Source organism: Bidens hawaiensis, unplaced genomic scaffold (genome assembly GCF_021521415.1).
Source record: "Bidens hawaiensis isolate Kalapana, Puna unplaced genomic scaffold, B.hawaiensis_p1.1 tig00003244_1, whole genome shotgun sequence".
Taxonomy (NCBI): Eukaryota; Viridiplantae; Streptophyta; class Magnoliopsida; order Asterales; family Asteraceae; genus Bidens; species Bidens hawaiensis.
Genome location: NW_027491178.1, coordinates 1,522,681 through 1,594,769, shown reverse-complemented (window position 1 = coordinate 1,594,769; position 72,089 = coordinate 1,522,681). Strand labels below are relative to the sequence as shown.

The 72,089-nt window shown below is 35.1% G+C and overlaps 6 protein-coding genes and 1 non-coding gene across 7 annotated transcripts in view; 5 read left to right on the top strand and 2 right to left on the bottom strand.

Annotated features, from left to right (window-relative positions):
• Positions 1–3,012, top strand: part of LOC143622903 (uncharacterized) — a 7,006-nt gene extending 3,994 nt beyond the window's left edge. The window contains exons 4-7 of the mRNA XM_077093918.1: positions 196–1,101; positions 2,218–2,361; positions 2,738–2,895; positions 3,000–3,012. Coding sequence (XP_076950033.1) covers positions 196–1,101; positions 2,218–2,361; positions 2,738–2,895; positions 3,000–3,012 — 1,221 coding nt within the window. The remainder of the gene's footprint in view (positions 1–195; positions 1,102–2,217; positions 2,362–2,737; positions 2,896–2,999) is intronic.
• Positions 2,663–6,444, top strand: LOC143622997 (uncharacterized). The gene is made up of 7 exons (XM_077094003.1): positions 2,663–3,655; positions 4,276–4,428; positions 4,560–4,666; positions 4,796–5,156; positions 5,267–5,338; positions 5,416–5,558; positions 5,986–6,444. Exons 1-7 carry the CDS (start codon positions 3,014–3,016, stop codon positions 6,389–6,391), a joined length of 1,884 nt encoding a protein of 627 aa, XP_076950118.1. The 5' UTR covers positions 2,663–3,013; the 3' UTR covers positions 6,392–6,444.
• Positions 6,445–19,086: 12,642 nt separating this feature from the next.
• Positions 19,087–19,923, top strand: LOC143622902 (putative serine/threonine-protein kinase PBL28). The gene has a single exon (XM_077093917.1). It carries the CDS (start codon positions 19,087–19,089, stop codon positions 19,921–19,923), a length of 837 nt encoding a protein of 278 aa, XP_076950032.1.
• A 36,001-nt stretch (positions 19,924–55,924) lies between these two features.
• LOC143622996 (pyruvate kinase 1, cytosolic-like) lies at positions 55,925–61,330 on the top strand. The gene is made up of 16 exons (XM_077094002.1): positions 55,925–56,209; positions 56,307–56,403; positions 57,282–57,379; positions 57,470–57,625; positions 57,921–57,998; positions 58,192–58,323; positions 58,578–58,658; positions 58,761–58,832; positions 58,930–59,019; positions 59,106–59,250; positions 59,328–59,416; positions 60,168–60,263; positions 60,368–60,435; positions 60,517–60,616; positions 60,699–60,758; positions 60,889–61,330. The coding sequence occupies exons 1-16, from the start codon at positions 56,141–56,143 to the stop codon at positions 61,039–61,041; spliced, it is 1,584 nt and encodes a 527-aa protein (XP_076950117.1). The 5' UTR covers positions 55,925–56,140; the 3' UTR covers positions 61,042–61,330.
• Positions 61,331–62,901: 1,571 nt separating this feature from the next.
• Positions 62,902–62,974, top strand: TRNAR-UCU (transfer RNA arginine (anticodon UCU)). Its single transcript has one exon. It is a non-coding gene; the product is annotated as a tRNA-Arg (tRNA).
• A 1,444-nt stretch (positions 62,975–64,418) lies between these two features.
• LOC143622900 (uncharacterized) lies at positions 64,419–66,120 on the bottom strand. Its single transcript, XM_077093916.1, has 2 exons — positions 65,872–66,120; positions 64,419–65,668 (listed from the first exon to the last, which is right to left on the bottom strand). Exon 2 carries the CDS (start codon positions 65,628–65,630, stop codon positions 64,419–64,421), a length of 1,212 nt encoding a protein of 403 aa, XP_076950031.1. The 5' UTR covers positions 65,631–65,668; positions 65,872–66,120.
• Positions 66,121–66,548: 428 nt separating this feature from the next.
• Positions 66,549–67,633, bottom strand: LOC143622899 (uncharacterized). The gene is made up of 2 exons (XM_077093915.1): positions 67,429–67,633; positions 66,549–66,931 (listed from the first exon to the last, which is right to left on the bottom strand). The coding sequence occupies exons 1-2, from the start codon at positions 67,631–67,633 to the stop codon at positions 66,549–66,551; spliced, it is 588 nt and encodes a 195-aa protein (XP_076950030.1).
• Positions 67,634–72,089: the final 4,456 nt, after the last annotated feature.

Sequence of the window (72,089 nt, the reverse complement as noted above, 5' to 3'; positions counted from 1 at the left end):
ATTTGAAAAAAACAATGCATATTTGTTTATGTGGTACATTCAAATGTTGGGTTATAAAATTCAATGCTTTTATTAATATAAATATAATAGTATTTCATTTTTCTTGATAGTGTATAATTGAATATACCAGTTTATCGAAAATTTAGATAAGAATTTTTTAACCAACAAAGTTAATTCAAGTGTCATGAATCACAGGAAAATAACAAGGATAGCCTCCAAATATCACTTGAAGCCATAAAATCAATCACACAAAACTTTAGTGATTGCAATTGCATTGGAGAAGGGAGGCTTTGGAGGCTTTATGAAGGAGAATTTGTGCATGCTAATGGGTGTACCACCGTTGTTTCAAAGCGGTGGGATAGCAAGTCTCGTCAAGCACATGTTCAGTTTTTGACTGAGCTTGAAATTCTTAAGTATAACCACGAGAACATCATTGGTCTAGTAGGTTATTGCAATGAAATGAACGAAAAAATCATTGTTTATGAGCATGCCTCTAACGGAAGACTGAATCAACATTTGGATGATCCTAGTCTTACATGGATTAAGCGTCTCAAGATATGCATCGGTATCGCAAACGGATTGCTATATCTTCATGGTGGTGGTGGAAAACTAAATGACTCCATGAAACATGGAGACATTAAAAGTGGTAGCATTCTACTTGATGATTGTTGGAATGCTAAACTTTCTAATTTGGAGTTGTCCCAAAAAACAACAGTATATGACAGAGCTGAGCATGTGGATGATAATGCTTGTGATTCACTGGGATACATTGACCCATTCTACGAATCGACAGGTTTCTTAACAGAAGACTCTGATACATACTCATTAGGTGTGATTTTAATCGAGATGTTGTGCGGGAGATTAGCGTGGCCAGAGGGATGTGAAGATCATTTTCATTCGTTAGCCCCTTTAGCTGTTAGGCACTACAAACAAAAAGGAAGCCTTTATGAGATGATATTTGAGGGCATAAAAGAACATATTGTGCCACAATCATTGAGTAGATTTCAAACGACCGCCATGCGATGCGTACAGTATGATAGGTATGCCCGACCATGGATGAACAGCGTAGTAAGGCAACTTACGAAGGCCTTGGAATTGCAAGTAAACTTTTCATACTCTCATTTGAGTTTGCTTCTAGCTTTCAGTACATTTGTACAAGACTGCAATTTGTGTTATAAAAATATAACTCAAAGCATATCAAGAAATTAATGGAATTAAAAGTTATGTGAAATCTAAAAAAATAGTATTAAACCGTTAATGGTTGTGAAATTGCATTTCTTGTAACTACTAGAAAAATAAGCAACTGTTACTGCCATTTCGGTCGCTGATCAGTCACAAGTAGCCAATTGAAATCGATTTGCAACCGAAATGGTGGTCACAAAAAATCTCCGTCAACGATTCAGTGACTTAATCAGCAAATCTTTGCAACTGATTTGTGATTGCTCGTTCTGTGACCTTTTTTGGTCATAAATCAGTCGCGGTTTTTTAGAATGGACTTTTAAAAATGGTTTTGAGAAAAACCATTTAACCTATTTACACGCACACACACACATATTATATATATATATATCAATTTAGTTTTATTATATGTAAGTGTTAATAACTATAGAAATTTTATAGAAGTCTCTAGAAAAGCTAAAAGTTCAAAGTTTTATAGATTTTGTAAATGACTGAAGTGTTTAAAATTTTATAAAGCTAAATTGGAGAAAGTTAAGTAAAATTTGAACAGAAATGTTAAAATTATATTCAATAACATAAAAACTAATTGGCCAAATTCCTATAAAACCCAATGGTCACTTGTGAGTGGTGATTGGGGCCACTATTTGATATTAAGTAAATCGCAATTTTTTGACCCATTTGTTTTTAATTAATACTTAAAAATTTAATTCATTAATTTTAACGTTTTTTTCGATTAAGTTGTGACTGAAACTGGGCGGTTTCAAAATCCGCAACCGTTTTGCAACCGAATCACACCATTTTGATTTAATCGCAAATCAGTCACTACTTTTGCGACCGTTTTACTTTGCCGCAGATTTTGGTTGCATTTGCCCAGTTTTCTAGTAGTAGTAAGCATAAAATCAGTTATTGAAACAAGTTGTGTAATGCTCTTTTGTACTTGAAGCCAATTTGTTGTATATTTTATTATGATGCACATATTAAAATGAAAATGAACGTGTTTATTGAATATAATTTTTTGTTTGTTTAATTAATATATAGGAGGATTATGAAGCATGGGAGCATAGAATGCTTATCGACTACAAAGAGACAACGCAGTCACCAATTTTAGAGACCCATGACGGCATAATGAAAAAGGATCTATATGACATGTTCTCAAGGGGAATCTTCCGTCAAGATGGAATGGTAAGTACATAACCTTTTCATGTGATGAATAATTCTTTAATTTCAAATGACCATCAACACTCAAATTAACTCTTTGATCATCATGTAATGTTGTAGACTATTTTAAGTAACCGAGGATTTCACAAACATGTAAACTGTGAACAAACATTCTTGGCATTCATGAATTTAAATATAATTTAGATAAATAATAATAAACACTTCAATTATGTTGAATATTTCAATGTAGTATATATCATGTTTATACATTAATTTACGAGTAAAACTTGGGGTGCATTGTTGATTGGTAGTGTATAATTAATTGAAGATATTAATTTAATAAAAATTTATATGAGAGTTTTCTTAATTACAAAGTTGATTTAGGTTTCATGATTCACAGGAAAACAACAAGGATAGCCTCCATATATCACTTGAAGCTATAAAATTAAGTACACAAAACTTTAGTGACCGCAAAGTCATCGGAGAAGGAAGGTTTTGGAAGCTTTATGAAGGAGAATTTGAACATGCTAATGGGTGTACCACCATTGTCGCAAAGCGGTGGGATACCGACTCTCGTCAAAGACATGTTCAGTTTTTAGCCGAGCTTGAAATTCTACAAAATCTTCTCAAGTACAATCACGAAAACATCATTGGTCTTGTAGGATATTGCATTGAAATGAATGAAAAGGTCATTGTTTACGAGCATGTCTCTAACGGAAGTCTCAGTAAATACATGGGAGATCCTAGTCTTACATGGATGAAACGCCTCAAGATATGTATCGGTGTCGCAAATGGATTAGAATTTCTTCATTTTGGTGGTGTAGAGCAAGAGGTTTCGATTAAACATAGAGATATTAGGAGTGGTAACATTCTACTTGATGGTGATTGGAATGCCAAAATTTCTAATTTGGAGTTCTCTCGTGAATCAAGGGTAGTTGACAGAGCTGAACATGTTGATGATAAAACATGCGACTCTTTGGGATACGTTGACCCCGATTACCAAAGTGACGGTTTCTTAACAGAAAGCTCGGATATATACTCATTAGGTGTGATTTTGTTTGAGATGTTGTGCGGGAGATTGGCGTGGTGTGAGGGATGTGAGGATCACTCTCAATCACTAGGTCCTTTAGCTGTGAGACACTACAATGAAAAAGGAAACCTTGATGAGATGATATTTGAGGGTATTAAGGAACAAATTGCGCCACAATCATTGACAACGTTTCAAACAATAGCAATTCAATGCTTACATGAAAATATGTATGAGCGGCCATGGACAAACGATATAATTGTACAGCTTAAGAAGGCATTGGAATTCCAAGTAAGTTTATATCCTTTTATTTGAGTTACCCTCTTGTTTTTAGTTATTTGAAACAAGACTTTACCACTTCATCATCATCATCATCATCGTACTCAGTATATCCCACCAATAGCAAAGCTATGGTAGGGTCTGAGGAGGGTAAGATGTAGACAGCCTTACCTCTACCCCATAAGGATAGAGAGGCTGCTTCCGGTGAGACCCCCGGCTCGATAGTAGTTTTGCATCAAGCCTTGGACATAAGGCACATAGCACTCAATCATCGGGACACCGGCTGATCGGTGCATGTAACCTTGTCTTTCGGCTATCAACGCCACTACATGATGCCTGATTAACCGTCCGTCACTTTTAACGTTATTTTCACGAGATTAGTAGAATAACATCAAAATTAGTGCAATTTCACTTTTGCCCACCCGAGGGTTCACACATATATACATCATATGTGCGCACCGCAAGCAGGGTCAAGACTTTACCACTTGTTAAAGAAATACAACTCAAACATATCAATAAATAAATTTAACAAAAAATGTCTTTGGAACCTTAAAAAGTACTAAACAATTAATGATTGCTAAATAATATATTGTCTATATATTAAATTTTATTGTTTTATAAAAAATGCATAGGAGGATTATGAAATATGGGAGCCCAAGTTGCCTATAGACTACAAAGAAATCATCTTGATGTCAAAAGCTCCAGAGATTGAGATTTACGACAACAAAATGAAGGAGATGTTCGACATGTTCTCTAAAGGAATCCTCCTTCAAGATGGCAAAGTGGTAACTAACTCTTCATATTTCGTTTAACTTAACCTTCTCATGTGAATAATTTTGTAATTACAAATACTTCCTAATAAGGAATCTTGCAAGTGGTTTTTAAGTTTTAATTTTTCTACCTTTTCTTGTAATAGTGGTTTTCGGTGGGAACTAATGGAGAACGAAATGAAATGATATCAGCCAAAAGGTTTTCGTATAAGAACCATCTGTTACCTAAATGGCGATCTCTTCCCGAATCAAGGTCCCTCTCTCATTCCGTTTGTGTATTTTAAACCACATCTTTTATCCAAGTGGAATACCTACTTGCCAAAAGAAAAAAAAAGGATTTCAGTGAAATATATATACCTAATCCGTTTAATGCTTGAAGCAGGTTTCCGAAAGTAGCAGAGATGTTTTATATTTCGAATTTGAATATAAAGATCAAGATAAGAACTCAGTTTTTATCTCCAAGTGTCTATTACAAGGTTCATCTCATCTTTAGATTTCTTGGTCCTAGAATATCAAAAGCTAGACGGATGTACTTGGACCTTAAGTACAAAATGGGGAACGAAACTTTGCATGCATATTTTGCAACACGGAGAGAAGATGGGTGGATGATGATTGAATTGTTTCAGTTCTTGAATCACAAGAAAGATACAGATTTTGAGGTTCTGCTAGAAAGCTTTTCGCGATGTTATTGTGGAAGTGATTCCATCTACATTGAAGGCATTCAATTTCAAGGATTTGACAATGCAAGTTTGAAAAATACACTTTAGCTCCTATTCTATGTTATTTTATATCAAGGAAAACATTTTTCATATCTATATTAGTTACGAGTTTATGAATTTAAAATTTTATGTAGATGAAACCTGAACAAATGCAGAAGTTTGAGGATGACCAACAACTCTTGAGATCAAAATTGAAGATGGATAAGGTGTGACGATTTCCAGCTAACGTTTAAATTATTTATTTCTTGTTTTGATTAGAAATTGTTAATCTTTGATCATACAGTTCCGGTTCTCGCCAAGTAAGATGAAGGTAAAGAAAGATCACATGACTTGGTTCTCGTTATGTGAAATAAAGAGAAGGAAAGATGAGATACTCTCTGCAGAGAAGGTTGTGTACAACTCTTCTAATGTGGCTATCCAATCCAGGTTTGTTCTTTATAAGTATGCATTAACTAATACATTCATTTCTGATTATCAATTTAGTTTTATTATATATAAGTTTTAATAACTAAAGTTTGTAGAAGTTTTAAAACAGCTAAAAGATTCAAAGTCTTATATAGATTTATAAAGCTAAATGGGACAAAATTATATAAAGGTTTAACAAGTTTATGTAACTTTCATAAAAACTAATTGGTCAAAGTCCTATAAAAGCCTAATGGTCACTTGAGTGATGATCACTCGCTTCCTGGAATGGTATCAATAGTGATGACTGGGCCCACTATTAGATTACTAAGTAAATAGCCCAATGGGCCTTACAAAGCCACATAAGCCTACTTCATGTGCGAAAGTTTCACATTTTGACAAAGTGTATCTTTAAGAAGTATGTAAATTATATGATATGCCATACATGCAGATTTAATGGGGCTATTGAGCTTCAACGACAACAAGTGTTACACATCAAATGTAAGATTAATAGTCAAATGTTGTCAGCAAGTACCGAAAATGCATGCTACCTTGTGTTCAAGCTTTCAGAGAAGTTTTGTGAGTTGCATGGTCCGGTGATAGTACGAGATTTATACAACTGGAGAAGCAAAGAGACGGGAACTATCTATTTTAGATATCCAGACATTTGGAATATACGCGACGCAGATTGGGTTCCAGAAAGGAGGAAAGATGGATGGATGGAGGTTATTATATGGAATTTCAACTCAACTTATGAGATCAAAAATGATAAGCTTTTTGTTAATTTGAAACTCATAACTTATGAAGGAACTATGTCCGGCCTTATTGTACGTGGAATCAAGTTTCGTCCGATCTAAGTTTGTACATGATAATTTCAAAACTATAGGATCATCTTTTCATAACCGCCAATTCTATAAAAGAGACGTACGGTCTTTATATTAGTTGAGAAACGAAACTACAACTTCGTATACTTCTTAGTTTAGTTTAGATTAGTATCGTTTAACTTTAAACATTTTGCTTCTCTTTACTCCAATGTCATAAAGAGATTACAATACAACAATGACAAAACTTGTTTACAAAAATCTTGGCTAGCATAAAGATTTGTGACTTTGTGTAATATGAAATTGAGGTTTTCCTTTCTCAGATTCTCGTAAAACTTTTTTAAAAAAACTAAAACCATCTAATCTTGGCTACATTTCAAACCTCTGTTAACATTATTCTTAATGGATGGTCAAACAGTCAACATGGTCAAACCGGTAAAAAAAACCTACACTTGGTGATGCTCTTTTAGTGCTACATTACGCAGAGTGGTTAGCTATATCGCCTCACTATGTAAGTGTTGAGTCACGCGAAGATTTATATCATATGTTAACTACAAATATCAAGAACTCGCTTAAAGAAAAACTTAATATTGAGTCAAAAAACGATTTTAGCCGTGCTCTTGCATCCGAACGGAGTTCATCAATGCAGAAGACACTCGATTGGTTGGTCCCGCTTGCTCAAAACATGATAAAGTGGCATTCTGAGAGGAACTTTGAGAAGCAAACTATGGGATCTGGAAATGTGCTTTTGGTGAACACTTTGCATTATGCAGATCAAGAAAAGAGTGAAGAGGCAATTACAAATCTTGTTTTGGGGCTTCATTATGTTTCAAGATTTGGCAGAGAGATTAATAGTAAAGCTTTTATGGGGTCTTCATGCGATACAGATTGTGATGATTATTTGTTTCATGATCACATTGTATGAGTTGTTATGGGTGGGAGGTTTTGGTTATCTTGACAAGATTGTGTTTTGATCGTCGAGGTTTAACTTGTTTTGACTAGAAAAGGTGGTTACTAAACGTTGATGACATGGGTTTTTTCCATTTTTTTTTCTAGATGTGTAGATTTCTTTGTAAATAACATTCCATTTGACATGTGCTCGGATTTGGTACCGTTTATATTGTAAGTTGTTTTATGTAATTGAGATTTATAGACATTAACGGAATTTGAGGTTAAAATAATATAAGGATGAATTATGATGATCGTGTAGTTCCGATCATGCAAAAACTCAAATATAACATAGGTAGCTAGGGTAAGTCGAGTATCGTATCCACGAAGAGCGTGTAGTCAATACCGCATTAGTTGCTTGATTATCTAGGCTATTATATTAAATGCATATAATCGAAGACCAATAGGAAAAAATATGCGATCTACTTCAAGTCTGCAAGGTGCTAAAAGTTCTGAAGAGGGCCCAGATGTGAGAACAAAACTGGCATCGAAGGATGAAGGGTAACAGCCTCAACATCATATAAAACACATATAAGGGCTTGATAAACAGTATGCCACACACTCCCAAGTGCCAATATCTATATCACTATATGCAGTCCTGAGTACTCTTGACATAATATAATTGCATTGACAAATATATATAGTTTTTCCAGCAACAAATTGATTTATTTTCTTGTGATGCAGGTTGATCGGTGTATTCGTTATATAATGTTATTGTGACAAATGAATAAAAAGAACACAAAGACCTTTCGTCTATAAGCATCAAAGTGTGTTATATAAGGCATTTTCTTAATATTATGTGAATTTGAATCTCATAATTATTAAAAAAATAATATAAATTAGGGATAGAGTTACAAAGTATATGAGTTGCCATTCTAAAAAAAATCTTAATGAGAATGAAAGAAACTAAAGAGAGATAACTAGTTCAATATTCTAATTTTAACATTATATTAAATTTGTAATGAAAGCGTCGATATACAGACAATAGTTCAATACACATCAAATTGTAAGAATTATGAAAACCTTGTACATGTTGTAACTTGTAACCATGATGCATAAAGTGCTTTTCTAACCATAATCCCCTCTCCTTAAACTCGCTAGCACTAGATATAAGTGCTAATCCGGGTTTCCGTATCCAGCTATAATTGGTTAGCCACAAACCAGTTTTATGCTTGTTCATCGTGTTGTGACAATTTCTCACAACGTTTTCATGTACACAATACAATGTCATTACTTAAAACACCGAATCGGAAATAATAGCAAAGAGACTAGTCTTTCAGAAATTTTTTTGTATCTTAAATGCCGAGACTATTACACCAGCCACTCTTTTGTAGGGTAGATCTGATGGATCGAGACAAATTCTGAATTATTTAACTTGACTATATAATTATGAAATTTACTTCATAATTAGTACACTCTGTATTTTACTCAAATAGAAAAAAATAAATAAATCAGAACTCTTAAAATTGTAAAAAAAAAAAAAGAATTAAAAGTCTGAAATGATGATATTTAAGCTGACATTTAGTTTATCACATGATCTGATATGCCATGTCCATTAGTTATCGACTTATCGTAACTCCAGATCTAGCCCAAGTTATGTCCTTGAGTTCCTGCCGCCAGCGTAATGTATTAAACAACGACCAAACTTCATAAGTCAACACCTAACCCATAAAATAGTGATGTGATTTTTGTCACGCGTGAAAATACTAAGTATTGCCAGCTCAAATGAAGGTCGCCATCTTTAGAACATTGAATAGATGGGTTCGTTACAAAATACCAACAATGCCAAAATAGAGATCAGATATAATTTCCAAGTCACTAGTCAACACAGAAGACTTGGTAAAAAAAATCAAAGGTTTCTCAAGTATATCTTGACTAAATTTGCGAGTACATCAATAGATTTTTTTTATTATTTTATTGTCATCTCATGTGACTAGTATATTGTATGGAATTTTAGCTATTAATTTTTTGTGTCTGTTTAATATCAAAGGTTTTTTTAACTATTATCTTGAAAACAGAAGACTTTGTCCACAACATTTGCGGGGTACATGCATCAACAGATTTTTATTTCCAATTCACCTGACGAGTATATTATATGGATCCTCAGCTATTGTAATTACTTTGTAATATTGTTGACGTTTTCTCATGGTGATTATTGTAAAAATGTACATCCTCCACAATCCACATGATTAGGTTAGTGTGCAATGCAGTTCAATGCAGTTCAGGTTTTACGGGTCATACCCAGTTTATGCTCACCCCTAAATGAGCAAACAAGTTTTACCCACAATGTCCAACCCAGATGGGACCCGGTTAACAGTAATCTCTGGACCCAAGAACTGACCCTATTGCAATATAACCGGGTCTGATATGTTTGGGTCTTGCCGATCTTGCAGGTCCTGTGGGCCTTACCCGGTTTACGATAACCCCTATACATAGGTTCGCAGGGTCAATATCATTAATTACTTAGCGGCAGAAGCGTCACCTAGAGATTACCAATAGATGCTTAAGTGCTTCACTAGCAAAAGCATAATTGATGGTTATTTCCACAATGATATATATGTTATTATCTTAAATATGCTACCAGTTTAAATAACACATTCATCGTTTATTATAGATATTTTTCAATCATTTACCTGCGGAATCAATTGTTGTGAAGAACTCTAAGAATGAAAAAATGAAAGCTACAAACAATTGTTAATAACCATAGGTAGTGAAACGGGTCAAAGATTTTGGATCTTGAGATCCGCTGTATATAAGAAGGAAAAATTAGGTTGGGCGGGAAAATAAAAATTAGTTCAATAATAAAAAGACACCTGTATATAAGAATGACATAAAAAAGAGAACATCATATATAAAAATAGCATGAACAAAACATGATTTTGTATTACAATTTCAAAAGAGATTGATGAAGACTCCATGGGTCCATGGAGGTTAAATAAATATGTGAAAATAGAATTGTTATTCATTCATAATTTATTCTTGTATTTATCATGTTGTACCTATAAATATTGTTTATTGAGTTTTACCACATTCATCTTCTACTCTAAAATGTTTATACAAATTGATTTAATAAAAAATATGTAGATCCGATTTCATTAAAAATATAAATAATTGATTATATTGACATAAATAATGCATATTTTGATCTCTATAATTTAGGTAATTAATTATTTGATTAAATAATAAATTAATATGTTTTGATTACACTGATATAAATATGTTTTTAGTAAAAATAAAAAATTAGTTTGGGCGAGAAATTTAGGTTAGGAATTAATTTTCAAGTGACATGTGTCCCTAATTATTTTATTTTATTGGAATACTAGTTTTTATCCTCCGTATTACGGTGGTTGTTTTATAATGTTTGTTCTAATATTTATTTATTTTTTGAATTTATTTTTTTATTGTATGAAAGTTAATAATATACTTATGGTTTGATAGTAAATTGTTTTACAAATAAATGAAATGTTATAACCCGGTTTAAAAGCTATATGGTTTTGATGAGACCTAAGACCCGTTTATTGTTTTTACTATAAATTTGGTTTTTTAATTATAATTAATAATAAATAATATTTATGAAAGTTAATAATATACTTATGGTTTGATGAGACCTAAGACCCGTTTATTTTTTTACTATAAAATTGGTTTTTTAATTTAAATAATATATACATCTTTTTTTTACTATAAAATTGGTTTTTTAATTATAATTAATAATAAATTATATTTATGAAAGTTAATAATATACTTATGGTTTGATGAGACCCAAGACCCGTTTATTTTTTTACTATAAAATTGGTTTTTTAATTTAAAAAATATATATATCTTTTTTAAAATAAATAAGATGTTAATTTTTAGTATATCCTATTTTATAGGATTTTTACATCAATAATTTGGTGAGAATAATTTTTAATTTAATGAGATGTTATAACCCGTTTAAGGAATATCTGGGTTTGGTAAGACCCATACCCATTAATTCGGGTCAAATGCATGAGAAGCCTCCATTTAAAAATCAAGCAAATCTGGTGACTCCAAAAAAGGGGAAGCGACCACATCGTGACACGTAGGATTTTTTATGTTTTCGTTTATATATATTATAGATGTGTCCCCAATTATTATTTTTTTTATTAAATACTAGTTTTAGAACCCGTGTGATGCACAAGAAGTTCAAAATAAATACAATTAAACTATAGAAAATAAATGATTAAATAAAAAAAACCTATATTTTATCAAATTAAGTAGTTTAATAAGTTCAAGTTATATTTTCTAATGGAATATTCAAATGAATACGTGGTGCATTCTCACACAATTTCTTCATATTCACGGAAAAATAATATTTTATCAAATTAAGTAGTTTAATAAGTTCAAGTTATATTTTCTAATGGAATATTCAAATGAATATGTGGTGCATTCTCACACAATTTCTTCATATTCACGGAAAAATAGTGAATTCTAACCAAAGATGATAAGATGTTTCATTATAAATGACATAAAAATACAACATCATATATAAAATTAGCAAGACCAATATACACTTTTGGTATTACGATTTGAATGAACTTCATGGATCCATTGAGGTTGAATGAATACGTGAGAATAAATTGTAATTCATTGATCATAATTTCATCTTGATTTTATCTTCGTATACCTATAAATATCGTTCATTAATTTTTACCACATCCATCCCCTGCACTAAAAAGTGTTTATAAATTGATTTAATATAAAAGAGAGATATTATTTCATTAGAGATATAAATATTTTTATTATACTGACATAAATACCCATATTTTTTTAATCTCTATAATTTAGATAATTGGTTATCTAATTAAATTATGGATTTATATGTTTTGAAAAGCGAGAAATTTTGGCTAAAAATGAATTCTCAAATGACTTGTGTTTTTAATTAGTTATTTTACATTATTAAAATAGATAGATGTAGAATTTCTAACATAGTCTAGATGCATGTATATAACATCTTTATATTAGCATAGAGTCTAGGTGCATGTATACTATAACATCTTATTATATTAGTTATTTTCTTATATAATAACGTGACAAGATACAATTGTTTTCATGTGTGGATCCTTTTCACTCGAATAGTTTTCGATTTTAAACCTAATTTCCTTTTCAATTAACGTCGTTTAGTTGACTTTCCACTAGATACATTGACTTGAAATATTCATCATTCACGCTTACTAATTTGCAAAATTATTTTTACTACAATATCGAGCATCTACAGTTCACTAGCTTGTATTATAGTGTTTTTCTTTTTTATTTATAATATTTTGAATATATCTTTTTATTTAAAGTATTTAAAAAAAGTTTGTAATATATACCTAAACCTATTTTGATCAATTTATGTTAAGTTATGTTCGTTTATATTCAGTTTTGAATGCATCATTTTTTAATGTTTTATATTTATTCATTTGTGTTTATTAATAAGTGTATTTATTTTTATTCGTTTATGATTTTTTTTGTATTATATGTTCATTCAAAGGGCCGTCTTTGATGCATGAAGTTTCCATTTTAAATCAAATGAAATGTTGTTAAGGTTACTAGGCATTTGTCGGTTCCCCTTTTTTATAATCTACCGCTATTCAAAAAATATGGAAAAGGAATTATAAAAGAAAAAGGAAAACAAAACAAGAGGTGTTTAAACCGTATTTTGAGCCAAACGGGTTGGTTTCGTTTGGTCAATATAAGTCAAAATCGTTTTATTTCAAACTAGTTCAGACTTAAATCGTTTTTTAAAAGAAATAATATGGAGTTATGGACCTATAGGAACCGTATCTCAACGGTTCCAAGCTAGCTTCAATGACTATAAACTTAATCCAGTTATAAACCGGTGGATCATGTTGGGTTGAAATCAAACTAAGGGGGTGTTTGGGATTCCTTATTTCACTCATTATAACTTAACTTATTGTCATTAAGTCCTAAATAAGTCATAAGTTACAAAAGTGTAACTTATTGACATATTCTCCTCACTAACTTTTAATTTATTAAAACACCTTATAACTTTTTGAAAAACTTATGTCATAAGTTGGGTAAAATAAGCAATCCGACGCACCCCTAAAACAAGTTTTTGCAAATGGTTTTGGGTTGGTTTTCAAACCGGTTTAGATGAGAATGGTTTTTTTATAAACGTACACCTTAGAAAGATCCAACCATACCCGCCTAGCAACAAATCTAACCACACACTCGCCTCTTTCTTCCTCGTTGTTCTTTGCAAATTCAAAAGACCATGCGATCAAACTTTTAAATTTTGGTAATTTGCCTGGTGTTATGTTGTTTTACACATGAACTCTTTAAATCTAGCGTATGAATTCTTTAAATCTAGCGTAAGATGACACCACGATTTTATGTCATCAGACATGTTATCGAAGAAGATGACAAAGGATTAAATATTGGAAACCGTACGAATTTATATTTGCTTAATAATTCAATGGTCGATTCCATGTAATTGTTGTTCTAAATTTTTATAGTGTGCTTAAATTTAAAAGGTTTAATTGAAATAAACCTTTTATTATTATTAGCATGTTTTAAATTAAATGGTATATAATTAAATTAAATTGGCGTGAGTTAAATTATACATATTTTATATTAGTATTTTCTACAATTTTTCTTTGTTTTTGAGTTGTTTTTGATAAATATTACTCTCCAAGTGGTTCAAATTTGATTTTAAAGGTTTCAAAAGATAATAACAAGTTAAAATGGAGAACTTGAGACAATGAGAGAATATTCGAATAGATAATTATTATCAACCTTTTCAAGTTAAGTTATATAATTTGGTAATATTATGTAACAAATTCTAGTTAATGATTTACTAGTTTGGACATTTGTTTTGATTACCATGATATTTAAAACAATGATGAATTCATATAATTCTAGTCCTTCAAAGTTAGTCATCGAAGCTTGGAAATTAAAAAGACATATATCTGGGCCCGAAGCTTGGAAATTAAAAGGACATATATCTGGGCCCATAGACAATGGAAACAACTCAAAATAATATTAACCGAAGATTTAACTAATGTAGTTATAATTATTGGTACGCATTTAAACGCGTGATGATCTCAAATCAATTCTAGTTAAAAATTATTGTCTAATAATTATATTTAATATGGGCTGGACCCAACTCTTGGACCGGACCAATCAAATGGTGAAAAATAAAGCCTATTAACCTACTAATTGTGATCGGAATAAAAGAGAAGGAGAACCCTACGACTTAAGGGGGGAGCACAGCCTAATTAAATGGGAGGCAGTATAGCAATCCACAAATATGAACTATGAAAAGTGGGTTATCTTACATTGAAGAATAGTAAAATGGTTTGTCTCACATCACTAAAAATTCAGTGGTCCTAGAGAGTATAGCGATGAGCTATGTATTTCTCCATCACGTAGCGCGGCCAACCCAAAAATTAGCTATAAAAGGGGGAGCTAACAGCATGCATTCCTCACACATGATAATATCTTGTATGACAAGACACATTCGGTGGTCTTAACGAGTATAGTGACGAGCTATGTATTTGTCCATCGCGTAGTGCGACTAACCCAAAAATTAGCTATAAAAGGTGGATCTAACGGCTTGCATTCCTCACACACTTCTCGCACTTTCTCTTACGTTCTTTTATAGTATAATTGATGATATTATGCCTCGAGTAGCCGTAACGATACCCTAATCCGATCGAAAGAAACTTTAGTACACAAATCCAAATCTCTGACTGAACAAGGTTAGACTTTGCGCCATAGAGTAAAAGTTTTCATCTCGTGATTGTCGTTAAAGCTTTTCAGTTTATACTAGTACTTACTACATTGTGTTAATCTAAGTGCTTAATTACCAGGGAACTCGTAAACAATAAACATATAAGGTGAAGCATTCAAGTTGTTTGTAAAACTCATATTTGTGTGAGACAACTGGTTTTTCAATCTTGTCATTGAGATTTTTAAACTTATTACATTACAGTTAAGTCTTTGTAGACTTGATTTTACTACTGGTATTGTGGGGTTTTGTATACAAGGCTCACCTTAATTGGTTATTGCACGTTACTTATTGGACAAATGTAGCAATAAGTAATATGACCACAGTTACAAATACAATTAAGTGATAAGTACCTTTGCGCCATAGTGTAAAAGTTTAGTACACAAATCCAATCGAAAGAAACTTTAGTACACAAATCCAAATCTCTGACTGAACAAGGTTAAACTTTGCGCCATAGTGTAAAAGTTTTCATCTCGTGATTGTCGTTAAAGCTTTTCAGTTTATACTAGTACTTACTACATTGTGTTAATCTAAGTGCGTAATTACCAGGGAACTCGTAAACAATAAACATATAAGGTGAAGCATTCAAGTTGTTTGTAAAACTCATATTTGTGTGAGACAACTGGTTTTTCAATCTTGTCATTGAGATTTTTAAACTTATTACATTACAGTTAAGTCTTTGTAGACTTGATTTTACTACTGGTATTGTGGGGTTTTGTATACAAGGCTCACCTTAATTGGTTATTGCACGTTACTTATTGGACAAATGTAGCAATAAGTAATATGACCACAGTTACACATACAATTAAGTGATAAGTACCTTTCGGTAAATTGTAAGCAGACATGTGTAAAAACATCTTAATGTTGTAATTGTAAAAATGTGTCATTTACAAATGAATGCACTCATAATTATTAATTTTCCGCTGGCCAAATATTTTTAAATATGTTTTAGGTGACTTGTTAAAGACACAAGAATGTTGCATGCAGGCCTTTTAGTTAAAATAAGTGGCTCGTCACCAGAATAAAGAAATATGTTTTGTAAATTAGGGTCTATCCCTATGAAACTTATGTTTATATAAATCCGGGTTTTATCCTGTTTTTTTAATAAAAATCATGGTGTTTTTACACTCTGATAATTTTTCATAATTACGAGACTGGTCAATTATTATGCTACAAACACTATAATAAAAACCGATACCACCGCTTGTGTTCATGGTTTCCTTCCCGGGGTAGGGTTAGGGGCCGTGACAGGTGGTGATGTGGAAACTCCAAAACTCCAAAGAAAATTTTATAGGCGGCAAGTTCATCGCATAACATAAACATCGAAGAAGAAGCAAGCACGTATAGAGAAGAAATCGGGCTAAACAACTTGTAAGGCATGGGAGACCTACACAACCACTCATTCAAACATTATTTTTCGGGTTCTATTTTAGTGATTTTATTATGAATTCAATTATTGAACCAATTTATTTTGTTTTGTTCTTAAGTATGAATAGCTAAATAATTAAACTACCTACGTTTTTTATGATTACTTTGTGAATTTTGGATGGTTTTTATTGTTGGATTAATACTAGAGTAAAGAATCTTTTTACAATCGATTTGATGCGTATGCATATTTTGTTTTGATTTATTATTGATCTTTGTTCCGCATATGTCTTATTAAATTTCTTTCAGTTATAGATTGTTGTTTAGGTCGCTTACGGTTTTGCTAGACATAGCAACTCATAGAAACATTGGTTGGTCATTTTTATAGCTTTATATTCTCCCTATCTAGATAGCTATAGCTTGTAGATAGTCGGGTTGTTTGTGAGGCTATGTGTTTAGGTTTAAACGCTCTAATAGGAGGTTTCCTAGATTTCCCTAGTTTTACTGTAATTGTGTGTTTTATCGATTATTCTTAGGTTACACTTTGCGTTTAGGTGCATTGAGATAATGAGACTAACAAATAATCTGTCTTTTAAGGTAATTTAGTGTTGTTGGAGAGACTGACAGGTAATCCGACCGATTGGTAAACTCACACACCCCTTAGGGTTTCCTTTTAGGTCACACACGGAGAATGATTAGAGATAAACTAGGTTGTCTAACGGTGTCGTATTCTAAGATCCCGGCTCCATATTTTCCATCGCCGAGAGAAATCCAAGAGTTACAAGTAGGATTCTAAACCTAGTAGTGCACTAGTAGTTCTCCCATCCTTGAGTTTGTCTAGGTAATCGTGTTGAAATCAGTTAGTTTAAGCTTTCTTAATTAGTTAACTGTAGTTTAAGACAACCAAATTTCCTAAAATCATTTAAACCAATTAGTTACTTAGTTTTCAATCATAGTCTAGTTTAAGTATCGCTAGTATCCTGTGGGTTTCGATATCTCGGACTTTATTAGGCTTTACTATAGTTGAAGGCACACTTTCTTGTCTAGTGTCTTAGCATTAGGAGAGTCTAGGTTTAACTAGGATGTCTAGGTTATGTTAAGTTTTCGTGAACCGCTTTTAGCACATCAACAATACAGGTTTTAATTTGTTTGCTAATTAAAATTTATTGCATACAAGTTTTATAGATTAAGCTCATAAATTTTGTTTAACTAACATTTATTAATGTTTTACAATGTTTAGCTATTTCATCTATTTTATGCTCCTTGTGATTGAAAGCGACGGAATACTTGGATCATGTGTTAGGAGAGTGTCACATTGCTCTTAAGATTTCAACTTCTATTGCTCGTTGGGTGGAACTGGATTTTCTAGTCAATAAATATTACAATTATAGTATTTTCTTTCATTTTTTAAATTATTTACATTGAAACAAATTATGAATGACTATAAATTTTGCTTTAATTTTTTGTGTTCTTGCACCATTGTTCTAAATTGATCCACGTCACATTTTAGAATTGTGAGAATCACATAAAGTAATTGTAGCTAATGCATAAAAGATAGCAAAAATTAGTGGGACTGAGAAATATAGATGACTTCATAAACGTCATTTGTATCGCATTCAAATTAATATATATGTATGCTTAATTCCTTGTTCTCACGTTTTCGAGCGGGAAAGTTCACAAGCACTTTGTCATGGCAATATTGTCACGCTCGTTTATAATTCTATGCATTTTTAGCATATGAATAATTGAATACTAAGAAGCGCGTATCATTTATTAATTTTTTATAACTCCATCCTAGAATATATAAAAATAGACCGGGGAGAACGAATAAAAACCAAGTCGGTCTCTTGAAATGATTTAAAAGTGTATTAATAGTTGTTTATAACTATTTTATGAAATGACATTAAATATTTGAATAACCCAACTTGTAATTTATCATTTGTTTGCATTAGATGTTAACAATTTTTTACATCATTCAAATTCTACTGCTTAGTCCTGTGTGAAGGTAGATTAAGTTAATATAAAACTAACTAAAAAAAAACTTAATTACATTAAAAATACTATGAAAAAGGACAAGTGTAAAAATGTAAAATATTATGCATCCTCATCTCACATTCTCAGTTGTAATCTCAAGGTTAGTAATTTCTATTTCCTATTTAAGAAAACAAAATACTACCCAAATGTACTCATTTCTATTGAGAAGGCTAGTAAGTGATACTTCACCTAATATACAGTTTAGCCCATTTATAGTGTTTATACTGCATTCTGTAATTCATAACAATGATATTTAGGGAAAATGCCCAAATTTTATGTGTTCGCTTAAGTCTCCGTAAAGCTTGAGCATCACTTACCAGTCATTTTCTTCCTTCCTTACGGAGTGCACTTTGTGGACTTTTGTTCAGGAGTAAATTTTGTTCGGTGCTGCTGGGGAGTGGTGGTGTTCTCGCTCTCCCAGTTCCCTTTTCCTCAAAATCTTGTCATTTTCTTTACATTTTTTTCCTCCCGATTGGGTTCTCCACTTTGTACTATTTTGTTGACATGGCTAGCATGCGAGGGCACTCATTCCCCCTTAGCTAGACATTCTTTCCTAGCCTGTACCCCTTTCTTACTCCCCCAAATTAGATTCACTCACTACTAGCTAGCCTTTTTTATCACCACAATATCGATCATGTCTTCATCTTTCACAAGCAAAACTGCCATCATGTCCTTTGATGATTATTTTAGTTTCTCAACTACCCCATTAAAAGAGATAATATCAGCCACCAACAACTTCGCTGATGAAAATCTCCTTTCACAAGGTACGTCCTATAATGTCTACATAGGACGACTCTTGCAATCAGGGAGCTTGATTAATATTGTTGCACGGAAATGTCCCCAAATAAACCTCGTTATCAACGAGCTGATATATGGTAGAAATCTCAAGCACAAAAATGTCATTTCTGTTTTTATGATTGCGAGGACGGAAGATATGGGAATCATCATCATAAACAAGCATGAAGCCAACGAGAGTCTCGACAAACATCTAAGGAGCCCAGCCCTCACATGGATGCAAAGATTGCATATATGTGTTGGGGTTGCACGTGCACTGAGTTACCTTCATTATGATGCTGAGGAAAATTATTATGTTATACATGGTAACATTAAGAGCTCCAAGATTTTACTAGATCACAACTGGGAACCTAAGTTACATGGTTTCACGTTTGCTGTCAGAGCTAAAAAACACTATCTTTGCGTTACTAGTAAATATAATGGTTCATTACAATATATGGATCCAGCATATGAATACACCAGAGGTTTGACTAATAAGTCAGACGTTTTCTCCTTCGGTGTCTTGTTGTTTGAAGTATTGTTTGGGAGAGAAGCATCTATTCAAAACAATGATAATTGGTATTTTGCTCGATTAGCAAGATTACATTATGAAGAGAAAAACCTAGATGATTTGACCCGATCTTCGAAAACAAATGAACTTGCAATCGTTAAAAAACTTTTCAAAAACAGCATATAGTTGTTTGAAAGAAGAGCGGGGACAGCGTCCAGATATGAATCAAGTTCTTTTAAAACTTGAGAGTGCATTGGAACTTCAATACAAACATGTAAGACCATATATCCATCCTTTGATCGATTTCTATTTTCTTCTTTGCATCTTTTTTTATCATAGTTATAACTATTATAGTTTTTGTTACTTTAATTAATTCTTGCTTTTTGAACAATAATCATAAAGGAAAATCCAACGGTTGCAGTTGAAGACATATCATCCAACCACTTGAAGGTACAGCGCAAATTCCATTATGATTAATTACACTGATTGTGGCAAATAGTAGTTAATCTACTACAAGAGGGTAACTAATTAAAAAAATTTAATTTTATGTATATAAATAGAACTTTCACCTCTTATTTTGGAATAAAATGATTACAAAAGATGTATATTACTTGTGTGTATGTGTGTATGTATGTATACACATACGAATATGCATATGTATGCGTATATATATGTAGGTGGGCATGCATGTACATACGTACGCATGTAAGTATGCTTGTAAGCATGTACGTGTGTATGCATGTATGCATACATTTATATGTGTAAGCATGTACATACGTATGTATTTATGCATGCATGTGCATGTATCATATACATATATGTGTGTGTGCACGCGTGTTTGTGAGATTGCACCTATGTGTATGCATGCATGTGCATGTACCAATGTACCATGTGTGTGTGTGTGAAAAATTGCATCTAATGTTTGTTTGTATATACGTATGTAGGTATGAATATATATGTATAAGGGCTGGCCCAACCATTTTTAAGGCCTAAAGTGGCGGAAAAGTTTGGGGCTCTTATCAAGAGTTAGAGGTAACATTATAAAATTTAGAGTTAATAGCCATTTTCGTCCTTGTGGTTTGCTACTTTCGCCACTTCGGTCAAAAGTTTGAAATTTAGAGTTAATGTACATACGTACGCATGTAAGTATGCTTGTAAGCATGTACGTGTGTATGCATGTATGCATACATTTATATGTGTAAGCATGTACGTACGTATGTATGCATGCATGCATGTGCATGTATCATATATATATGTGTGTGTGTGTGTGTGCACGCACGCGCGAGCACACGTGTTTGTGAGATTGCACCTATGTGTATGCATGCATGTGCATGTACCAATGTACCATGTGTGTGTGTGTGTGTGTGAAAAATTGCATCTAATGTTTGTTTGTATATACGTATGTAGGTATGAATATATATGTATATATGTATAAGGGCTGGCCCAACCATTTTTAAGGCCTAAAGTGGCGGAAAAGTTTGGGGCTCTTATCAAGAGTCAGAGATAAGATTATAAAATTTAGAGTTAATGGCCATTTTTGTCCTTGTGGTTTGCTACTTTCGCCACTTCGGTCAAAAGTTTGAAATTTAGAGTTAATGTACATACGTACACATGTACGTATGCTTGTAAGCATGTACGTGTGTATGCATGTATGCATACATTTATATGTGTAAGCATGTACGTACGTATGTATGCATGCATGCATGTGCATGTATCATATATATATATATGTGTGTGTGCACGCACGCGCGAGCACACGTGTTTGTGAGATTGCACCTATGTGTATGCATGCATGTGCATGTACCAATGTACCATGTGTGTGTGTGTGAAAAATTGCATCTAATGTTTGTTTGTATATACGTATGCAGGTATGAATATATATGTATATATGTACAAGGGCTAGCCCAACCATTTTTAAGGCCTAAAGTGGCGGAAAAGTTTGGGGCTCTTATCAAGAGTTAGAGATAAGATTATAAAATTTAGAGTTAATGGCCATTTTCGTCCTTGTGGTTTGCTATTTTCGCCACTTCGGTCAAAAGTTTGAAATTTTGTCAGTTTCGTCCTCATAGTTTTAAATATTAGCCAATTACGTCACATCCGTCTAACGGCATCCAGCTATGCCGTTAGTTTAAGGGTATTTTTGTCTTTCTTCCTTTTATTTTGAGTTATTGGTCATTTTAGTCCCTGTGGTTTGATATTTTTGTCACTTCAGTCCAAAGTTTGAAAATTTGTCAATTTAATGTTTAGTTTAATTCAGTTTTATTATAATAATAATAATTATTATTTTTGTCTATAACCCCGAAGAGCATAATTCAATCCCAAAACCATCGAGCAACTCCAATACATGTATGCATTTACTCTGTTGACACCATTAATCATACCCCCTCGTATTTAGTTTCTAGACATTTCCTAAATCCCCCCCCCCCAATGGTGGAATTCAGTGGTCAATGTCATTCCCTGAAACCGAATTGTACATAAAAAACTAAAAATCGTTTCTTTGATTAATGTATAATACTTGATTTCGACCACCATTTTCGTTACGATATTTTAAATCTCTGAACCCTAACTATTATGCATTAATCAAAGAAATGATTTTTAGTTTTTTTTCGTACAATTTGGTTTCAGGAAATTGCTTTGACCATTTTACCACTGAATTCCACCATGGGAAAGAGTTTAGGAACCGTCTAGACACTAAATACGATGGGAGGGGGTATAATTAATGTTGTCGACAGATTAAATACATACATGTTGTTGTTTTGGTTGATGCTCGATGGTTATGGGCTTGGATTATGCTCTTTAGGGTTATAGACAAAAAAAATAAAATAAAAATTTGAATTAAACTAAATATTAAATTGACAAATTTTCAAACTTTGGACTGAAGTGGCAAAAATATCAAACCACAGTGACTAAAATGACCATTAACTCAAAATAAAAAGGAAAAGGACAAAAATACCCTTAAACTAACGGCATAGCTGGATGCCGTTAGACGGATGGGACGTAATTGGCTAATATTTAAAACTACGAGGACGAAATTGACAAAATTTCAAACTTTGGACTGAAGTGGCGAAAGTAACAAACCACAGGGACGAAAATGGCCATTAACTCTAAAATTTGTAAAATTTTATTTTAAAATTTTATCGAGTGATTGCCATGTTTCGAACATAAAAATACAATATATTCAGTTTTGTTTCAAAAAGCAAGTTTGATTTATGTGTAACACAAATCAAAGCAATATATATATATATACACACATGTACCCTTCATTTTATTTTAAATTTATCAAACAACGTGTTCGATATATAAATTATAAAGTTTAGATTATCTATTTTAATACATGAATTAGATTCATATGTGATGCAAGTTATATATGCTTGGAACAAAAATTAGAAACAACTGGGAAAAAATTAGAACACATAGATTAAAAACTGAAAATAAAATAAGTAATTAAAAAATGATTATTGAGATAGAATCAAACTTGCGTTTAGAACTAGTAAGACCATGTAGAGTCATAATGCCTCACATGTGGGCATTTGTTTCATGTGACGCATAGTCAACTTTTTCAAATTTTGCAAAAAAAAAAGTGTAGTCGTAATGCTCCACCCTTGCGCATTTTACGTCACGTGGCGCCTAGTCACCTTTACATTTTTTTTTGTTTTTTTTATTTTTTTATTAAAAGTAAACAAATAATAATAATATTTTATTAAATAAATATTACATTAAAACAAAAAGTACTCGTTTCCATCGTCACACTCATCGTCGTCATCGTTTTCACCCTCGTCGTCGTCGTCATCATCGATCTCGTCTTCGTATTCATCGTTGCCCTCGTTTTAATTTTCATTTCACCTGGCAAATGCCGATTCATCCAAAGATGTTGGACCAAATCCCCCTTTAGTGTGTTATGTATATCTCTTAACCGCACGAAATACGCGTTTTCAAGGCTTTGCTCCATACTTGCTGGAGTTCGTGGTGGATCCGAGTCTGGTATAAAAGTTGGACATATTGCTTTTCCCTCGTCTTCGATGATCATGTTATGCATTATTATGCACACATACATAGCACTTTTCGTTCTTTCTAAAGACCATAGACGAAAAGGATTTTTAACAAAATCCCAACGTTGTTGAAGAACCCAAAACACCTCTTGGTATCCTTTCTCGCAGACTCTTGTACTTTCTTAAAATGCTGTTTTTTTTTCATCCAACGGGTCTCTAAATGTTTTCACGATAATCGCATACTCAGGATATATCCTATCGCCCAGATAGTACCCATGATCGTAGAAGTTATCGTTAGCCTAAAATGAAGCTGCATAAACGGTCCCAGAGATGTAACTCTCCAACACAGGCGACTGTTCTAAGACGGTTATGTCATTGTTGAAACCGAGAACACCAAAGAATGTCGACCAAATCCAAAGGTAGTATGAAACAGTCGCTTAAAGGCTTTTGGTTGTAACAACCCGACCAAAGGCGGATTATACATCGGGGCGCCACATATTGTTTCATTACTCGCGACACTATTGGTGTCAATATTTATTAATACACATTTTATCGCGCACGCGCAGCGGGAAAAATAAAGAATCATGAATCAACATAAATCAATATATTATAAAGCATAATATTCGAACAGCAAAAACTTGTCTTGATACATTTTAATCTAGGTCCAAAATAAAGAAAACGTCCTACGTGTCCACAAGCTCCATAATAGCTACTGCAAACCTGAACATGTGTTAAAATAAACGTCAAACACTTGCGTGTTGGTGAGAAATCAAGTTTAATAGATCTTCATAGTTAATCATAGACAATCATAGATAATAACAGTAAATCTGCGCGCAACATATGTTAATCTGGTATCTAACAAGGGTGAAATCAGATTGTGACCAAGCCTTAGATTCATAGCTCATAGTTCAATCCGTACTCCCAATAGAGCACAAAAACAAGAAAACTGTGCAAGTGTAAACAAAAGAGAAAACATAAACGATAGGTTCTCCCGTGTCTACCAATGGATCCATGAGAACTTCGGAATAGGCCGAACAAAGCGGTTAATGATACACACATACAAATAACAGCCAAGTAAATATCCATAACACATGGGATACTGCGCGACTAAAACTTCATAAACAGTTTAAGACTCAGTTTTGTACGAACACATGAACATCCCAAAACATTAAAACAAAAAGGGATTAGATACGAGATTACTCACTTGATAAAGATGCGATGAAAGATACAGCAAGAACCACTTTAAAATAAGCACAAGTTAACCTATAAATAAAGATTATTGTTTTTAATGATTTGTTTTAAGTCATAATTTAATAAGTAAATTATTATATATAATATATATATATATTACCGGAAAAGCAGGAAGAACAAGGAGGAAGACGGAGGCAGAGAGGGAGGCGGCAGGAGGACAACGGCAGAGAGCAAAAAGGGAGGAAGAGATAATAAGTGTTTGTGTGTGTAGTGTTAAGAAAATAATACTATTATTTATAGGAAAACCCTAGGAGACATAAATCCAGAAAAGGTTCCAAGACAAACAGAACAAGACAAAACAAAAGATAACAAAAGATATGGCAGCTGCAGGGGGCAAGATAAAGCTGACAGCGAACAGTAAAAAGGCATGGGCAGGTCAGATAAAGGTACTGGTCAAGCATGGCAAAAGCAGATCTCAAAAGATAATGTCAGTCACTTTTTCTACCAACCAATGGAGTTGGTACGCATGCTGCGCCGAAAGTAACTATTCAGACATTAGATAGGTTAGGTCAACAAGCACAGAAGATAAGACAACACAAAGCATACAGGCTGGAATAAACAGAAGATACAAGGGTTAAGCGCGGGAAGGCTGAGTGTGCGAGCGCGAAGGCTGGCACAACAATCCTTAGCGCACTGCGGGAAGAATCACATCCTTAGCGTGCTGCGTGAAGAACCAAGAATTCTAAGCGCATCGCGGGAAGAACATACATTCTTAGCGCATTGCGGGAAGAACATGCATTCTTAGCGCGCTGCGAGAAGAGTTCCCTTCACGCATCGCAGGAACAAGATGTCTTCACGCAGGCTTCCATGTAAGGAGTCTGGCGCGTGGAGCTGCGCAGACAACCTTAGGCGGGAAGGAGCAAAGGACAAGCAAAGAGTTAGAAGAAAGAGGGAAACAAGGCTTAAGGGCGGGACGGCGACAAGAGGGAAAAGAAGGCGGACAGAGAGAAGAGGGATGGGACGGCGGAAAGAAAGAGAGAGAAAGAGGCGGGAAGGAAAATATATATTATTAAAAGTAAAATATAAGTAGAAATAAATATTAAATCATAAAAGAAAGAGGTCGGGTCAGAGAAACGGGTACCTGGGTCGGGTCGGATCGGGCAGATGTCACAGTCTCCCCTACTTTAAGAAATTTCGTCCCGAAATTTATCTCGAAGTAGGTTGCGCAGAGAACAGGTGCGGGTACTTGATCTTCATTTGATCTTCCCTTTCCCATGTAAACTCGGCTCCGCGCTTGGACTCCCAACGAACTTTCACGATAGGGATACGACTGCGCTTGGTTTGCTTTACCTCGCGATCCATAATCTCAACAGGCTTCTCAACGAAATGCATAGTTTCATCAACTTGAACTTCATCAAGTGGAATGTGAAGGTTCTCGTCAGCTAAACACTTCTTGAGATTGGATACATGGAACGTTGGATGCACATTACTGAGCGCGGGCGGCAGGTCAAGTCTGTAGGCAACTTTTCCTACACGCGCGAGAATCTTGAATGGACCAACATAACGAGGAGCAAGCTTACCCTTCTTCCCAAAGCGGACAACACCTTTCCAAGGCGACACCTTGAGGAGAACAAGATCACCAACTTGAAATTCGAGAGGCTTTCGCCTGCGATCTGCGCAACTCTTCTGTCGGCTTCTGGCAGTCAGCAGATGATCACGGATCTTGGCGATTTTATCGGTTGTCTCTTGAACAAGTTCGGGTCCTGTGATTTGAGTTTCACCCACTTCGCTCCAACAGATCGGGGAGCGGCACTTACGACCGTAAAGTGCTTCAAATGGGGCCATACCGATACTGGAATGATAGCTGTTATTATAAGAGAACTCGATCAAAGGCAGGTGTGAATCCCAATTACCTCCAAAATCAAGAACACAAGATCGGAGCATATCCTCAAGAGTTTGAATAGTTCGCTCAGACTGACCGTCAGTCTGAGGATGATATGCCGTACTTATGTCCAAGCGAGTTCCTAGCGCAGATTGGAGAGATTTCCAAAAGCGAGATATAAAACGGCCATCGCGATCGGATATGATGCTCAAAGGAGTACCATGGCGGCAGACAATTTCCTTGACATAAAGCTGCGCGAGCTGCTCAACACGGTAGTTTTCACGAATGGGCAGAAAGTGAGCAGACTTAGTCAATCGATCCACTATTACCCAAATGCTATCATGTTTGCTTGCTGTCAAAGGTAACTTGGTAATAAAGTCCATCGCTACACATTCCCATTTCCACGTAGGAATTTCTGGTTGTTCGAGCAAACCAGATGGGCGTTGGTGTTCAGCTTTTACTTTAGAACAAGTCAGGCATTTAGCTACGAACACAGCAATATCCTTCTTCATACCGGGCCACCAATAAGTAATGCGCAAATCCTTGTACATCTTATCAGCGCCAGGATGAATAGAATACCGAGATTTGTGCGCTTCACACAGGATATCAGCGCGAAGATTCTCATCAAAGGGAATCCAGATGCGATTGAGATAGCAGAGAATTCCACTCAGATTAGAAACAAAATGCGCTTCCGCGCCACACGCTAACTCGGCGCGAAGGTTACCATTACTGATGGATGCGCGCTGTGCGTCATGAATACGCGATTCAAGGTTGTTCTGAATCGGCGCGAAGTGAAGCTGGGTGCGCGGCAAGATACAGTTAAGCTGGCAGGGTTTTCGGCTGAGCGCATCGGCTACCACATTAGCCTTACCAGGATGATACCGGATCTCACAATCGTAATCGCTGATGAGTTCGTTCCATCGGCGTTGTCTCATGTTAAGTTCCTTTTGATCAAAGATATGCTGAAGGCTTTTATGGTCGGTGTAAAGGATACACTTAGTACCATAAAGGTAGTGTCTCCAGATCTTCAAGGCAAAAACAACTGCACCAAGTTCGAGATCGTGAGTTGTATAATTCTTTTCATGAACCTTAAGTTGCCTCGATGCGTAAGCGATAACCTTGCCTCGTTGCATAAGAACACAACCGAGACCTTGGTTGGAGGCATCGCAGTACACGACAAAATCATCATTACCCTCAGGTAGCGCAAGAACAGGAGCTTCACACAACAAACGCTTGAGCGTCAGAAAGGCTTCTTCTTGCTTCGAGCCCCAAATATACGGTTTACCTTTGTGCGTTAGAGCTGTTAGAGGCAAAGCGATCTTTGAGAAGTTCGAAATGAAACGCCGGTAATAACCAGCTAAGCCCAGAAAGGAACGGATCTCAGAAGGAGAGGATGGCGTAATCCAGTTCTTGATTGCTTCAATCTTGGATGGGTCGACATGAATACCCGTCTTGTTTACAACATGACCAAGAAACTGTACTTCATCAGACCAGAATTCACACTTGGAAAGCTTAGCATAGAGTTGCTCAGCTTTAAGCTTTTGCAATACCAATCGGAGATGTTGCTCGTGCTCGGCCTTGGTCTTAGAATACACCAGAACATCATCGATAAACACAATCACGAATTTATCCAAGAAAGGCCTACACACCCGATTCATTAGATCCATGAAAACGGCGGGTGCGTTGGTCAATCCGAAGGACATGACCAAGAATTCAAAATGGCCATAACGAGTTCGAAAAGCAGTCTTCGGAACATCTTCATCGCGGATGCGCAACTGGTGATAGCCAGAGCGGAGATCGATCTTGGAAAAGCAAGAGGCACCTTGGAGTTGATCGAAGAGGTCGTCAATACGTGGTAAGGGATACCGGTTTTTAATGGTGAGTTTGTTCAACTCGCGGTAATCGATACACATGCGAAACGATCCATCTTTCTTTTTAACGAACAACACCGGAGCACCCCAGGGCGAAGAGCTAGGGCGAATGAATCCTTTAGCAGTCAACTCTTGAAGTTGGCTTGCCAATTCTTGCATCTCAGCGGGTGCAAGACGGTAAGGAGACTTAGCCACGGGGGAAGCACCAGGGACAAGATCAATACGGAACTCGACTTCACGAGCGGGAGGGATACCAGGAAGATCATCAGGAAAAACTTCAGGGAAGTCACGCACAACAGGGATATCGCGAAGCTTCTTCTCTTCAGCAGGTTTAACCACATGGGCTAGAAATGCAATACACTTCTTTCGCATGAGTCTTTGGGCTTCGGCGCAAGACATAAGCTTAAGACCACTGGAGGGTTTTTCGCCGTAGATGTGAAGATCACCATTTTCTCGAGGAATGCGAATCAATTTCTTGGCGCAAATAACTTCGGCGCGATTCTTCGAAAGCCAGTCCATACCAATAATAACATCAAAGCTTCCAAGAGGCATAGGGATGAGGTCAATCAGAAAATCGTTTTCGTTAAGGTTAAGCGTGCAATCTTTAATTACCGAGTTTATTAAAACAGTTTCGCCATTAGCCAATTCAACTGAAAAATCTTCTTTTAAGTTATCGCGCGGTCGCGCAAGCTTCCGCTCAAAGGCGCGAGAGATAAAACTTCGATCGGCGCCAGTATCAAAAAGTACAGAGGCATAAAATCCGTTAAGTAAAAATGTACCATTAACTACATCATTATTCGCTTGCGCTTGGTGCGCGGTTATGTTAAAAGCTCGTCCACGCGTCACTTGGTTTGAAATCTGGTTCACCGGATTCGCTTGTGTAATCTGAACTTGTAGTCTCGGGCACGCGTTCCGGAAATGACTGGGATCACCGCAGTTAAAGCACGACCTGGGTCGTGGGTTTTGGTAGGTTGGTTGTGGGTTCTGCTGGTAGACTGGTGGTGTTGGCGCAATTGGATTGGCGGGAGGGGTTCTACAGTACTCAACGGAGTGACCTACGCGGCCACATCGGTTACATTGCCGACACGGGACTTGAGGTGGGTGATGAAGTCTACAGGTTGGGCAAAAGGGTTGGTTTCCTGTGTAAGGTTTCTTAGTTGGCGGGGCAGGAAGTGCTGGATTGGTTAAGGCATAGTTGTGGACTACAGGAGGTGCTGGGTAGGTTGACAGTGGGTTAGGCGTGTAAACTGGAGGTTGGTATGCGGGTTGCTGGACAACGGGCGGGTTGGTAAGCGCGTAAGCTTGTCTGCGCCTACGTTTCTGGTTATGGTTTGAGGGTTCAGGTTTGGTTTCTGCGGGTTCAGGGACAGTCTTGGTGGGTTTGGTCTTTTCTGTTTCCCGCAGGAACAGGGTTCCTGCTCTGACATGGTTGTCGCTGAGCACAGCGGCCAACTCGATGGCGTCAGAGAGGGTTACTGGGTTTCTGGCCCATACAGAATCTTGAATTTCCATGGGGAGACCCCCAAGGAATTTCTCTATGGCTCGGCGGGAAGGGGTAACAAGGTGAGGGACCAGTAAGCTTAGCTCGTGGAAGCGCGTCGCGTACTCGCGCGCTTCACCGCTGTATTGCTTAAGATTCCAAAATTCCTCCTCCAGGCGCTTAACTTCGTTGGGAGGGCAGAATTCTCGCGTAAGAATTTCCTTGAATTCCTCCCATGTCATGCTAGAAGCAGCCTCTGCGCCACGCGCATGAGCTACTCCATTCCACCATGTAAGCGCTCTGGATTCCAGGACACTGGAAGCATACAGGGTTCGTCTGTCTGAGGGGCATTGGGTGTGGAGGAAAGTGTTTTCAATCTTCTCAAGCCATTGGAGCATCACGGTGGCTCCTTCAAGACCTGTGAATTTTGGAGGGTTACCCGCGTTGAAGGATTTAATGTTATAACTGGAGGTATTGGTATTGTTTTGGCTCAAGGCTTGGGCTATTGCGGCGGCCATTTCCTGGGAACGTTGCTGTCTACGCATGCGCGAGGCTTCTCTTCTCTGAAATCGGCGAGATAGCGGAGGCATTCTATAAAAATTTTAATTTTAGTTAATATCTTAGTTTTAGCGCAAAGTTTTAATCTTATAAAGCTTGGTTTCACGGAGTCAGTTACTGTCAAAAGTTAAAGTAAAATAAATGACCCTAAATGCGGACTTAATAAAGGTAACAAATTCGAATCAAGAATCGACAATTCATGTATCACCATGACTTTCCGAATTCCCAATTTAAAATATACGAGCAAACGAGTATTGGAGATTGACGATTCATGTATCACCATGACTTTTCAATCTTCAATATAAAATATACAAGAAAATGAGTGTTGGAGGTTGACAATTCATGTATCACCATGACTTTTCAAGTCTCCAACCTCAGAACATATTCGTAAATGGAAATTGAAAATCAACTATTCATGTATCACCATGACTTTTCGGATTTTCAATCCCAACAAACGAATATGCAAGAAAAATCAATAAAAATCGAAATTTAGCAAAAATCGAAATATCGCGAAATAAAACATAAAATCATATACTGCGCAAGCGCGAGCATATTCATAAATAACGAGTAATTAACAATAAGCGCGCAATCATGAGATTTCTCTCATGCGCGAGAAGGGACTCTTAGGTATTCTAGGCCGTTACGTCTAACCACCTATCCTAAAGTCAACGAGCTCTGATACCAATCTGTAACACCCCGACCAAAGGCGGATTATACATCGGGGCGCCACATATTGTTTCATTACTCGCGACACTATTGGTGTCAATATTTATTAATACACATTTTATCGCGCACGCGCAGCGGGAAAAATAAAGAATCATGAATCAACATAAATCAATATATTATAAAGCATAATATTCGAACAGCAAAAACTTGTCTTGATACATTTTAATCTAGGTCCAAAATAAAGAAAACGTCCTACGTGTCCACAAGCTCCATAATAGCTACTGCAAACCTGAACATGTGTTAAAATAAACGTCAAACACTTGCGTGTTGGTGAGAAATCAAGTTTAATAGATCTTCATAGTTAATCATAGACAATCATAGATAATAACAGTAAATCTGCGCGCAACATATGTTAATCTGGTATCTAACAAGGGTGAAATCAGATTGTGACCAAGCCTTAGATTCATAGCTCATAGTTCAATCCGTACTCCCAATAGAGCACAAAAACAAGAAAACTGTGCAAGTGTAAACAAAAGAGAAAACATAAACGATAGGTTCTCCCGTGTCTACCAATGGATCCATGAGAACTTCGGAATAGGCCGAACAAAGCGGTTAAAGATACACACATACAAATAACAGCCAAGTAAATATCCATAACACATGGGATACTGCGCGACTAAAACTTCATAAACAGTTTAAGACTCAGTTTTGTACGAACACATGAACATCCCAAAACATTAAAACAAAAAGGGATTAGATACGAGATTACTCACTTGATAAAGATGCGATGAAAGATACAGCAAGAACCACTTTAAAATAAGCACAAGTTAACCTATAAATAAAGATTATTGTTTTTAATGATTTGTTTTAAGTCATAATTTAATAAGTAAATTATTATATATAATATATATATATATTACCGGAAAAGCAGGAAGAACAAGGAGGAAGACGGAGGCAGAGAGGGAGGCGGCAGGAGGACAACGGCAGAGAGCAAAAAGGGAGGAAGAGATAATAAGTGTTTGTGTGTGTAGTGTTAAGAAAATAATACTATTATTTATAGGAAAACCCTAGGAGACATAAATCCAGAAAAGGTTCCAAGACAAACAGAACAAGACAAAACAAAAGATAACAAAAGATATGGCAGCTGCAGGGGGCAAGATAAAGCTGACAGCGAACAGTAAAAAGGCATGGGCAGGTCAGATAAAGGTACTGGTCAAGCATGGCAAAAGCAGATCTCAAAAGATAATGTCAGTCACTTTTTCTACCAACCAATGGAGTTGGTACGCATGCTGCGCCGAAAGTAACTATTCAGACATTAGATAGGTTAGGTCAACAAGCACAGAAGATAAGACAACACAAAGCATACAGGCTGGAATAAACAGAAGATACAAGGGTTAAGCGCGGGAAGGCTGAGTGTGCGAGCGCGAAGGCTGGCACAACAATCCTTAGCGCACTGCGGGAAGAATCACATCCTTAGCGTGCTGCGTGAAGAACCAAGAATTCTAAGCGCATCGCGGGAAGAACATACATTCTTAGCGCATTGCGGGAAGAACATGCATTCTTAGCGCGCTGCGAGAAGAGTTCCCTTCACGCATCGCAGGAACAAGATGTCTTCACGCAGGCTTCCATGTAAGGAGTCTGGCGCGTGGAGCTGCGCAGACAACCTTAGGCGGGAAGGAGCAAAGGACAAGCAAAGAGTTAGAAGAAAGAGGGAAACAAGGCTTAAGGGCGGGACGGCGACAAGAGGGAAAAGAAGGCGGACAGAGAGAAGAGGGATGGGACGGCGGAAAGAAAGAGAGAGAAAGAGGCGGGAAGGAAAATATATATTATTAAAAGTAAAATATAAGTAGAAATAAATATTAAATCATAAAAGAAAGAGGTCGGGTCAGAGAAACGGGTACCTGGGTCGGGTCGGATCGGGCAGATGTCACATTGGTCACCTTGTGTGTATTGACCTCACCATGCAGTTGGACAATTAGCTCATTCCTAATGCATACAATCTACACTCCAGATCAGGCCGGGTAAACCATGCACTATGGCATGTGCGTCGCAAAGACGTTGTAAATCGTTTCAGTTGGGCTCTCTTATATTATGTGGTCCATATAGTTTTAATATATGTTATACAATTTATAAAATAATTAATTAAAGTAAACAAGTGATATAATTATTTAAAAAAAGTTTAATGTATCGTAACAAAAATACTCCAAGGTGTCCTGAGTTATTTTATCGGTCATCTTTAAATACTCGTCGTTGATGTCGAACGTGTTTCCGTGGGCAAGCACGTGTATGGCCGACGTAACCTTTTTTTTAATTGTTGTGAATCATAGCATCCCTCAACCGTCCGGTTTTTTGCTTAAAGTAATTAAGCTCACGCTCCAAATCGTTGGTGATGTGCATAAATAAATTTTTAGACATCCGAAAGCGATGCCTAAAAGTCTTCGGGTTCTTGTATCTCGGCGAGTCGTTGAAGTAATCCGCCATCAACCGGTTGTTGGCTTCGATACGGCCTGGTTCGATATATGTTATTTTTGAAACGGGGGTGGAGGAGAGCTAATAGAATTCATATAAGTTATCGCGAGCACAATCGCACTCGTAACCGCCTCTTCCTCCGCGTCATCTTCGTCTTGTTGGCCTGGCCCGAAAAATTGGTTATATATAGAAGTAGGAGAATCCATTTAGGGTTTATAGGGAATTTGGTGTGAGAAAATATAGAGTTAAGAAAGAAAGGTTTATAAATTTGGTGAGTTTTGATTGGGGTGAAGATAATTATATATAAAAAAATTATTTTTTTTAGTTTTTTAATTTTTTTTAAATGGTAATGTGACCGTTGAACTGTCAAAAGGAAAGATTTTTTTTCTTAAACTTTGTGCCATTCAAGCATTGTATACAAAATGCCAACTCAAAACCTCAAACTCATAACGCCGGGGGTGGGGGATGCCCCCGGCGTTTTCGTCCAAAACGCAGCAACAACGCCACCACTACGGTGGTCTAAGCTGGAGGGAATTATATTGCAATGACCATTGGGCCTTCATACGGGATTGTTTACCATTCCAATTACTTATATTATATATGTGATTCATTATATATAGGTATAAAAAATTATTTAACGGAGATCCTAGATTTTGGAGGCCTCAAGCTCTAACTTTACCTATTAGTACTGTAGGGACGACCCTGATATGCAAGGACAAATCTGAGAACTCAGTGCCCCGGACGAGCCGAAAAAATATGTCCATTCAACCTTAGCATACCAAGTAATGTAAACACATTTTTTTTACGCCGATTAAAGTTATAGCAATAAACATAACAATTAGCAAAATCACGGTATTAGAATGAGTTTATGACATACTGAATAGGCTAATAACTAATTGAGGATTTGTGAAGCTCTCCTAACATTTTTTATAACAAATCGGTGAATCAATTCTTCACAGATTATACTCTCTAATGTTCCGTTCTCGATAGCTATCACCGTCAACTAGTTAAGTCTTTGTTGGGGCATTGCGGATCGTAAATAAGATTTCAGTAATGATAATTTCAAAAAAAAACTCATTTCTGTATATGCTATTGTGACTACTAGTGTTCGAAGTCGACTTTGTTGTTATCCCGCTTATACCTTTTTTTAATTTATTTATTTATAACTTATATTGATAAATTAAAAGTACTTGGCATTCTTCAAATTTGAGTGGGCCTATAAATCCTTAGGTGATTTAAAAAAAAATAGGTCTAAAGGGTGTTTGAGTATTATAAAAATAGTGATCTTATAAACGTTCGGATATTCTACATATATAACATCGGGTATTTTTAAATAAAATTGTGCCCCCGATAAAAACGTGCCCCGACCGGTCGCCTACTTGGCTCACCCAAAGAGTCGGGCCTACATATATGTATGTATGGATGCAGGGCCGTCTCGAGAATCACTAAAAAAGTTTGAGCCGAAGCCATATATAAATTTGGTCCTTAGATAAAATATAAATTCGATAACTCGTATATAAAAAGTAAATATATATGATGATAATTGGGCTATAAAGTTTATAATTTGGGCCTAATATAATTTTTTTTAAACTAAAAAGAGATAGTTTTCTAGGAATAGTAAGATTTAGGATTTAAGATACAAATGGTCCACTGGGAGCAATAATTTTCAGGAACATTTCGTTTCTGAACAGAATAGCCGTTTTCAAGTAGTGTTCGATCGATTACGTAAGGATAAGAAGATATAATGTTCGTTCTCTTAATTGAATTTCAATTAAATTCGGCCCAATGTTTTTAGTAAAAGATCGGGTCGAATCCAACATGCATATACTTTACATACTTATATAGATATAGAAAATTTCAAATAAAAACTCGAAGACTAAACAACTCAAATCTTTCTATTTTTGTATTGGATCCGCAATGAATCCTATAGATCCTTAGGATTGGGATATTCTTTTAGATCCTGTAGTTTCCCTGGATCGAGACAGGTATCACAACTCTTCCTACCCATCCTGCATATTGTCCTTTTTGTTCCATATTCGTATTGTAATAGAAACTTAACTTATTATTAGTCTTTCTTGGATCTAGTATCTACTGGTTGAGATTAGTAGTTTCCAAAATACCAAATATTTTCATAAGATTTAGAATTTAAGCTACATACTTTCCTAGATGGCTGACATAGTTTCACAACTTCAAATTTTATGTCTTCTTACCATTTTTAGAAAACTTTTTTTTATTTGAACGGGAAGAACAAAACACGACAACTCGGTGGCGAAACTAACATGTTGTAAAAACGAACCACTCAAAAAAATATTCTTGAGGCAAGCAAGAACTGACACAATCAATAGCACTAAAACAAAAACATAATGATAAGGGTGGAGAGAATTGATTAATCAAATCATTATTATAAAGATGAAAGTGCTAGAACTAATCCAGTTTCTCCTCTTTTCTTCTTCTTGGTGTCGAGATTATAGGGCTAACAAAGAATCGTGAGCCGATAAACTCTAGGTTCCTTGTCATTGAGAGACAATCACTTGGAAAACAACATACTAGGAACAAGATCCAGGTCGCCAACAACGAATTTGAAGGAGGCCACATTAGGGTTGTTTAATAAGAGGAAATTTACCCATTTACACTCTAGCCTCGCTAATTTTAATAATGTGTAGCTTGATCCAAATCAAATCTAGTTGGAGTTTCAATTAATTACAATTAGCATCAAGAAGTAGTTGGCTCATGGTTTTCTTTAATCGTGTTAACATAAAAACTCATATGACAATGATGACACAAAACCGACCAGGGTATAATGTAGGAGGTGATTTTAAGGTGTTGTGAGTAAGGTTTGTCATAACATGCCAAACATGACATGAGACCTCTGATACTATACTCAAACATGACACTATAGCTAAGCGTGTCATTTTTTCCAACACACGAATACGAGCCTATATAGTAATAGGTTAACCTGTTAAGACCCGCTTAAAGACACGGTGACTTAATACAGGTGTAATGAAACAAAACTTTTCAAAGCTCGCATAAAATTCTTAATTAATGCATATTCCATAACATATTTGAAACAAAAACTACAAATAAGTAGCATACTTATAAAAAACCCATAGAAGCATAATATAACATTCATTAAAAATATAATATATGTTCTAACGGGCATGAGTGAAACGTCTATGTAAGTATGACTTTAGGTTTAGGACTTTAGAAGAGTAATTTTCTTTTTCAAATTCAAGATTTACATAGGTTATTAACAAGTTAAAAAGACCTGTTAAGATACGAATTTAAGCATGTATTAAATATGTTGACTTGTTTAAGACACGAAACCTGTTAAGCTTAAGTCCAAACCTGTTAAAACTCGTGGTGTGTTAACAAAACAATGTCATAAATTTATGGCCCTAGTTGTGAGTAGATAAGAGGGAAAATACAGTAATTTTTTTGTATATATTTGAAAAGTTACTATTGGCCCCTTTTATTTTTTTAAATTCTAAATTTCATATAATAGTAACCAAATTTCAAAATGTTTCAATTAAGCCACTCATGCATATTTGTTGGTACATGATGTCAGTAGTTCAGTATATAGTGTCTGTAATCGATTCGTTTGGTTTTGTATTTGTAATAAGCGAAGTTAACTAACAAGTTCGCTGATACAGGCGAACTTGTTAGATAAGCGAAGTTAGTGACAACTTCGCCTGAACATGCCAGGCGAAGTTGTCGTGAATATATAGTGTAGGTTACGGCTTAGATTGTAACAAGTATTCAGTTTACGTGTTTACGAGTTTTGTATTCAGTGATCATTGTATCACGTGTTTCCGGTTGCAATATAACGAATCTTTGTTTATTGTAACGTGTGTTCGATTGTGATAACTCGTATCGTCTTCTACGCTCATAACGTCTTACGTAGGGATTCCGCACCTACGTAGAACGAGATATCTCGTGTAGATCCGGCTGGGAACCTACATATTTTTCCCAAATCGGGTCACTAAATCTTCAAATAGAGTCGCACCGACTTTTTTGTGCGCCAAGAAATAAATGGAGGATAAGATGTCGGGGTCGGAATTTACAATATAGGTAGTTAAATAGAAAATTTTAAAAAAATGTTAATTATATTAAAATTCAAAAATAAAAAATAAAATTCACGTCGCCACTTAACATCAACATAAAAAAAAGATAAAAAGATTTCTTATGTGAAATAAAAAAGAAAAAGGCTAAAAAATATGTTAAACCCTTTTATTTAATAAAATATGATAGTTGAGTAACTTAACTGAAACATTTTTTAAAGTTAAGTGATCTAATTGGAACACTTTTAAAACTTTGTTACTATTCTATGAAACTGCCCCTTTTTTAATATTCTTGAAAGTGATTTTGAGTGGAGGAAATAGAAAATGTAACTTTTATTAACATTTAACACAACCCAAACTACATCTGGATAATGGGTAAGCGAGCAACAAGCTGCGTCGCTATCCCCTAATGGATCGCAAAGCCTATTATACTAAAAATCAATCTTTGGTTCCTTGGGCTCTGCGAGTCACTGTGGACTACCGTCTGCACCCGCTCTAAAAAGCGAACCGCCTCGGGAGCTAGGGATCCATATGTGTCGAAGGCAAATGTATAAAAACTAACAATAAATGTATAAAAAATATTATTTATTTGAAAATGTGAGAGAACATATAATAATTGTTAATGTAATTTTAGATTTAAAATTAGGGAAAAGTTGATGCTTTTAGTGCATTCACACCCTTCCCATATATTCATCCAAAATTACAATAAAAATCATGGCATTTTCTCTTTTATACATTTATCAGTAAGTTTTTTCTATCCTTCACTCACAACTTTCAAAAAATATTAAAAAATTTATAGGGTCTTATATAAAATTTTCAAATATACAGAATAATCATAGTAATTCCTCTCTCATTCACTCACAAAACCCTAAATCACTCCATATAATATAAAAATTCGCTCACATAATATGGTGGATGGATTAAAAATGTTCTTAAAGGATTCCTAACCCATCCCTGAATATTTGTGAGAGGATTTTGTAAATTATAGGATAAGGTTAAGAATGGTTGTGAGGGAATGTGAGAGAAAAGTTAGTGTTTTTTTTTTGTAAATTTGGGAAAAGTTTGTGTGCCCCAATTTATTTTTTAGTATTTGCTAAATTGGTTGTGAATAGAGAGAGTGAAACTGAAATTGATATTAAAAAATATTATTTAATTGAACGAGAGAGATAAATGTTGTATTTTTTAGTGTAATTATAGATATGTGGATGAGGGCGGGTTGGAAAATGCTCTTAGAGCATTCTCGTCATTTTTCCTTATCTCTAAATCCAAAATTAAATAAAAAATCTCTCGACCCTATATTCACAACTACTTTCAAAAAATATTAAAAAAATATATAGGGTGTTAGATAAACTTTTCAAATATACGGAAAAATTACTATCTTCTCTCTTCTTGACTTACGTCACTATTAATCACTCTCTATATTATAAAACCTCACTCACACAATATAATAGATGGATTAAGAATGCTTTTATAGACCAAACCCAAAGGTTAGAGCATTCTCGACAGCTCCTCTATAATCATGTGAGGAATTTCTCTAAATTTTTTTAAAGGATGTTAAGTGGTTGTAAGTGGAGAAGAGAGAAAATTTTAAATAGATGACTAATTTTGAATAACTTTGAAAGAAAATTGTTCATCCTCTATTTAGTTTTTAATATATTTGAAAATGGTTGTGAATGGAAGAGATGTAAAAGATAGTGATAAAGATGAATAAAAATATTATTTAATTTTATATAAGAGAGAAAATGTAATATGTTTTAATGTAATTATTGAGATATAGAAGTTGCCTAAAAATTTTAGTTATAGCTAAGTGCAAGGCACCTTCACTCTTCCATCATGCACCTTATCAAATGCTCGATGCATTGCATATTGGTGTTTAGTTATATATATATATATATATATATATATATATATATATATATATATATATATATATATATATATATATATAGGGTTGGGTTATAATGAAAATATGGTTGAGTTGTGAAAACCATGTAAACTCTACCTAGATCATATATTCAAATAATTCTATTGATTTGTGTGGTCCATATTAAAAGTGAATAAAAAACTAAAATCAATTTCAATAAACATTTAAATTAATACAAAAATGGCAATCTAGTAAAATCACTCTAATTACTTTTCAACTTTCTCTTTCCTCCGATCATTTCAATTTTCTCTTACATTATCTTTTTTATCTTACCATTTTTCAACTTTCTTTTTTTCTCCAATCATTGCAACTTTTTTCCTCACAGGTTTCTGATTAGCTTTTAACAAAAACATGTGTTTTTCCGGCACTCTTTGGAAATTCGTCCCACCACAAGCCGATCTCTTAGCTGGTTTTGGTCTGGAAGTAATATAAAACATATGTTTCTTGTAACACCATTAAGTCACAGGAATAAGAAAAATGTATAAAGAAAACATATGTTAATTGTATAAAGAAAACATATGTTATTTTTTTAAAAACATATGTTATAAAGAAAACATATGTTATTTTTTTAAAAACATATGTTATAAAGAAAACATATGTTATTTTTTTAATGGGCTTTTGGGCTCAATTTTGTTTTTTCTAATAACAAAATAATTAACACCTAATTAAATATAAAATACAATAAAGTAATAGACAATTAAAACTATTGGCTAAATTAAACAAAAAAGAAATTTGATATATCGAAAAATTAACTCAAATTAAAACTACTAGCTAAAAACGATTCGTAAATGATATCTTAGATCTGATTTAAATCCCAAGACTCACAACACAACAAACTCATACTTTATCATTAAAATAAAGCATCAAAAACTTCATAATCAATAAACAACATATTAAAAAAATCCATATACCAAGAAGATGATGACAAAAAACAAACTCCTATTAGGAATGACTATCATTTAAATCTTAGACTTTAGATCTCATTTTAACCCGACAAAAAAACAAACTCTTCTTAGGAGAGAGAGTCGAGTTATGGGTTGTTCAGATATGTGGTAGTGAACAAACTCATCGGAGACAAAATCCATCAACTGGAGTCACACTTTTCGGCTTGACTTCCTACGGGAACATAAAACCACCGGAAAAACTTAACCTTGACCTTCGTCCCGAGTCAGTGATGTCACCAGAAGGAAACCAGATTTGGTCGGCGAGTGATGGGTTGTTCAGATCTGTGGTAGATAAGAAAATTATGAGGTTGTTATCGACTTCTTGGTAGGGTTTAAATGCAAAAAAACAAACTCACCGGAGACATCCGTCAACCGGAGACAGATCCACTCTCTCTTCACGATGCCAACGATGAACAGATCCGGCAACCGTCAACCCGGTGGTGGCGTCCTCTATGTGATCAATTAGTGGTGGTAGTAAGTTATAGATCTTTGAGTTTGAGTTTAAATATCAAATGAAAGAGAGAGAAAGTGATAATTTGATTTAATGGACTGGTAAAAATGCAAGGAAAGAGAGAGTGGATCATATAAAATTACCTATGTGACCTTTAGAAAATAAAATAATCAAAACTAGAAAAAGACCTATGTTGCCTAATCTTAGCCACACATTTTGAGTTTTCAGGGTTTTCTCAACTGGAGTGGGTTTTTATTCTATACTTTCTTATATATATTTGGAGGTTAATTTTGGTGAGTATCTTTGTGTAACCATTAAGGGTTTCATTTGCAAAAGTTTTACTCTCTTAATACGTGATCATGTAGGGGAAAAGCTTGGCTCATATGAAATTTCGATTGAGTGATATAAAGTTTGCCACAAACAATTTCTCCAAAACATATTGTATTGGGTCAGGTGGCTACGGTTTGGTGTATAAAGCAGAACTCGACCATTTTGATGGCCTAAATTTGTACGAGGTTGAGGGGAAGAATAAAGATGAATTGCCTAAAATACTTAGCACTGTTGCTATTAAACGCCTCCATAGTAGGGCAGACAAGCAAGGTGAACATGGATTTTATAGAGAAATTGAAACACTTAGTAATTGTAGGCATCCAAATATAGTTTCTCTTTTAGGCTTTTGTTATGAAGTTCCTGAGATGATTCTCGTTTACGAGTATGCTTCTAATGGAAGCCTTGATGATTATTTGGGTAATATTCATAACATGACTAATCTTTCTTGGGCTCAACGTATACAAATATGCCTCGATATCGCACATGGGTTAAATTACATTCACTCCTATACGAAGGACAAAAAAATGATAATCCATCGTGACATAAAAAGTGCAAACATTTTATTAGATGATAATTGGATGGCGAAGATTTCTGACTTTGGACTCTCCAAATTACACTGTGCAAATGAACAAGGCAGTACCCTCCATACAAACAATATTGCTGGGACAGAAGTATACTTAGATCCAGAATATCTAGATACTGGTAAGTTAAAAAAAGAATCAGACATTTATTCCTTTGGAGTAGTTTTATTTGAAATCCTATGTGGGAGGTTGGCGTATGATAAAGTTTTTAATGAGATGGGGCTTCCACCAATTGCTCGACAACACTTTATTGAGGGGACAGTGAATGATCTCGTAGATCCAAAAATAAAAGAAGTTGGTGAAAACATTTCTATGCTAAATGGAGGCATGAATAAAGATTCTCTGGACACATTTTCAAAAATCGCGTATCAATGTTTAGCAAAAACCCAATTGGAGCGTCCAACAATGGAAGCCATCATTAAAGAACTTGAAAACGCATTAAACTTTCAAGTAAGTAACTCTTTTTGTAGTGAAGTAATTCATCTATGATTTATGTTGACATGAGTTTGTAAAACATAATTAACCACTTACTGAAACTATTATTTGTTACACTATAAATCATTTTATATGTTAACTCATTGAACTGAAACAAACCATTATCAGTTACTTTCATAGTATCTATTCCCTTATTTCAAACTCTTCAATTAAAGGATAACCAACTTGTTCATATACATTTTGACCATCTATTTTCTTTTACGATTTTAAATCCTTAATAGTCTATTTTAACATTCGTTTTATCTTATTATAAATTTATTCATTACCATTATCCAATCAACTTTGTACTAGCAGCCATATGTATTTTCAACTAGTAGTCTGTCATCTTGAGCTTAACTAACATGGGTTTATAAAGTATATGCTAGATATGGATGACGATATGTGTTGTCTATTTTAGTATAGTGGATTTAACATGATGATCAAGTTAATTGTAATATGAATCGATAAGTCGGGTGAGGGGTACATACTTATTTGATATTATTATAATTTAATAAACATGTTAATAATGGGGGTTCCAAGGGGGCAACCCCCCTTGGCGGGGGTCGGGGGCAACGGCTCAACACCCCTGGTAGTGAGGTCCAAGGGGCGACAACCAATTGCAAGGTCCAAGGGTTAAATTTTGTATGTTAAATTATGGTGTCAAAATCAGGAACGTGTTTTAAAGATTTTGAAATTCAAAACATGATATCTGCAAAGCAATTATCACTGACCCAAATCTTAATAACCATCACTTGATCATACGATGAAACTTCCTGGTTCACAAAACTTTCTCAAATCCATACTCGTTTCTTGCTTTCATTCTGAGTTTTATCCGGTCAAAACTATCTGGGAACCACAAATATTTTTGATCTGAAAGTGTAAAACACAACTCTCAGATATCCAAGATAACCCGTTTTTCCTGTGCAACTTCCCCAACAATATGCACACTATAGTTGATCATTTATTTATACAAAGTTGATTTTTAAGTGTTGTGATTCACAGAAAAACAACAAGAACAAATTCCTTGTATCACTTGAAGCCATAAAATCGGGCACCCAAAACTTTAGTGAGCACAATTGCATTGGAGAAGGAAGATTTTGGAGGCTTTATGAAGGAGAGGCTTCACATCCTGTTGGATGTACCGCCATTTATGCAAAGCGGTGGGATAACAAGTCTCATCAAGGACATATTCAGTTTTTGACGGAGCTTGAATCTCTTCTCAAATATAAACATGAGAACATCATTGGTCTTGTAGGTTATTGTAACGAAATGAACGAAAACATCATTGTTTACGAGCATGCCTCTAACGGACGGCTCGATAAACATTTGGACAATGTCAGTCTTACGTGGATGAAGCGCCTCAAGATAAGCATTGATGTTGCAAACGGACTGGAATTTCTTCACAAAGGTGGCGTTGAAGAGGACCCATTGAAACATAAAGACATTAAAAGTGGTAGCATTTTACTTGACAGTGATTGGAATGCTAAAATTTCTAATTTGGAGTTATCTAGCAAGGGAATGGCATTTAATAGAGAAAAATATGTTGAAGGTAACGCGTGGGGCTCATTGGGATACATTGACCCAGGATACCAAAGCCGCGGTATGTTTATAAGACCCTCGGATATATACTCATTAGGTGTGGTTTTATGTGAGATTTTGTGCGGGAGATTGGCGTGGGTGGAGGGATGTGTAGATCACTCTCAATCGTTAGGCCCTATATCCGTAAAACATTATAATGAAAAAGGAGACCTTCATGAGATGATATTTGAGGGTATAAAGGAACAAATTGTACCACAATCTTTGACTACATTTCAAGCAATTGCAATTCAATGCTTACATGATAATACATTTGATAGGCCATGGACAGGGGAGGTGGTAATACAACTTAAAAAGGCACTGGAATTCCAAGTAAGCTTTTTTTTTTTTTTAATAATTTTTTTATCTTTTGAGTTTAGCCTTCTTCCGTCAATACATTTGTAAACTTGAAAGCAATTTTTGTTGTATAAATTTATTTTGTTTTCATTTTCAAAGTAGAAAAAGGAAAAGGTAAACAAGTTCACCTTTTATATCGAAATGAACATTAATTTGCATATTGAATATTAATATTTAATTGTTTAACTAATGTATAGGAGGATTATGAAATATGGGAGCCCAAGCTACCTATGGACTACAAAGAACTCATCCAGATGTCAAAAACTCCAGAAATCTACAACTCTATTGAAATGAAAAGGGATCTATACAACATGTTCTTCAAAGGAATCCTCCTTCAAGACGGCAAAGTGGTAAATGAATTAGTCCTTAATTTCATAAAAGAAGCTAACTTAAAACTTAGTGGTTTTCAATGGGTCTGATTCATTTCCCTTTGTATCTAGTGGTTTTCACTTGGTGCTAATGGAGAAAGAAATGAAATGATATCAGCGAGAAAGTTTACGTACAAAGATAGTAGATCACATAAATGGCGATCTGTTCAAGAATCAAGTTCTGTATATTCTCTTTCTACGTGAATGTGATTCTATACATGTGCATAGAATCTCAAAATATATTTATAACTTAAGTGTAGAGTGTGTCTACTCATACCTACGAGGCTACGACATAAGTAATTAATCAGGTAAGGTTTTAGAAGTTATATTAGGTTCGGTGACGGAACAAGAACTTATTAGGGTCAATTATAATGTCGTCTTATCTACTTGCTAAACTAGATGGTCCTACTCCTGTTTCCTTTTATAGAAAATTCAGTATATAAATATCCAATAAATTAGGTGGACCTATTGACCCCCTCTAGTTCCGCTCATGATTAGGTTATGAATTGAGTTTGTATAAAGGAAAATGATGTATGAATGGTTTTATTGTTTTAGAAAAGCTAATCACAACTCATTGTGCATCATGAATTAAGTTGGTATATTGTCTTACCAAACACATAACCCTTGTAAGAGTTTAACAAATGCAGGTTTGAAAAGACAGCAAAGATGTTTGATATTACGAAGATGAATATTCTTATTAGGATAACAACTCAATTTTTATCTCCGGGTGTCAATTATGGGGCTTATATCATCTTCAAATTTTGTGATACAAAAGCAAGTTCAAGTAAGCCAATGTATGTAAACCTAAAGTACAAAATCGGAGACGAGAATCTACATGCATGTTTCGCAACATGGAGAGATGACAAGTGGATGATGATTGAATTGTGGCGTTTTTCGTGTCACAAGAAAGATACTGATTTTGAGGTTCTACTTGAAAGTCTTTCACAATACTATTGTGGAAGTGGTGCCATTTATGTTGAAGGCATTGAATTTCGAGTTATCGAAAGCGTGAGTTTGAAAATACTTTTGTAGTTAAAACTAGTGGTAGATGCATCTGTATAGTTGTGATTTCATAATAAAGTTTATTACATGATCATCTTGTAAAATTTTATATAGGTGAATAAAGAAGCAATTGAAGTCCAACAAATTCTGACGTCAAACCCAAACAAGGATCAGGTAAGTGTCTCTCAAAGGTTTAAAAGACATGCAAATGGCATTATACATGTTATTGCTAGCTAACATTTCTAGGCAAAGATTTACGATATAGGAAAATCACCAAAGTAGTTATTTTAATTGAGATAATTAATTACAAAATACTAACTTTTTAAAATTACCAATCAATGAGGGCGTGTCATGTATCATTTAGATCAGCATGTTTCAATCTAACGCAACTGAGTGATTCACTAATTTGTCGCGGTAAATTTCCAGCTAAAGCCATTTTCTAAATTGAAAAAAGAATGACAAATGATATTTCATTACATAAAAACATCTAAATGCTATTTTGTCAAACTTAATTGTCATAATAAGTATTTTGGTAATTTTCCCTTTACAGGACTCTTTTGGTATTTAATTCTCTCTTTAATCTTTGATGAACAGTTTTCATCGCTAAATGAGGTGAACAAAAAGAAACGTCTTACGCTTTCAGCAAAGGAAGTTTTGTACGACTCTTCTAATGTGAAGTGTTTTCATCTGAAACCATCAGCCGAGTCGAGGTTTGCCTTTTGAACATAATTAGTTATGTCTTCTGATGATTCTAAATGTCTATCTTTATAAACGTGCCCTAGCTATATGTACAAACAACAAAGGTTTTCTCTTAGAACTTTTGAAGTAGTTTGTCATGTAATCATGGTCTCATTGTAAGCGCAGATTACAAGAGGTGATTGAGGTGCTACCACAACAAGTACTCCGTATCAATTGCAAAACTAACATTCAAATGTTGTCACCAAATACGGAATATTTGTGCTATCTTGTTTTCAAGTTGTCAGAAAAATGTAGCGGTCTGCATTGTCCGGTGAAAGTACGAGACCTATTCCACCGAAAGAAGAAAGAGGTTACAATCATTTGTTTTAGAGCCCGAAGCCCATGAATGTACATGGTACTAATAGTGTTCCTAAACAAAGGGAAGATGGATGGATGGAGGTTAAAGTGTGGAAATTTAACTCGAATCATCAGCTTAAAAATGATTATATACCAATAAATCTGAAACTCATAACTTACGAGGGAACTATGTCCGGACTTGTTATATGTGGCCTCGAGTTTCGGTCGACGTAATATACATTTTTCTTAATTCTTGTATTGGCAAAAGGAAACTGCCAGATGTGGATTAGCTTGTGAAACTTTGAAGTTTTTTGTTTTCATCTACTGTATTAATTATTGTATTAAAGTTTAGTCTTGTGATATATAGTCGTATATATATTTTTTTTAGTAAACTACAACTTTTGTTCATGTGGTTTGTTCACTTTTCTTTGTATTTAAAAAATTTCAAAGTTTGATTTCAAGAAAGAAGCAGATTGTATGTTTCATTCATTCCACTCCAATCAATAATAACTGATAATAAAAAAAGGCTAAACCTAATACACTCCTCGTTCTTTTTACTCCTCTAATTATGGAGATGATATTATAATACAAACAATAAAAATAAGGATCCTATAATTACGAGAGATCCTATAATTACGAGAATATCCTTTACTCCCCCTCAAGTTGGAGCGTGTAGGTCATGAACGCCCAACTTGCAAAGTAGAGTTTGAAGACGTTGAGCTCCCAAAGGCTTTGTAAATAAATCAGCGATCTGTTGCTTTGTATTGATATGCAGCGGTAAAACATCGTGGGATTCGACTCGTTCTTGAACGAAGTAGCAATCCATCTCAACATGTTTCGTTCTTTCATGGAAAACGGGGTTATTGGCAATGTGCTTAACTGCCAAATTATCACAAAAGAGAGGCGTGGCTTGGTCTTGAGTGGCTTGTAGGTCGGTGAGGAGCCATCGCATCCAAAGAACCTCGCTAACGGTAGTGGCCATAGAGCGATACTCAGCTTCAGCTGAAGAACGAGAAACCACCGATTGCTTTTTTGTTTTCCAAGAAATTGGTGCTCCACCGAGAAGTAGTACATAACCAGTTCGTGAACGTCTTGTAAGTTCGCAACCAAGCCAATCGGCATCACAAAAGGCAGAAAGATTTAAACCGCTGAGTTTTGGTAAAAGAATACCCTGACCGGGACTAGACTTGAGGTAGCGTAAGATCCGATTGGCAGCTGTCAAATGATCTTCTCTTGGATCAGAAACAAACTGGCTTAACAAGTTGACGGCGTACGCGATATCCGGTCGTGTAGCTTGTAAATATAAAAGCCTACCAATGAGGCGTCGATATTGTTGCGCGTCAACTTTAGTGCTTTCTTCACATTGACCAAGCTTCAACCCTTGTTCCATGGGAAAAGAACTCGGTCGACAACCGAGCATGCCACTATCTTCAAGCAAATCTAATGTGTATTTGCGCTGGCTCAAAACTAGTCCATCTGTGGTGCAGGCTACTTCGATTCCCAAGAAATACTTGAGCGAACCAAGGTTCTTGATGCTGAATTTTTCATCGAGATATTGCTTTGTCTCTTGAACTTTAGTAGCATTATTTCCCGTTATAATTACGTCATCTACATAAATAAGAATGGCCAGGAAGGTAGCTCCATCCCCGAAAGTGAACGGAGAATGATCCGCATGAGATTGCTTGTAACCAGTGGCAATTAGAGAAGCGGTAAACTTGTGGTACCAATTCCGGGAAGCTTGTTTCAAACCGTAAAGGGACTTACGAAGTTGACAAACGCGAGTGTCCCCCTTTTTCGAGAAACCTTGTGAGAGCTTCATATAAACTTCTTCATCTAGATCACCGTGTAAAAACGCGTTGTTAACGTCGAGTTGATGGATCAACCATTCTTTCTTAACGGCGACCGCAAGCAAGGTGCGAACAGTAACTAACTTAGCGACGAGAGCAAAGGTATCATGAAAGTCAACACCTTCCATTTGGGTGTAACCCTTTGCCACAAGACGAGCTTTATATCTTTCGATTTCACCATTCGGTTTGTATTTAAGTTTGTATACCCATTTGGAGTCGATTGTTCGTTTGCCATCCGGCAATGTTTCCAAGGTCCATGTCTTGTTTTCTTCAAGAGCCCGGATTTCTTCTTTCATGGCTAGCTTCCAATTTTCATCCTGCATAGCCTCGTGAAATGACTTTGGCTCATTATGTATAGTAATAGTCGTTAAAAATGCTTTGTGTGAGTTTGAAATTTTTTTATAGGAAATGTAATGGGCTAATGGATGTGCTGTGGTGTTCAAAGGTTCTTGATTGGAAGCAGGTGCGCTGTGATTGATGGATGGTGGCAGATTCACGTGAAAATCATCGAGTCGTTTAGGTCGTGTCTTAATTCTTTGTTGTCTGCTTGGTTTTGGTTCCTCAACATTCACCACAGTTTCAATTTGTTCTTCATCATGTGTGCCATTTTCTTGCTCCATGTGGGAATCAGATTCATTTGTTTCATTTAATATATTGACATTTTCAACGTGTGGATTTTCATATGGGCTTTGTAGGTTCGGCCCATATGTTGATTCTTCTCTTGCGACTTTTTCATAGTACCAAGGAGGAAAGCTAAAAATTTTTTCATTCTCAAGTTTATCAATTCGATCTAAATTCAAAAAAGGGAACACCTCTTCAACAAACTTTACATCCCTTGAAACAACTATTTTGTTGTTGATCATGTCGAATATTTTGTATCCCTTTGTTCCCGGTGGGTACCCTAGGAATACCCACGGACTCCCTCTCCATTCGAATTTATCACCCTTTGTATCAGTGATTCAATTATAAGCAAGACACCCAAATACCCTCATGTGCTCATATTCGGGCTTTTGTTCAAACAATATTTCAAATGAAGTTTTGTTGTCTATGGGTTTAGAAGGAAGACAATTGATTATGTAAGCTGCTGTCAAGACACATTCTCCCCAAAACCTTTTTGGAATATTTGCCTCTATACGAAGGGCTCGCGCGGTTTCAAGTAAATGTGTGTGCTTCCGTTCCACGACACCATTTTGTTGTGGTGTGTGAGGACAAGTGATCTCAAGTATTATGCCTTGTTCAACATAAAAATCATGCATGCGACTTGAAGTGATTTCTCCCCCGTTGTCACAGCGTATCCTTTTAATCATTTTGCCAAATTGAGTTTTTACCATCTTGTGAAAACCCATTAGAGCATCGCTTGCCTCATACTTATGTTTCAAGAGAAAAACCCAAACGGATCGACTATAATCATCCACAATTGTTAAAAAAATAGCTCTTCCCGGTAAGTGAAGGAGTTCTATACCTCCCCCGAATGTCACAATGTATTAAATCGAAACACTCTTTGGTTTTGATGGTGCTCTTGGGAAAAGGTAATCTAGTATGTTTGGCTTTCGCACAAGAATCACAATCTTCGGTTTTAAAGGACGTCTTTTCAACGAAATCAAGATGAGAAAGTTTACTAGCTAGAGGTGTGTCCTAGCCTCTTACGCCACACATCCACACTAACCAGCATTGCACATCTTTCGCTCTGCCATGCCTTGATCCGATATAATCCACTTATACATTTACCTGCTCCAATAAATTCTCTCGAACGCAAGTCTTGCATAAAACAAAAGTCTGGATAAAAGGTTATGGAGCATTGATGCTCTCTTTATAGTTTGCTTACGGATAAAAGATTACATTTAAACTTTGGAACATGAAGTACATCTTTTATTAGGATTTCGTTTGGCAAACGACTATTCCCTTTACCAGTGACGGGCACAGATTCACCATTTGGTATTAAGACCGGTGGCTCACTGGTCGAAGCCCTTCTCTTATCGAGCCATTCGGTATATTGAGTTATGTACTCGGTACATCCCGAGTCCAAAATCCAGTCATCTTCTTTATTTTCTTTTTCTGCAAGATATCTCAAAAGAGCATGATATTGCTCAGAATTTAAGCTAGGTAGCGGACTTACATTCGAATCCGACTCGCCACAACCGGCTTCTGGTCTTATTGAGTCTTGCTTCCCTTCCCTGGCCACCACTTTGGATAGCTAATTCTTTTAAAACATCCCTCCTTGTTATGACCATCTCTTCCACAGTGATCACAATGCTCCCTGTTGTCCCACCTTGTTGTGCTCATCTTCTTGTTTTCACTTTTAGGGCTTTTGATATTTTTGATTTATATATATATATATATATATATATATATATATATTTGATGATAGTAGGTTGTGGTAATGAAAGAATGGATAGACTAGCTGATCAAATGTTAGGATTCATGGCCTGCTTTGATGCCATTTCAAAGTTTGGTTTCAAGAAAGAAGCATATTGTATGTTTCATTCATTCCACTCCAATCAATAATAGTTGATAATAAAAAAGGCTAAACCTAATATACTCCTCGTTCTTTTTACTCCTCTAATTATGGAGATGATATTATAATACAAACAATAAAAATAAGGATCCTATAATCACGAGAGATCCTATAATTACGAGAATATCTTTTAAAAAATGTCTTAAAAGTTTTAAACAAAGATAGATATATATGTTCATACCCTTAGACGGCTTGTAAAACTGCTATATAGTTCTAACCAAGTTAGCGTTCAGTGTAACACACGGGTGAAAAATATTGAAAACGTCAAATTTACATATATAAATCATATAATGAACATTATAATTTTATAAATTATAATGTATTACATAATGAATATTAATGAATGGGTAATTACATATTTCCTAAAATACATATAGGGGAGGGACTTTTTGAGAACTTAATGAGTTGTAAGAACTTTAAAAACTCAATTTTAGACCACACATTTAATTAAATGGTATGAAATATGTGGCTGAGATTAAATTTAATTAAAAAATGAATCAGAAGAGAGAATAAATATTTTTTATTATTACAAAAGTTTAAATGTTGGTTACACATATGTAATAAGCAGTGGCGGATCCAGAAAATTTAACCAGTTGGTGCAAAAAAAAAAGGTCAACCTAGAACTCGTCAATTCAAACTAACACAAGTCAAAGCAAAATGGGTCAGGTCGAGTAAAAAAATTAATTAAACAAACTACGTATAGAAATGTAAAATATAAATTTCATTAAAGATAAACAAAATACATATTACAATTGACCTCTACGTGATTTCATCTATTGAAAACGGTCAATTACAGTTTCATTCGTAGCATTTAAAATTGTTTTTTTTTCAACAATAAAATTACACAAGCATTCAAAAAATCTTCATCAATTCAATTACCTAAATTTGTCTTTATAATCTTCATTGTCGAAAAACATCTCTCAACCATTGCGGTTGCAATATGCAAAACTAATGTTAGCTTTAATAATCGATAAACCAAATGAAAAGATATATATTTCCTTGTTTCCATCATAACTCTAGCAAGATCTGCAATACTTTTCAGATTAGCAAATCTTTCATCTTTTCGCACAATATCAATGTACAAGCTAAGTTGAGATGCAAGAACAATTTTGTCCCCATTATCAAAACATATGGATAAAACTCACACAATCTCATTAACTTTGATGCATCAAACTTGGAAAATGAATCATACGGATTGAAAACCAACATGTTTTGAAGTAAATCCGCGATAATCTCATTAAAGCGAACACCAAATTCTTGAATTTTCATATTGACAACACTGTTAAAACAATTGTTGATTGGTGATTGTGAGCCTTTGTCTTTTGGGTCTATAACCAGTGTCATCGACATAGTTACCTGACATGTTCAAACTTTGAATACCATGTTTTTCACAATATGAATGTACTTTCTCTAAAAGCTGACCATATCCATTTTCTATTTATTCTTGCAACTGTCCTTTAGTTGTTTCCACCAATGAACAACTTCCAAAATATCGTGTTCTCTTCTTTGTAGAGCTCGTGATAATACATCTGTGAGCCCTAAAATGTGTAACATCAATTGCAAATAGAAAACAATTCAAATGAGTTTAAATAGGCTAGCATCTTGATTGCTTGATTTTGAGAAGAAGGATTATAGCATTCATCTCTAACACATATAATTTTAAAAAGATAAGTTTGGGGCACTAAAAGAATTTTGAACGAGTCACTAAATTTTTTTTAATGGGTCACTAAAATTTTTTGGATGGGTCACTTGGGTCTCTGGATCTAATATATTACAAATTTATAAACGAAACCATGGACTTGAGTGGGTGTAAACGCTCCCCCTGGCCGGACACTGGATCCGCCCCTGGTAATAAGTCGATTCGGTGTGTAAAAAAATACTGTATTTTTTTGTACATTAGTTACACTTACGTATTACACATGTGTAAAAAAATTCAAAAAAAATTGTTACGTTGAGTTCTTTCAAATTCTTAAAACTCAAAGCGGTTCTCATTAGAAATCAATCCAATACATATATTAGTAAGAATAATTTATATTTGTATTTTAAAAGAAATCAAAATGAAAGATTGTAAATCTATACCTATTAAGAAAAAAAAAAGTTAACATCAAATCATCTTAGTTGAGTTGTAAGCCACAAATATTTTAAAAGCAATGATTAACATGATATCTTTATTAAGAAACTTTAGTATTATTTTAAATATGGGACTTACACGAGTCGGTCTGAACAAAACCAATCATCTTACTGGTTCTATTTGAATGCTACAAGTTGTCTAAGTTTAAGCCAACTGATTTTATTATTATTATTATTATTATTATTATTATTGTTATTATTATTATTATTTTGGGTTGAATCGGTGTGTCAATTTATATGAACCGTAGACCTTGCTTATATGTTAATAGTTGATATTCGAAATCCTTTTTTGTATATATGTTGTGTTTTCTATACTTCTAATATGTGTAATTTATTTCTAACGCCACGATATTTTGTAAAAAATTAAATGTTATTTTAATAAAATGAACTTAATGAGAATATAGATGCCAATTTAATATATGGAAAAAAAGGTCTAGAAAGTTAGAAACGGAATTTTCCTGCAAAATAGTTCTAGAAGCCATGCCATAACAAAAAATCGAACCTTTTCAAACGTTCCATGCTTGACAATGACATTTTGCTTTGATGCTGCTCTTGACTTTGACCCGTGTCTCTTTACCTATGGATTTTTTTAATCATACAATCTTAATATTTTTATAGTGTTTGATTTTTGTTCATGTAGTTTTGTCATCTTTGTCATTTTCATTCAAAAATAATTTTTTTTTTGTTTTTTACCTATCTTCTTGTAAGGTTTTTAAAACATGTCATTCCAGTCTAACGAGGTAACATAACTAGGGGGTGTACTGGATTCATAATGAAACCACTTTTATTATTTTAAAAAAAGTTAATAAGTCATAAAAAGGTGTCTCATTAACTTTTCACTCTTACACAAAAAACAATTCCGAACACCTTATTACTTTTCAAAAAGTTAATAAGTTATAAATTGATTAACATAAGCAATTCCCAAACACCTCCTCAGTTTAATTTGTTGAGTCAATGTGAAATGAATGAACTACCGTCACCACAATATTTAAGCTCCATGATGGGTTTTCTTTTTGTTTGTTGTAGCGTATTTAGGTATCGTACAAGTATCATGACAAACCGAATCGATACCGTTCAGATTTACGTCGTGTCCCACCATAACGTGCGGGTTGCGTACAACTAGTTTAACATTAATCCCGAAAAAAAGAAGGGGGATTTTTAATTAGATGGATTTATGCCAAATACTAATTAAATAATTTGACGTTAAATTTTAAAACCATGTATATTACCTTAAAAAGAAATAGGTAAAAACAATAATTTATGTTTGTGTGGCCTTTTGGGGGAACCGACAAGGCGACAACCCATGGAAGTACATCAATTTGGCCGGATGTTGTGAATTCATGGCTTGCCAGGTCATGGTCAAACCGAGAAAAACATTCTATATTTCTATTTCTATTTTATTTATTTTATGTTATATACACTTTTAACATACTCGTATTTTTTTTTTCATAATTTGTACTTACAAGTTTTGATTTATAATATGCCTATTTTATTTTCAACAAAGTGCTTGTAGCCAATGATGCCCAGTGACAGACCCCATATGAGGCGATCGAGATCTTTTATATTAATAACATTAACATTTTTTTTGGGGTGGGGGGGGGGCTCCCTTACCTTACCTATGCGTCTGCGCCATGATAGTACCAGTGTACTATAATGGGGTCTTTTTCAAATGCTAAGCTACATGTCTTATTATAAGCAAATGATATATGTTTTAGGAGTGTGTTTACTTGTTTAGTGGCACGTCAATTTATGTGTCCATAAGAAAAAAAACTACTTTATTATCTTAAAAGTGTTTTACATTGTAGGATATTTATGATAATAAATGAACATAAGGGTCATGCCCGATCTTTATTTGCCGCTTTTACTGTTATAGAAGTATAAACTGAATTGATATTTTACCATATTATAGTTTAGCTTAGAAAATAGTCCTTTTTAATCATGGATCAAACATGAATCTCATACTTTAGTGTGTCAAACATTTAAAATTTGTAGTTACTAAGACATTATACATCCCATATAATGTCAGAGAAAATAGAGTTGGGGTTTGCTTTTACCTATGACGTTTTCCCTTACGTGTTATACAAAGAGTACACGTGTATACATCATTCATAACACGTGTATTACAATACATAATCATACATTAAAATACACCTGTCTACACAAGTGTCCCGCATAGCATTTCAACAAAAACATTCAATACAAATCAAATTAAAAAAAAAATGAATTACAAGAATCACACACACATAACATTTTACCCGTAATCATTCAACTCTCGTTATATCCGTCAAACACTATATAAGTGTTTACACATTTTCACCATGTATCCGATTAAAATTTTATATTAAAAGTACACATATTCATTTTTATTTTCCAATAATTTAAAAAATAATGGGTTTTTTGAAATATATAATCTTAAAATTTATATTAAAAATTGGTCTAAAAATACAATTGAGAGTTTCTATAAATACACCTGCCTCAAAATAATAAAAAGAAAAAAGGAAGAGAAAACTTGGGGAGAACGAAACTTAGGGGCTGCTTTCAATGAAACAAAACCGGGTTCTCTGATTTCAATATATATATATAATAATAATAATAACTTCTTCTCTTTTACCAAATCCTTCATTCATTCTCAATTCTCAAATCAATAATAATAATAATAATAATATTCATTCACATCTCTTTCATTCTGTTAATCAATCAATCAAAATGCATTCCAATCACTTGCTTCTGGAGGAACCCATCAGGATGGCAACCATCCTCGAGCCTTCTAAGGCTGTAAGCATTACATTACATTCCATTTCAATTCTATTTTTACGGATCTGATTTTACATTTTATTTTTTATGTTTAATGTAATATGGGTTTGATTTGCAGAGTTTCTTCCCAGCGATGACGAAAATCGTTGGAACGTTGGGTCCTCGATCGCGATCTGTTGAGGTTATTGAGGGTTGCCTTAAAGCTGGCATGTCTGGTATGTTATGTTATCATTTGGCTTTCTGTTTGTTTACGTGTATGTGGTATTGATATGTTGAATCGAAATTTGTACGAGTGATTTGTAGATTTGTGATAATCGTATGGTGATGTACGGGTTGAAACTGAAAAAATCGAACTGAAAAAATCGAACCGAAACAAAAGTCGACGGTTTGGTTTTATGTTTTTGTAAAAAACTGATTTTTTATAGATTTTTATTATTTAATTTTAAATTTCAAGTAATTTATACACAAATAATTTAGAACAAATGTATAATACTTAAGTAATTACTAACAAAAAAATTAGTCACAAATTCATGCTTTTTGACCAACTGTTTTTTTTTTTTCGGCACAAAATTTATAAGCCCAAATGGCAAGACCAGAAACCGAAACCGAACTATTTTTGAAAACTCAAAAACCAACATTTTTACTTTTTGGTTCTGTTTTAACTCAAAACCGAACCGACCCATGCACACCTTTGATAATGTCAAGTAGGAGTTACGATTTGCGAGTAATGAAAAGCCTTGCTATATTAACAGTCGTATAATGATATTATTATGGATTTTATATCCAGTGATCCTTATGACGATGTTCTTATTTTTACTTTATGAAAAATTTATAAGATTATACACGATAGGCTGGTTTTGGGCGTTTTTGAGGCGGGTGAGGGGGTTATGTGGCCACATTGTTAATCAGTTCTGGCTTAATCGAACTATTGGTTAATTCAGTTACAGTTCTCGGTTAATTCTGTTTTTTGTCGTCCCTAACTTGTTGGCAGTCTAACGAGTTTCAGAATTGAAGCTCTTTTCAATTTTCAAAGTCATTGCGGATGTTATTGTTGTTAAATGTGATTTGACTTTGTGTGATGTTGATTTTGCAGTTGCTAGATTTGATTTTTCATGGCTAGACGGTAAGTATCACCAAGAAACCTTGGATAATCTGAGGGCTGCTGTCAAGAGCACCAAGAAACTTTGTGCTGTATGTTTGTATATCATTTTATTTTAACCGGCTTCAGTTGATTATGTTAATGTAACTACATATTATTAATACGATTTCCTTTACTTTCAGGTGATGCTCGACACAGTTGGTGCTGAGATGCAGGTTGTCAATAAGAGTGAGAACGCTATCTCTCTTCAACAGGATGATAATGTAACTCTGACCCCTGATAAAGGTCAAGAGGCTTCTTCTCAAGTGCTTCCGATCAACTTTGACGGACTTGCTAAGGTGAGTACATGTTAAATTAAGTATTAATGCTATCTATGAAATAAGAAAATTTTGTGAGAACTTGTATCTTTGTACATTTAAGTGCTTCTAAAATAGTTCATCATCATCATCATCATCATCATCATCGTACTCAGTATATCCCACCAATAGCAAAGCTATGGTAGGGTCTGAGGAGGGTAAAATAGTTCAAATTATTATCTATAAAAGACATGTTTGTTTGCGCGTGTCTGGTTAGTTCTGCACGTGTTTTAGTGGGCCGCATATGCTTACGAGGCTGTTTATGTGTTATTTTCAGGCTGTGAAGAAGGGGGACACCATTTTTATTGGTCAATACTTGTTCACAGGAAGTGAAACCACCTCTGTTTGGCTGGAGGTAGGATTTATTTATTTGTTTGGGTAACAAGTTAGATGTGGATAATGGATATGCACGTGTAAAACCGCTGCACATGATTGATGTAACATGGTTTTTTACCAATACATAACTTGTTTTTCAAAATATTTGCAAGCATAAACTTCGTCAAGAAAACAAAGTATGATTTGTTTTGTTCATGACTGGGCTTGTGCAGGTTGATAATGTGAATGGGAGCGATGTTGATTGCAAGATAAAGAATACTGCAACTCTAGCTGGTGCTTTGTTCACTCTCCATGCTTCCCAAATTCATATCGATCTGCCTACTCTCACTGAAAAAGATAAAGAGGTGAGTATTTATATAATTTTAATTCAAATTATCGAGATATATGCCTTTATATTAGTTGAATTTTTCGAAAGGTTAAGGATTGTTTAAAACGTCTAAATCATCTGTCTTGGCTGTTTATTAAGAATTTTATTATATCTGTGAGCAAGTCATGTTTATTTTACTAACTAGATTATAAATCAGATGGTCTGGTTTTGCAAAATGTAACTAGTAAAGAATTTTGAATTTTATTGATACCTTTTTTTTTCTTATTTCAGAACATTAGCAGTTGGGGTGTTGCCAACAAAATTGACTTCCTTTCATTGTCATACACACGTCATGCACAAGACGTTCGTGAAGTAAGTGTGCTTTTACGGATTGGCTCTTATTATTTTATTTTTACATATCCCGTTCACTTTAGTTTATCTGGTTATTAATATAATTTTGACATGCAATCTCAGGCACGTGAATATCTTTCTAAGCTCGGCGATCTTAGTCAAACTCAAATATTTGCAAAAATTGAAAACGTGGAGGTGATTTTCTTCGACTATTATATACTTTTCGTGATTTTTATTAAAGTATTATATTTATTTGGCTTTTTATTCATTGATGTATTCATTTGTTCCACAGGGACTAACTCACTTTGATGAGATTTTACAAGAGGCCGATGGTATTATCCTTTCCCGTGGGAATATTGGAATTGATCTTCCACCAGAAAAGGTATATATTTAATATTTTTAGGCCATCCAAAAACATAAAATCTTACATCCTTTTGGACCTTAATCTGACCGGTATAACTTTGTCAGGTGTTTTTATTTCAAAAAGCTGCTCTTCACAAGTGTAACATGGCTGGAAAACCAGCTGTGGTGACTCGTGTGGTTGATAGCATGACTGATAATCTTAGGCCGACTCGTGCAGAAGCAACCGATGTTGCTAATGCTGTTTTAGATGGTTAGTTTCTTGTTTTAGCTGCTGTGATTTTATATGTTAACATGTCGGGCTTTTGATGAATTAGTATTATTTCGCAGGAAGTGATGCCATTCTTCTTGGTGCTGAGACTCTGCGTGGAGCATACCCTGTTGAAACAATATCTACTGTTGGTAAAATTTGTGCAGAGGTAACATCTCATCGTGAATTTAACTTTTAACTGAAAAAAACAAACGAACCTGAACACTTAAATGAACGGATTTTCCTGCTCGTGTCCGTTCGTTAAGAAAGTGAATGTGTTCATGTTTTTTTAAATGACTAATCAAACATAAATGAACAAACATAAACTACCATCTACCATGATCAAAGTAAAAGGGGATATCTAAAAGTTTTAAACTGATATTAAGTTGATATTTGTAATAACAAAATCTGATTGAATGTTAAAACAATGGTAAAAGATCAAATATAAAAGAACGGATATAAACAAAAGGAATGTGTGTGCATGGTCTTTTGTTGAATTAAATGAACAAAAAATTTGTTCATGTTCATTTGTTTATTAAATAAACGAACTTCCTGCAGAACAATTCATGAACGGTTCAATGCATTTTTGGTTTGTAATAATCAAAATCTGATAAATTGATGTAATCAAACATGATGTAGAATACTTAAATAATCAGTTTTTTAGCGTGTGACAAATCATATTATTTAACTAGTAAGCCGATAAAACAACCAAAACGCCATTCTTGTATATTATAATTCTTTCAAACATGTAGTAGTTTATTTTCTATGACTTGTATCAAAATTTTCTATATATCAGTGCATAACTAAAAATATATTAACACCTACTGTTATATATTTTTTAATAAAATCCTTTTAAGTTAAAACAATTCGAAGGGTGTTTGTGGTTATTTTAGTAATGCTGATTCGGATATCACTTGCAGGCAGAAAAGGTTTTTAACCAAGATCTTTATTTCAAGAAAACCGTCAAATATGTTGGAGAACCAATGACTCATTTGGAATCAATTGCTTCTTCTGCGGTATCCTTTAATTAATTTTCATATTATTTCCGCTATAAATTCAAACTTAATTATTTTAAATTCAAAAACTTATCACTGATTGGTATATTTAATGATTATTTTAGGTTCGTGCAGCCATTAAGGTGAAGGCATCTGTCATTATTTGCTTCACTTCTTCTGGAAGGGCTGCAAGGTATGTATGGATGCGACTTTAGTAAAGAACAAGTTAATAGTTTGTTTAAAAAGTAAAAACGTTTGAATATATTAAATGCAGGTTAATTGCAAAGTATCGGCCAACAATGCCTGTTTTGTCGGTTGTTATTCCTCGGCTAAAGACTAATCAATTACGTTGGAGTTTTAGTGGCGCGTTTGAGGTTTATTTTATTCTCTTTTTTCTTTTTACAATGTTTATTTTATATAAAGCTAATTATTTTATTAATATGTTTGAATGGTCAGGCGAGACAATCGCTTATTGTTAGAGGTCTTTTCCCCATGCTTGCTGACCCTCGACACCCGGTAAGTTTTTCGTTGATACTATAAGTCTTTTATAAGTGATTACAATCCGAATCAGATTATCAGTTGTAATATTATTGAATATTGGCCTAAAAGGATACTATTATGTAAAACTAATTATTGTATTTTTCAGGCTGAATCTACAAGTGCAACAAATGAATCGGTACTGAAAGTTGCACTGGACCATGGAAAAGCCTCGGGAGTGATCAAGTCACATGATCGTGTTGTGATCTGCCAAAAGGTTGGAGATGCATCGGTTGTTAAAATCATCGAGCTTGAAGATTAGAAACCATTTGCAAGCAGAGCATTTTATGACGTTTTTATGTTGTAACTTATTTGCCATAATTTTTTGGAAACACTTTTGACGTTTTGGGGTTGGGGCGATTTTGGTTCTACAGAATTTAGGTTCTGATACAATTATAATTTATGCCCCTTCTTCCATATATTTAATGGCTGATAAAGATTTAAATAAAAACCGGTTTTTGGTTTAATGCTGTATGTTGTCCTTAGATTCTTGTTTATTAAAGTTAGTTTTGAACCTTTCATTATGCCTGGTAAAACGGGCGGGTAAGGTCGTTTCATGCTTGATAGATAGTTATTTTAGTTTGTCATACATGTGGCCATTCTAAAAATGGTCAATCTGTGATCATAAACACAAATCATCAAACTGAGATTCATAAACATAAAACGGGTACATAAACTCAGCTAAAGGCATCAAATTGACATCAAAATGATATTTCGGAATCAAAAACGTATCTACAAAACGCTATGATGACACGAATTTTGATAAAATTGTGTGTGGGGAGAGGAGAATATAATTGTAGGCATTTTTTGGCACATTTTGTACTAAGCCGGGTTGGGCTGGATTGAAATGTATTTTTAAGTTTTATATTTTATAAATAGTTAGTATAATAGTATGTAAATATGATTTACAAAATGATGAAGGTCGGAATAGGTCGGTCAAGATGTGCGCTTATCTGGCGTATGTAGAAACCGGTTAGGTTGGTCTGACCCAAAATGGATTCATTCACAATTTTGTATTTTTGTAAATAGTGTGTGAATGATATGTTTACAAAAGCTACATAACAAAATGGGTCATTTCCTTCTTAATATTTTAGTGTTATCTTATGATCCTACCATATGTATTGTATTGTACAAATGTATATAAAAAGCATGAAGCAGTTCACTAAAGCATTTGCAAATATGAAGCTTCCAATTGTTCAAGAAAATGGATCACTTGGTTAAGGGCCCAAAATAACATTAAGTCAAGCAAATTAAAAGGGGAGGGTTCAAACTCGAAACTGTTTCTTATGCTTTGATTTGTTCAATAGACAAGTTTGAGGTAATTTTAAGTTCACTTGTATATTTGATAAGAAGTTAGATTCTTGAAACGTATTTTCCTATTTGTTTATTCAACTTTCTGTATATATTGTATGCACTATGTCTAAATAATAAAATTGTTTTCTTTTTAACAATATCTTGCATTATAATATGCTTTTAGTTGAAATGTTATTACTTTGTTATTTTTCAAGCCATGATAGTTGAAATGCTATTCTCCTCTACCTCTATCTTCAACTCTTCCTTCTTCATTCCTGGTACGTCCATTGTGACTCTCACTTGCCACTCTACTCTTGCCGCCGGTGACACCATCACTTCATCGTCTCGTTCCATCCCCAATGGAATCTGCTCTGACCTCATGAGATCGGATAGTAAACTGGTTCCGAGTGGATCGGGATGATGGTCGAGTAATGATAACAATGATCCGGAGGAGCATTGTGTGGCGACCAAGAGAAATAAAAGTGCAGACGCAATAATGGTGTATATATGTTGCAATTAGTTAGTTGATGCTGGTTATATATGGTGATGGAGTTTAGTGGTTGTATATATATAGCTGGAGTTCAGGTTCTGTATGTTCTGGGAGATAGATGGGAGCTTGTAGAAACAAGAAACAGGTACAAGATTCCAGGGTGACTAACTCTAGAATATTGTTGTAAACAGAACAATATTTTAGTGAAGCCATATTAAATATATATATATATATATATAGTATTTTTAAATTTTATCTTCTGTCGAGTCTGATATATAATTCACAGAAAATAGCCAATTCATTAGTTAGTAAAAATAGTTGTTAATCGTAAAAAAACAAGCGCCCATGGCCTAATGGATAAGGCGTCTGGCTTCTAATCAGGCGATTGTGGGTTCGAGTCCCACTGGGCGTGAATTATTTTATTTATCATTTTTGTATTTCTTACAATGTTTCTATCTTGTGTGATTTTTTTTAAATATTAATTAAAGTTAAGATAAAGTAAGTCACACATAATTTTTTACCTTAAAAATTAAAATTATGTTGAGGTAAGAGATTAATCTCTCACTTCAAGTTCATGAACAAAATCTACTTTTTACCTCAAAATTAATCTCTTACCTCAACATAATTTTAATTTTAGTTAATGAACACCATCTAATGTCTAAAAAGTGTAGAAATAGATCTTATTCTTTGGATGAACAATAATTAAAAAAAAAAGTTACTTTAGTAATAGTGTGTTAATTTTTAATGCTAGTAGTGCTTTATTACTGATTACAACAAATATCATAAATTAGTTAAACTAAAATTTAATATTTGTAGTTATTACAACTAATAAACAAATATCATAAATTAGTTAAACTGCAATTTAATATTTGTAGTTATTACAACTAATAATGTAATTCCTTAAAAAATTTAATACTTGTAGCTATTACATCTCATAATTGTTTTTAATATACATAATATCATATCTACATTATTTTTATAATTTTTTGTAAAACCTTCAAACGCATATGATACTTCAAATATGTATGATACTTCATCAGTGTATGTGTTGGTGTATTGTGTTCTGCAACTTGTAAAACCTTCAAACCATATGACTCTTCAAATCTATATGAAACTTCATCAGTGTATGTGTTGGTGTACAGTGTTCCCCGTTGTATTACTTGAACACCTCATTAGTGTAAATAGAGGGGTTTGAATAGGTTTTAAAGCTTTTTACCTTGTTTTAAATTATTTAAGTTGTAAACTCTTTATAACCCAAGTATTTAAATATGCAAGAATTTAAGTAAAATGTTCAAGAATGTAAAGGTTACATGAACTTCTACTTTCTTGATTTCAAGAACTTGTCATTTTCTGCATGCCCCATCCTCATTTTATTGTTTGATTTGGTTCGGAGATCCATACAAAACATCATGTTGGCGAATCAAACACAAACATGACATTCACACTTTGTTTTATGGTATAAACAACTTGTTCACAAAGTTCCTCTTTGGCTCTTTCTAACTCTACTATTTTATTCAAAACACTAAATAGAAGCAAAAGTAGGTCTATTATGTGTTACAAGGCTAAATGTTATGGGCTAACGACAGGCAGGCCGGCAAAGGGCTAACGTTGGAAGGGGCGTAGGGGGTGGGTGTTGGTGGCGCCCCGGGTGTTTCTCCACAACACACAGCCAAAGTTGTACAAACACATTAAGTAATTCTATGATAGTATGATTAAGATCGGTTCGGTGCCTAGGTAACTCATTCCCCCCTTGAAGTTTTATTACTCATAAGAGACAACTGAAATTACCAAATATCTGAGAACAAACCCTTGTCTAAAACAACTTATATATACAAACAAACTTGAAAGAAATGAAATCAACCATTAATGGAAGATGGATCACTAGCCCTCTTATGAGCATTTGATGAAAATTGTTGAAGATCCACCAACTCCATTTCCTTTTGCCTTAACAAAAGCACCATTCTTTCATTCTCAAGCTTCATCCTCTCATTCTTCATCTTCTCAATCGCCATCTCTCTTTCTTTACTATAACTAAACTTCAACCACTTTGTTCTTCTCTTCTCCAACTCATATGATTCCCCTTGAAACCCCACCCTTTGCTCCTCCAATTGCATCATCTTCACCTTCATCCATTGCCTCTTCTCCCACACACTCTTACTCAAATCTTGAACAACCGAACTCAACTCGTTATTAAACTTGTGCACTACGCTCTCGTGCCAGTCCTGCTCACCCATTCTACCGCGTTTCCTATTACTCAACCCGTCGTCTGCCTCCTCGTTTTCATCCTCCTCCTCGTCATCGTCCTCATCGTTTGAATGCACACAATTCGATCGGTGCACCGCCACTTCGGGTGTCAATGAATGATGTGTCACCCCACCACCACCACCTCCGACACTACCGGAGCAACTATTGTGATAAGCACACATTTCCCTAAAGAAAAGATGCTTAGAATTCAACAATTTCTTCACTTCTTCCTTCAACTTAACCGGAATATGATCCATTGACTCAAGCAATGCTTGATTCTCCACAACTTTACAAGCAGTACCTTTACCTAATATATCATTAACCCTTTTATACCTTTTATTCAAATCATTAAACTTATCCTCACATTGTTGTGGAGACACATAAAACCCTCGTTCCATCATTGCTAAAGAAACCGACTTCCACTTACCCTTCTTCTGCATAGCCCCACCACCGCCACCACCGCCGCCGCCGGACTTCTTCCTCGCCGCGGTGTCAGACCCAGGTGGGTTATCCGACCCAGCTTCATCACCAACATAAAACACCACCATAATCAACAACCTCACCATATTATCCGTCCACTTCATCCTCTGCCACGGCGAACCATTTCTCAACTTCCCATCGCCGCCGCCGCTGTCGTCGGTGGTCGCCGGATTGTTCAAATTGTTGCTGTGGTGTTCTTCATCGCTCATCGGTGAAGCTCGGTACGATGGTTTACCGGCGCCGGTGAACGGTGGCTGCTGGTGGTGGAAATTGGGATTTAACGACATTTCAAGACCTAACATTCCGGACCCAACGGATGTGTTGAACATGCCATTGTTGTCCATTGACTGGTCAAGATTGGATTCTGAAACGTACCCAGTTGCTGAAATTGTGTGTAGAAGAAGACCCAAAAGTTAGAATTTGAAATAAAATTAAATTTTGAAACGTACCCAGTAACTGAAATTGTGTGGAGAAGAAAACCCAGAAGTTAGAATTTGAAAAAAGACTGAATTTTGAAACGTACCCAGTTACTGAAACTGTGTGTAGAACAAAACCCAGAAGTTAGAATTTGAAAAAAGAAGGTACCCAGTAACTAAAATGATGTGTAGAAGAAAACCCAGAAGTTAGAATGTGAAAAAGATTGAAGATTTGGTGTTAATTTGGTGGTGGTTGATAATGGGTGATATAAAGATTCTGATGGGTCAAGTGGCGGAGCAGCTGGTTTTGAAGGAGGTTTTGGTTTTGTGAAACTGGGTTTGATAAGAAGTGGATTGCCCATTGTTTTGGTTGAATGAATCTTTTCTGCCACCGTTTTGAGTTAGGCCTATGTATAGATACGTGTATCTACAGGGGTGGGGGTGGGGGTGGGGTGTTTTGAGTTAGGCCTACGTATACGTGCATCTATATAGTCCACAGAATTTGTAAAACTTTCACTCATATTTTAATGGAGTTGACCGTTTTGTTTAGCCTAATGTTCATGTGAAGTTTGATTATTTTTAAATTCGTTTTTGTTTAAGTAACACCTACACTACTAAGGCTAAGGGTAATGGGCTTGGTTGAGCCTCAGGTGAGCCAAGCAAAATCTGACACGTAGGCGATGACATGGCCATGGATCAAGCCCCTCAACCAAGCCCCAGAGGGTGTAGTGGTCCAGGTGATCATGGGCTTGATCCAGTTTTTTATTTATTTAATTATTTTAAATAATACATTAAATAATAATATAAAACATTACATTAATAATAACATAAAACATTACATTGATACTAGTCTAATACAAGATCATCGGGTTTTCTATCCCATAAATGCTCGACCAACTCATGCCGAACGTTGCCATGTAACTCACGGCTCTTGATAATATTTATGTTGGCGAGTCGTTGTTCATTGGTGATCGTCGATTCTTGTCTTAGAATATCACCTTGGTAGTTTTGACAAATAGCTTTACCTTCGTCTTCTAGTATCATGTTATGTAGGATTATACACGTGATGACGACTTCCGTTATCTTCTCCCTTGTCCAAAATCTTATTGGATTCGACAACATTGCCCATCTTTTCTTTATGACTCCAAACGCCCTTTCAATATCTTTCCTTGCCGATTCTTGTTTCTTCGTGAAGTACTTTCGTATGTCAGAAACTGGAGCCGCGTAAGCTAGAACAAGTATCCCCCATTCGTTGTAAATACCATTAACGAGGTAGTACCCGTACTTGAAATGTTCTCCATTTGCAAAAAAAGCTTGAAGGGGTTCTACCCCGTCGATAAGGTCATCGTCGGTGATTGATCGATAACATTGAGGTCATTATTAGACCCGGCAACCCCAAAGAACGCATGCCAAATCCAAAGATCCTGTGACGCCGCCGCCTCAAGTACAATAGTAGGGCCGGGGTGATCACCTCGATGGAATTGACCTCGCCAAGCAGTGGGACACATAGCCCAACCAACATGCATACAATCAAGGCTACCGAGCATCCCGGGGAAACCATGCTTTTCACCGTGCACCTCGTATATGCGTTGGATATCATACATTGCTGGTCTACGTAAGTATCTCCGCTTGTATAGCGATATGACCCCTAAATATAATTATTAAAGTTATATAAGTTATGTAAATATTTGAAAAATATATAAACAAACGTAAAAAAAATATATACCTCTACAAAAGTGGTTAAGCGCATCGCGTCCGGTCTTTTTAGCCATTTGTAGATACTCGTCTAACATGTCCGATCCAACACCATACGCTAGTTGCCGAAGAGCGGCGGTAATTTTTTGAGTAGCCGTGAACCCGGGCTTACCTCTAGCGTCATCCCTTTGTTGAAAATACTCAAAGTGCTCCGGCAAGTCATTTGCTAGACGCATGAATAATCGTCTAGTCATTCGAAAACGGGTTCTAAAACTATCCTCACCATATGTGGGATTGGGACTAAAATAGTGACGTATCAAAGTTTCGTTAGCGGTCTTTCGATCACGAATACGCGGTTAGCGGAACAATGGAGCTCGGGGGCGATTTTGATCTCTCAAAAAGTTTATCGTCGTTTGAACCGCTTGACAAATGAGTTCGTCTTCTTCGGTAGAATAGGAAGACGAAGACGATGATGCCATTTATAAATATATAAATAGAAGTTTTGATAGAGAGAATGTATGGTTTGAGTTTTTATAAAAAGTGTGGATTTGTATTTGTAGGTAAAAAAAATAAAAAAAAAATTAAATATTTAGACTGGCCAACGGTAAGGTTGACTAGTCAACTCACCTCCAACGGCTATATTGCCCCGCAACCACAGCCACGCCGGCCGGCCGCGCCCTCCTTCACCTGAGGGGTGTAGCGGTGTTCGCGAGCCACGTAGGCGGTCGCGCCCACCCCTCACCCCCCACTACCCTCAGTCTAATCAAATTCTATTCTTTTTTTCATACTATTTGTCACACCCCCAATCTAGGCCTAGGAGTGTGAACCATAGTTGGTACCACATTTGTAAATAAATCAGAGTTGCGGGTTAATGCGGAAGACTTTAATAAACATGTGGATTTAAAGATTATATATATTTACAAAACAAAAGACGAGACAAAAGTCTTGTTTAGTTTTACTTGTTTATATGTTTTATAAAAACACCATATTTACTAGTTTAAACAAAATTATCCGAGCCATCGGATTCTTGAGCCTTCGTTCTTCAAGCTCTAATCTTGATTACCTGCAAAATGTTATAAAATACGTCAGCAACGAATGCTGGTGAATATGCTGACGCAAAAATATTTTCTTTACTTAATTACCCCTCGAGACCACGTAAGTCTCGACCCATCTTGGCTTAGGAATAATCAAGTTACAATAAACATCATTATAAATTCGAGTCTCTACACTAGGTCACCCCAGGAAAACACCGCTGTGTTTTGACGTACTTAGGTACCATAAATATACACAAGGTCATTCTCACTCGAACATACTTTGGTTCGGCCCATCGTGGCTGGAGGTCGTGACCAGGCGCGGTCCGATGTGCCCACCGCATACCACATATGTAAGGATCCAGACAAACGTATACTACAACCTGAGGGCTAGGCTCATACTCTTATTTACAATGTTTTTAGAGACACGTAGCCTCATGTAAAGTTTTACACATAACACGTTTGATTTGTTTGAAAACAAGTTTGTAAAAGTGGGGCGTATTCACCTTTTGATAGGGATCGGTTTCCAACACCGTCCGTGAGTTCTTCTCTTGCTATCTCGCACCTATAGTACGAGTATAACTTTTGTTAGTCGGATACACGATCCGGTTTAAGACCTTTAGTCTTATTTATCTCGATGAACCTTTAGTTAAATATCTCTTTTTACTTTAAAACCTTTAGTTTTAATAGTAATTTATAAACCTTTAGTTTATTCATAAAACCCGTGTTTCTTCTTCTTTAAGAAACGTATTCTTTTCTTTATTATTTAAGAATACTCATTATTCTTAAATAATATATTTTATAACAAAGATTAATCATATTCATATATATACTCACATATATGTTTTCATTTTTCTTTTCTTTATTTTCTTTGTTATATGTTTCTTCGTTTAACGAGAATAACTTCGACTTGGGTATTAAGCCTTTATAATATTTTATTATATTTTGGTCGAGCATTATGCCTACCTTGCTTGGATTAGAAATACCCTAGACACTTGAGCAACACTTCGACGCCTCTCAATCAACACTCTTTCCTTGTAAACTCTTTTCCTTCACTTGTCACGCTTCTCGAGACACCGACACTCTTCAGCACGTACTTCGAGGAAATCGTCAGAACGTCGGAACAACACTTCCTTCTTGTTTGGAATATCGTCGGGAATGGCACGTATTACGAGGGTTTCGGGGCACGGTTTTTGAGACGGATCGAGGGCACGCTTTACGAGGTGTAGTGAGAGAGTAATGTGTGTGTTTTTGGTGTGATTTGGAATGAACCCCTAGCCCTCCTATTTATAGCCATTTTTGGACCCCCAAAGGGGTACGCGATGGGTCACTTGGCAGGCATATCGCGTACCGCGATATAGGCCTGCTGAGTCAATATCTAGACCTGCCACGTGTGACACATGGCAGGCACCGCGCCACGTGGCCGACGTGTTGCCACGTGGTGACACGTGGCAGCAACTGTTGCCACCGTGTGCCACGTGGCACACGTGTCACAATCTGTCAGACACCCCATCGCGGTACGCGATGGGTGTCTCTCTTGACCTGTCGTGTAGCGCGATGGGTCAAGAAAACAGATTTTTCATTTAAGCCCCTGGAGTTTAGAATTTGTCAGAATTGGTCCCTTTGCTTTGAAAATTGTCATTTTTTTTTCCCGAAATTTACGTGACGTTACATCCTCCCTACCTTGAAATAAATCTCATCCTCGAGATTGCTTATGAGAATAAGTGGGGGTATTTCTTTTTCATTTCGGACTCAAGTTCCCAAGTATACTCGGGTCCTCGTCGGGAGTCCCATTTCACTTTCACGATTTTCAAGGTTCGTCTTTTAAGTTTCTTAGTTTTCGAATCTTCAATTTGAATTGGTCTTTCAATGAACTTTAAGTTCTCGTTAATTTCTACATCTTTTAATGGCATCGAAAGAGATTCATTGGCTAAACATTTACGTAGATTCGAAACATTGAATACATCGTGTATCCCTTGCATTTCCTCGGGTAGTCGCAAACGGTATGCGACGGTACCAATTCGTTCGAGTATTTCGAAGGGTCCAACGAATCGAGGACTTAGTTTGCCTTTCTTGCCAAAGCGGACTACGCCTTTCCATGGCGAGACTTTCAAAAGTACTTTGGCACCAACATTGAACTCTAACGGCTTACGACGGATATCGGCGTAAGTCTTTTGACGATCACATGCCGTCTTAAGTCGTTCTCGGATTTGAAGAATTTTATCGGTGGTTTCTTGGATTATCTCGGGTCCAGATAATTGATTATCTCCGGTTTCAGACCAGCACACGGGCGTCCTACATTTTCGTCCATATAATGCTTCGAATGGTGCGGTTTGAATGTCTTAGTGCACGGTTTTGGTGTCCGTAGCGATCGAATAAGTTATAGGCGGTTTAGTCTTTGTATTTAATGTATATTGTAAATAGCCTATAAATAGGGAGCTCATGCTCATAATTTAGAAGAGAACTTGTACATAGTTTAAGTTATTCTCTCCATAACTTATCTCCTCCATAATATATTTACTCCATATTTATCAATAAAGTATTATATTTAAAGTATCGATTTCGTGTTGATGTATCGTATTAGCGGCTAGATCTTGGTCTCTATGACATTCTCTCAATTGGTATCAGAGCAGGAGCTGCTCTCGATGCATCAATAAGGTAAATCTGAGTTTTCGTGTTTTTCGTGTTCTTCGGGTTTTGGTCAGATCTGGAGTAATTTAGTGTGTTATTGGTGGATTTGTTTGTGAATTCGTGGTTATTGATGGAAGATGAAGCTTCCTGTGTAATTTGGTGTTAAGTTATGGTGTATTGAGTGATTCACCATGGAAGAGTATGTTAACTTTTGAATCTGTTTATGATGATTTAGTGATTGTTAAGTTAATTGGATGATGGATTCGTGTTTAGAATTGAAATTCACATGTTCCTGTGAAATTTGGTGGTTAATTATGGTGAATTGAAGTTTTCACCATGGAAGAGCATGATATGGGTTAAGTTAATTGATGTTGAATTAATGGTTGTTAAGTTTAATGGTTGATATATTCGGAATCGTGGTGAAAATCCGAGTGTTCGGGTAGATTTTCATGGTTATTTATGGTGTTTTGATGATTTCACCATGGATGAAGTTCAAAAAATCCAGATTCCGGCCAGATCTGAGTTTTTCCGGCGATGTAACAGTTTTTTCCGGCGAAAAACGTTTTTCAGGCGAAGCAGTTACAGATCCAACAACCTGATTCGTTACTGTAGCGATTCGTTATTACTGTAGCTGATTCGTTAGGAAAGTCTAACGAATCTACTGTAGCAATTCGTTATGGAATATTTAACGAATCAAGCTAATTCGTTAAGGTTATGATAACGAATTAGAGTGATTCGTGAAGCTAATTCGCTAAGGTTATGATAACGAATTAAGGCAATTCGTTAAGTTATTTCGTGAAGGTGATTCGTTAAGGTATTGATAACGAATTAAGGTGATTCGTTAACTGTTATAACGAAGTGAAATCTTAACGAATGGGAGGCCATTCGTGTAACTGTTATAACGAATGGGATGATTATTTATAACGAATTGAGTTGATTCGTTAAGTGTATAACGAATCAGTGAATGGTTGACGAATGGTGGATAATTTATAACGAACTGAGTTAACGAATGGAGATGACGAACTAAGTT

Coding starts and splice junctions, on each gene's coding strand:
- LOC143622900 (XM_077093916.1), bottom strand. CDS start 65,630: ATGGACAACAATGGCATGTTCAACACATCCGTTGGGTCCGGAATGTTA.
- LOC143622997 (XM_077094003.1), top strand. CDS start 3,014: ATGAATGAAAAGGTCATTGTTTACGAGCATGTCTCTAACGGAAGTCTC. Junction 4,667..4,795: donor CGATCTCTTCCCGAATCAAG/GTCCCTCTCTCA, acceptor TGCTTGAAGCAG/GTTTCCGAAAGTAGCAGAGA. Junction 5,157..5,266: donor AATTTCAAGGATTTGACAAT/GCAAGTTTGAAA, acceptor AATTTTATGTAG/ATGAAACCTGAACAAATGCA.
- LOC143622902 (XM_077093917.1), top strand. CDS start 19,087: ATGTCTTCATCTTTCACAAGCAAAACTGCCATCATGTCCTTTGATGAT.
- LOC143622996 (XM_077094002.1), top strand. CDS start 56,141: ATGCATTCCAATCACTTGCTTCTGGAGGAACCCATCAGGATGGCAACC. Junction 56,404..57,281: donor CCTTAAAGCTGGCATGTCTG/GTATGTTATGTT, acceptor TTGATTTTGCAG/TTGCTAGATTTGATTTTTCA. Junction 60,264..60,367: donor AATCAATTGCTTCTTCTGCG/GTATCCTTTAAT, acceptor TGATTATTTTAG/GTTCGTGCAGCCATTAAGGT.
- LOC143622899 (XM_077093915.1), bottom strand. CDS start 67,633: ATGCGTCTAGCAAATGACTTGCCGGAGCACTTTGAGTATTTTCAACAA. Junction 66,932..67,428: donor GCTTAACCACTTTTGTAGAG/GTATATATTTTT, acceptor TACTTGTTCTAG/CTTACGCGGCTCCAGTTTCT.